The sequence below is a fragment of the Vitis riparia genome, chromosome 12 (assembly GCF_004353265.1).
Source record: "Vitis riparia cultivar Riparia Gloire de Montpellier isolate 1030 chromosome 12, EGFV_Vit.rip_1.0, whole genome shotgun sequence".
In the NCBI taxonomy this organism is placed as follows: domain Eukaryota; kingdom Viridiplantae; phylum Streptophyta; class Magnoliopsida; order Vitales; family Vitaceae; genus Vitis; species Vitis riparia.
This window is the reverse complement of record NC_048442.1, coordinates 4,679,116-4,740,063: the sequence shown is the minus strand read 5'-3', so window position 1 is coordinate 4,740,063 and position 60,948 is coordinate 4,679,116. Positions and strand designations below refer to the sequence as shown.

At 36.5% G+C, this 60,948-nt stretch overlaps 4 protein-coding genes and 1 non-coding gene across 5 annotated transcripts; 1 reads left to right on the top strand and 4 right to left on the bottom strand.

Moving 5' to 3' along the window:
* Nucleotides 1-13,831: 13,831 nt before the first annotated feature.
* On the bottom strand, nucleotides 13,832-14,879 carry LOC117925905 (putative disease resistance RPP13-like protein 1). Its single transcript, XM_034845015.1, has one exon. The coding sequence runs from the start codon at nucleotides 14,877-14,879 to the stop codon at nucleotides 13,884-13,886; it is 996 nt and encodes a 331-aa protein (XP_034700906.1). The 3' UTR covers nucleotides 13,832-13,883.
* Nucleotides 14,880-24,959: 10,080 nt separating this feature from the next.
* LOC117925904 (putative disease resistance RPP13-like protein 1) lies at nucleotides 24,960-28,337 on the bottom strand. The gene has a single exon (XM_034845014.1). The coding sequence runs from the start codon at nucleotides 28,335-28,337 to the stop codon at nucleotides 24,960-24,962; it is 3,378 nt and encodes a 1,125-aa protein (XP_034700905.1).
* A 7,109-nt stretch (nucleotides 28,338-35,446) lies between these two features.
* LOC117926236 lies at nucleotides 35,447-37,135 on the bottom strand. The gene has a single exon (XM_034845315.1). It carries the CDS (start codon nucleotides 37,004-37,006, stop codon nucleotides 35,804-35,806), a length of 1,203 nt encoding a protein of 400 aa, XP_034701206.1. The 5' UTR covers nucleotides 37,007-37,135; the 3' UTR covers nucleotides 35,447-35,803.
* Nucleotides 37,136-38,966: 1,831 nt separating this feature from the next.
* Nucleotides 38,967-39,039, top strand: TRNAF-GAA. Its single transcript has one exon. It is a non-coding gene; the product is annotated as a tRNA-Phe (tRNA).
* A 773-nt stretch (nucleotides 39,040-39,812) lies between these two features.
* Nucleotides 39,813-44,482, bottom strand: LOC117925857 (putative disease resistance RPP13-like protein 1). Its single transcript, XM_034844968.1, has one exon. The coding sequence runs from the start codon at nucleotides 44,376-44,378 to the stop codon at nucleotides 40,239-40,241; it is 4,140 nt and encodes a 1,379-aa protein (XP_034700859.1). The 5' UTR covers nucleotides 44,379-44,482; the 3' UTR covers nucleotides 39,813-40,238.
* Between the last annotated feature and the right edge of the window lie 16,466 nt (nucleotides 44,483-60,948).

Sequence of the window (60,948 nt, the reverse complement as noted above, 5' to 3'; positions counted from 1 at the left end):
GATCATCCACATAAAGAGAAACAACAAAAAATTTCATTGTTATTTTCTTTAACATAAAGTGTGGATTCTGAAAGACTTTTTTTAAAGTCCAGACCAAGAAAATAATCATCTATTCGACTATACCAGGCCCTTGGTGCCTATTTTAATCCATAAAGAGCTTTATGAAGTCGATAGACTTTGTCTTCTTTGTCTTCCATAACAAAACCTTCAAGTTGCTCAACATAAATTTCTTCTTTAAGAATTCCATTAAGGAATGTTGATTTAACATCCATCTAATGCACTTTCCAACCAAGTTGCGCAGAAATATCAAGAAGTAATCTGATTGTGTCAAGCCTTGCTATTGGAGCAAATGTTTCAGAATAATCAACACCAAAAATCTGTGCATATCCTTCAACTACGAGCCTTGCTTTATACTTGTTGACTGAACCATCAGCATTTAGCTTGGTTCTAAACACCCATTTTACCCCAATTACCTTTCTTTCTTGAGGTCTACCAACAAGCTCCCAGGTTTTGTTTTTTTCAATCATGAACAACTCTTCCTCCATTGCATCCTTCCATTTGGACTCTTTGAGTACTTCTTCATGGTTGGAAGGTTCATAAATTGCAACATTGCATCTCTAATAAATTTCAGAGAGCAATCAAGTACCTCTTACTGGTGGATCATCCTCCCTTTCATTTAACAAACTTGTTTCAAGCTCTGTCTTTGAATCTTCCCAATCCCATTCTTCATTTTCCATGAAGTGGACATCTCTACTGATAATTATAGTATCAGTATGTGGTTGGAAGACTTTATAAGCCTTTGAAACTGTAATATAACCAATAAAAATTCCTGCAACAGCTTTTTTGTCTAGTTTATCTCGTTCAACCTGAGGAACATAGGTAAAACAAAGACAACCAAACACTTTAAGAAAAGTCATCGGAGGTTTGTACCCATACATGCTTCAAAAGGAGTTTGATTCTATACTGCCTTTGTAGAGAGTCTATTATGCAAAAATACAGCTATGTTTGCAACCTCTGCCCAAAATTTCTTCAGCAAATTCTTCTCGTGCAGCATGCATCTGGCCATCTCCATAATAAATCAGTTTCTTCGTTCACTCACTCCATTTTGCTTTGGAGTATAAGGAGCTGAAAGTTGGTGTTCAATTCCTTTGAGTGAGGGTGTCCTTTGAGGTCCTCCAACATCAGTGTGAATCAGTTGCAACTTATTTGAGGCTCTCCAAGTTGCTGTTGGGAATGGAAGTCTGCTTTGCTTTCCATATTGACAAGTCTGGCAACTTGTGGAAATCACTTCAAACTCAGGTAAGCCTTCCACCATTTCCGATTTTTGCATTTTGAGAAGCCCTTGATAATGATAATGCCCCAACCACTTATGCCATAACCTAATATTTTCTTTTGCTGGAAAACTATTTGTTCTTCCTCAAGTGGATCTAATGAGAAACTTTTTCCTCTCATTTTGACCTTAAACAAGTCTTGACCAGAGGCATCCTTGATCAGCCAATAATTATCTTCAAAATACACCTTGAAACCTTTTTCTAGCAGCTGACCAACACTTAACAAGTTTTGGTCTATTTCAGGTATGTAAAGCACATCATCAATGACTTTAGTACCTAAATGGGTTGCAATAGCAACAGTTCCAATTCCTTTCGCAAGAATATGACCACCGTGACCTATCTGGACTCTTGCAATTCTTGTGGGCTTCAATTCTTTGAAAAGTTCCTTGTCATGAGTCATGTGATTGGTGCATCCACTATCAATCAACTAGCTATCACTTGAAATGCTACCTGAAAAATAAGTTGCAATAAAGAGATGATCATTTTCATCTTCATTAGCGATTTGGGCATCTACGTCTTGTTGCTGGTTTTGGTTCTTGCAAATGATAGCTTCATGTCCAAGTTGATTACACTTGTTACACTTAGCATATGGCCTTTTCCAGCACTTGAACAGTGAGTGGCCAGTTCTGTCACAATGCTTACAAGGTGGGTACTTTCCCTTGGAACTTCCAGCTTTGTTTTTGTTGCTCTTATGCGCTGCAGCTTCTCCATTTGCTTGCTGGTGCTTTCTATTTTTCTTTTTTTTTTGTTTCTCCAACCATCTTCATGTTTGGCGGGCAAGGCTTCCTCTACAGTTGCTTCTTGTCTCATAACCATTCGTTGTTCTTGCGCCTGCAAAGAGTTCAACAACTCTGCCAACGTGATTTTGGACAAATCTTTGGTATTTTCCAAAGTGGTTATGGTAGTTTCAAATCTTTCAGGAATAGTAACCAGAATTTTTTCAACAATACGAGAGTCTTTAAACTTCGAACCAAGCAATCTTACTCTGTTGGCTATGCTTAAAAGCCTTTCAGAGTACTCCTTGATGGTTTCTGACTTTTTCATCTTTTGCAACTCGAAATCTCTTATTAGATTCAGCACTTTCATGCCTTTAATTCAATCATCTCTTTCATATTCAAATTTGATATTAACTCCATATGGCTTTGGCTAATTTTAAAGACATAATTCGGGTGAAGATTGTAGCTGAAACTGCTGCAAATAGGCAAGCTTTTGCCTTAGACTTTTTGGTTTTCCTTTCCTTATGATTCTTGACTTAAGCCATAGTCGGGTTGTCTAATAGCGGAGGAACGTCCTAGTCATCTTCAACAGCCTCCCATAGATCTACAGCATCTAGGTAGGCTTCCATCTACACAGCCCATATGATGTAATTATCACCATTGAAGACTAGAGATGCCATTGCTGAGAAACTTGAGTCTCCTTCCATGCTTGAAATTTTGGTGGAATACGTGGTGTTTTGGTGGTCTTCAACTCTCTTGAAAACTCACAATTTTTTTCACTCATTGTCCCTCAAGATTATAAAGCTTTGATACCAATTGTTGGTGTTTTAAGACAAGTTAAGGAAAGAAGATACAATAGAAAATAGAGAAAATATATCAATGGAAGTCAATTCTTTTATTTCCTCCATCCAACGTACATTTATAAAATTGGGAAATAACTGAAAAGAGAAAAAAAATCTCAAATTCAAAACAAATAGTACGTGATTCACAATTTATGAAAGTGGACTCACATCTCCTAAATAATAGGAACTAACAATGACTCAGTTTTATTCAAACTTTGAAAAATTAAAACATAACGTGGCAGTCTAAAAAGAAAACTTCTAACAATCTCGTTATTATGTTTGTTTTTTGGATGTCTTTACAAAATTCATTTGGGTATGTCCTTTAAAATTAAAATCTAATGTAGAATCCATTTTTCTTCAATTCCAACAATATGTTGAAAGACATTTTGATTCAAAAATAAAAGCTCTTCAAACTAATTGGGGGGTGAGTATAAACGGTTAAATCAATATTTTAAAAGTTGTGGCATTCAACATCAATTAGCTTGCCCTTACACGCATGAACAAATGGTTTCGGTTGAACGTCAATATCGTCAAATTGTTGAAATGGGTTTAGCCTTGCTAGCTCACTTAAATTTACCCAAACCATATTGGGAAGATGCTTTTTTAACCACCACTTATATTATTAATCGTCTTCCTTCAAAAGTTTTAAACAACAAATCTCCTTTTGAAATGACTTATAATCAGAAACTTAAGTATTTGTTCGTGTGTGTTTTTGGATGTGCCTATTGGCTAAACCTGCGCGCTTTTAACGAACATAAAATTGACTTCTGTTCTAAAACTTGTATTTTCTTGGTTATAATATATCACACCAGGGTTACAAATGTCTTGATTTAGCAACAGGAAAAATTTATGTTTCACGCCATGTCATTTTCGATGAGTTTTTATTCCCATACCAAAAAGAATCTTCAACATCCTCTCTCTGTCATCCGAGTACCCACACTAACCATGCAGGTCCTATCATACTTCCAACTGATCCGTTGCCTAATACTCAAGTCAAGATCAGATGACGCTCTAGTACCAGCAAAGAATTCAATTCAAAATTCAAGTGATGTTATTGGAACTGGAAATAACAACCCGTATCCTTCTAAAAATCCTCCCAGACCCGTTGAGCAAGCTATACACTAGCAACCAAATTGGGTTCGATTTTTAAAACCTTAATTAATAAGAAACTATATGCAATTTCTAGATGGATTATGATTCTTGTATCGAATTTCAATAGAATCGTTAATGCATAAAGTTTCTTTATATATATAGATACTATGGATTTGTTTGGAAAATTTTGAAAAACAATTCTTAGTTATTTTGAGGAATAAAATTATATTTGAAAACCCAAATATGAAAAAAAAAAAAAAAAAAAAGCTTTATTAATTTATTTTTCATAAAAGTATCGTGCATTTATGTATAATTCAAAAGTTTTTAAAATATTTTACATTTTTTCAATTGTTACTCACAGCTCAAGCATGCACAAAAAATAACTAAAAATATCTCAAATTTATTATAAAAAAACTTATTTTTAGAATACATTCTCAAAAAATTATTTTGTATAAAAAATGTTCCATAAAAATAACAAACAATTTTAAAAAATCATTACTAAGCAAGCCTATGCTATTGTGGATGCTTTGGACAAAATGAAAAAGAAAAATGGTAATTTTCAATACAATTTGAAATCATGAAAAGACTATAACCTTGCATACAATATATGGGTCAAGGTCTTTAAAAAAAAATTCTTTTTATTTGGATATCTAACTTGGGATTCAAGGTTTAATTAGGAATTTGGTCATTCACCACCATTTTCATTAGTTGAAATTTTTTGGTAGAATTACTATTAAATTATATATTTTAGTTGCTTGAATATCTTTATTTAATAAGGGACCATGGGGTGTTATGTAATCCAAGTAGAAATCAATGATAACTCTTTGAGCAATTGTTTAGCCTACATATTTTCATTTTTCTTTTTCCATTAAGACAACATTTGTAGCATCAAATTATGGTTCCCCTCATTGGATTTCAAAATATTTTACGTTTCCCCACTCTTTGTATTTTCATCCTAAATCATGAGCTATTTTGCTTCATCTGATATCTCCCACTCTTCCTCGTATCTACACCCTAAACCGTAAACCTTTTTACTTTATTAGATGTCTCTTACTCCTTTTCATATCTCTATCCACAATATGTAGTCTGTACAATCTGACCTCTATCATATCTCTTCTCATAACTTTTTTAACTTGATCATACCCTAGAATATTTATAGAGATACTCCTATTTGCTTTACTAATCTTATAAAGAATTTAATTACAATTGCATATAATCAACTTGGGAAACATTTTATATAATATTTCTCTTTGATCGTTGGATTTGTAATTTGCTTCTGCTTGGCATCATTGAGCACGGCATAGACAGACAATAGTTTTCTCTTCAACTTCTTGAGTGCATGATTGAGCTTGTGCCCCGTGAATAAGTTGAGCACCTCGTGAGAAGCCAACCTATGAAATAGAAATTGAAGAGAAGCTAACATAAAAGCACCTCCAACCAAAGCCCCATCCATGTCTGTTTCTCTAGCAAAAGGAAGTGAAAGATGAATCGAGGGAAGAAAGTAAGCACACCCAAGATGAAACCTCCAAACTAGAAAAGGTTGGTTCAGGCGAAGTTTCCAATGGTTGAATGAATTATTGGACATCGTGGTAGAGCCCAGACTTCTGCATTGTTGACAAAACATCACAGTGCAGTGGTCCATGAAAAGAATACAAGGAGAAAGGAAGAAAGTGGAAGGGGATGTAAACGAAAGTCATACATGCATATGTAAACTTACAAATCCTATATCCTTTTATCAATAAAACAGTTGAAATATTTTACCATTTTTATATTAAATCATGATAAGAATAAAATGTAAATTTATTAATATTTTTATTTTATTAGTCCATAAATTATAATATTTAATTATTAAAAAATATATTATATGTCGAAAAAAGAATAAGATTCTTTTTTTATATTTTACATGAATATTCAATATATTCATTTTAAATAATTAATGTTAGTAAAAGACAATGTTTCAGGGCCAACCTATTTTTAATTGTTCTTTCTAGAAAAGCATGTTTTTTACACAAAAATTGCAAAGCTAGACAAAGAGGTGTCTTTGAACTTTCAAACAGTTGGGGTCCACTGCTTTCAATGTTTGAGAAAATAATAACAAAAGATCTTGTTGACTGCCACTTTCATATAAGTTAAACCCCACCAACCAGAAAATCCCCTTGTTCGTCCACTACAAAGATCTATCATGTACACGCATCAAGACTATCATAAGATGCTAGTTTCCCAACAGTTTTTTGTATCATGAAGCTCTGAACCATCTCAACCAAAAGGATGTCCATCAATCTAATAGTTCATCATTATTTGCAAAACACTGGCCTTATAGTACTGGCCTTGAGAAATGATATGTAAATGATTGTAAGTATGGCAGAAAGTTGAATCTCCATTTTTTATGATGGAAAAGGGATCAACAAGTGCAAATCTAAAATAGGTGGAAAGAATAATGAAGAAAAATGAAGAATGAAGTTAATTATAAGGTGGAAAGAAGAAAATAATGAACACACCTGTACATAGTAGTGGGTGTACATTTGGGATATAAATTATTGATTTGTATGAAGATATTAGGAGTTACTAGGTGCAAAGTTGGTTAGAACTATTGTGATTGTTCATATATCAAGATGGTTTGTGTCTTTGCTGCTGTCTTCCATGGGGAGAGCCATGGGGTACTATTTCATTGGAAAGAAAGATCATTTCCAAATCTCTAGTGATAAAATCAAATTGAAAGCCTGCAGGGAATATCAATAAATTAGTCCATGGAAGAGAATTTGAGGCTCATGAGTATATAACAAGAGGACAAGTCACTTATTATACCTGGAGAGCTGCTTGGCACCATGTCTTATGACCATAGACAACAACTTCAAAGTTAATTTGTGTATAAGGACATATGAGACCAGAACTGACAATTCAATCTTAATATTGAAGAACAAGATGTTGAACATCAACTTCTGTCAAGGATTGGAGTTCAGGGCAAGTAGATATGTCCTTAAAGGATCAGTTAGATATCAATCACAACTGGCCTGAAATTGGCTAGATCAACACATATATATTTAGAGGTGCTTTGACTTCTTCTATGTCTCTGCCTTATAAGGAAGAAAATATTTAAAAATCCACATAATCATTGATAAGTACAAGAAGACATTCAACAGACGAAGATTTTGAGTTCCTCAATCATTGGTAAAGTACAAGAAGACATTCAACAGACGAAGATTTTGAATTTGAGGAACCAATCTGTCTCTAGAAAAGGAATGGGAGAAAAACCACTCTAATAAACAAATTTTACATAGGTTCCAAAGAATCCTCACCCCTTCCAGAGCAACACTCTTTGGCTTCTACATTCATTTGATTTTATTTGATTTCTACAAATCCCCTAAGTTGTAAGTTGAACCCCACCAACCAGAAAATCCCCTTGTTCGTCCACTATAAAGATCTAGCACGTACACACATCAAGACTGTCATAAGATGCTAGTTTCCCAACAGTTTTTTGTATCATGAAGCTCTGAACCATCTCAACCAAAAGGATGTCCATCAATCAAATAGTTCATCATTATTTGAAAAACATAGCTTTGCATGAAACAATGACACCAAACAATAAAGAGAAAAGGACTACTGAGTTAGACATCTGTTTTCCATTGGAGGGGGTGGCCGACTCAAGAAGATGGAGTTAAAGCGTAATTGGAGTTGGAAGAGTCATAACCACCTGAAAGAAAATAATCACAAGACATGGACAGATGCACCTAAAATGTATGTATCCATTAACAAATGGTTAATTGAAAGGAAGACTTCATTTTAAAACCAAAAGGATTTTGGGTTTCTTAGCTTTGGTAGTAGAATACCCGCCATCTCCTTGTTTAATACAAATCATGTTCCTAGCACTAAGACAGCAGCATCTTCAGGTGCCTTTGCAGAAGCTCTCAGCACCAGTTAATGAAGGTGACTCATGAGGGATGATCAAAGGGCTGGCTGAGATATGTGAAACAAAAGACATGTTTATTATTGTTTGTGAATAACTAGTCAGAGGCATGTTTTGGTATCATTTGGGGTATAAGTTAATCAATTTCATTTTTCACCTTTAATTTTCTATTTCTTATTTATTATATGCTGTGACTTGTGATGATGATGACTCCTATCTTCTTTAATTGCTTAATCCTTCATGACCCATAAGCAAAAGTACATAGTTATTGTGGGACAAGGAAACGAGGAAAAAGCTGGTGTGATCCCTGTAATTCATCACTAACAGAGTTCTGGAAATTCCAATTGAAGTAATATTTGATCATATCTTGCATATTAGGTACTCTAACTAAGAACTTGATCAGAATTGTCCATTGCATAAAGAGAGTGAAGAAGCTCAACATAACATCATTCTTCATTCCTTCTATTCAAAATTAGGAAATTAAATGAGAATGAATCAAGTTACAGTATTCGTCTTTCTTATCAAATAAACATCTAACTCTGCTGATACAAACAATGAGAGCCAAGATGGCAATGGGACTTCCTCAATGAGAAGAACAGGAACATTGTCAATTTTAAGAAAAGGATCCTGTTTTTGAAAAGGGTACATGACAGTGATCTAAGTGATCATCCCAACAGCAACACCATGTATACCGAAGATATAAGAAAAACCAAAACAAGAACAAAATGAAATCAAAATTAGGAAAGAAATAAATGCAGTAAAATCATAACAAAGATGCTATATTCCTGTATCCTTCCTTTCAAATGTGGCTAATTGGTGATCTCTCCCTTCATGCAAGCAGAAGCACAGTAAACACCATCTCTGGTAAACTGCTGACTGCAAAACCAAAACAGAGCAACCTCAGTCAATCATGACCTAACTTGACCAATTCAGTACTAGAAAGATAGAAGCAACCTCAGTCAAACACCATCTTCTACTTGCCATCTCCCTGTTCAATACCAGTTAAGTTCTCAGGCACTAAAAGAGCAGCATCTTCCTCACTCCACCTTCCATCCTCAACAACCTTTGAAATAATTTTATTACAAATTAAAGCAACAAATGCCTTAGTTATCGAAAAGTATAAGCCCAAAGAAAACATACCTGTTACTTTCTGGTTAGGTATAAGATATCACACATTTCAACCTCATACGACCTACAAAATGATGTAAGAACAACTTGTAATTTGCAGATTACGAAGAGCATCTCCTCTGTCGTACCCTCAGAAAATGGACCAAAGCAATTAAAAGATTTCTCTAACCATAAATGTGCCCATGTATGCTTATGTAAGAGAAAATCAGAAATCAGCCTTGCCCATTCGAAAGGTAACGTAACTGAGTCATTGAGAATATATAAGTGACTTTGTTTGGTATGAGCTACCTGGGAAGAAATCATTGTTCATTCTTGATATCTTTGTTCCCGATTTGTACCAAACAAACAGAGCATAAAATTGACTTTTGTTAAAGTATAATTCTTGAATAGACTTGAGAAGTGTATAAAGATTCTTATGATTGTCCATGAGTAGAACTATTGTGATCGTCCAAGGGGAGTTGATCTTGGGTGTTGAAAATTACCAATGAAAGAGAGGGCATGTAACTTGGCTTGTCTTCCATGGGGAGTCATTGAAGAAAGATCATTGCCAATCTAGTGAGAAAATCATATTGAAAGCCTGTAGTAAATATCAATAAATTAGTCCATGGAACAGAATTAGAGGCTCATGAGTATATGTAATAAGACATGATTGAAATAGAACAGTTCCCAATGACCAGAACCTAGGGGTGCTTTGGCTACTTTCTTCTGCAAGTACAAGAAGACCTCAATATGCTGTATCATGACAAGAGGGTAAAGTAGAAGCAAGTGCCATTCCAAATAAACACAAATTGGACTTAAAATAGTAACCAAAACAAATTGAATAATAGGCTCTTTTGGAGGGATCCCTTTTTCTAATTTCATAAATTCTCATATTCTAATTTTGTTTCAAAGTCACAGATGTAAAATAAATTCATATAAATTATTTCTATTTACCTTATATATTTCTCATTATAAAAAAAATGTGTTTCTCATAAGAAATCTTTAATGTTCTTCCTGGATACTTAATATGAGATGGGAAGAGGAGAAACGGTGATTCACTTGATATGGAAGGGAGAAAAGATACAATATCTTGATTCTGATTCAACTCCTTTGAAAAAATAACTTGCAGAAGGCTCCAAATAAGATCCCATATAATTCTAAATTGTTTACATACAATAGTTAGACCTAGAGCGTATTTCTGATGCAGGTAAAATTCCAAGCACGTTTGATCAGAGACATAGATAGGCAATATCAAAGGTATTAGAAGATGTACGAGTGTCTAAATCATTAATATTCCAAAGCAAATACATAAACTTGCAAAACCTTTTGTTTTAATATTCATGTAATTTAGAGGCCAAACAAGGTTAATAAAGTCATCAAATTAAATCTTTGGTAATGGTACATTTTTGTTAGGCATTGACTTACAACATGAAATTACACTGGCCTTATGGTACCACAAATACAAATCTAAAATAGGTCATGAAAAGGAAATAAAGCAATTAAAATGTTTAAGTTACCATAAGCTACCAGAAATTCGTCCATGTCTGCCCATTGTAAAGGTAAATTGAATGAGTCTTTGAAATATTTCAATCGTCAATGTTAAAATGAAAGTACCTATTGTTAGTCTTTCCAGGGGGAGACTCATCAAATATTGTTTCATTGGAAAGATCATAGTCATATATCAAGAACACAAGTCTCTTATACGTGGAGGGCTACTTGGCACCATGTCTGTCAGACCATAGGAAGTGGAATCTTACAAGTTTGTGTATAAGGAGACTTGTGTTAACCTGAGAAACATAAATATGTTACCACAATAGAAATGATTAGAAATTCAGCTGCACAAATTTAGCTACTTTAATAAATTGCCACATCAATTTTTGGGAAGTGTAGAACAAGTACCTGACTGACGGTATTTAGCATACTGAAGTCATTATGTGTGTGGAATCACCACCTTCATGAGTAATTTAGTAGAGCACACCACCTATCACTATGCGTGGAATGTGAGCTATATATTCCCAATCTTGGCCTTTCTCAAATTGGCACCCATCCTCCAGCAAAGGACAACTCTTGATTTTCATAAAAGAGAGGGAGTTTGGCAGTCTCTCTTTTGTCAAGCATTGGAGATGATAGCAATTGGACATAGACAATTCTTTGAGAGAGGTGAGGTATTGAAGACCTACTTCTCTCAAAGATTCGAGCACAGGGAGGTAGGTCATCTCTAAATTTTTAAGAGAGGTAAGATGTTGAAGCCCCTCTTCTCCAAAGGATTGGAACTTAGGGCAGTTGAAGATGGATAATGTTGTTAGAGAGGTAAGTTGTTGTAGCCCCTTGCTGTCCAGAGACTTGAGATTCAGAAGACCACGTATAGAAAGAGAGGTAAGTGTGGAGGGTAGCAGGACTCGTTGGGAAATGATTCCATGTCTTGGCATCCAGCACTGATTGTGAATTTTGTAAGAGAGGCCAGTCTTTGCAAACCCCAGTCCACCTGAGATGTGAGTTGGTTGCAGGATGAAATTTCAAGTTCACGTAGGTTGGAGGGCAAACCATCTCTCTGAAACAACAATTCTGGACAATCTATTAACCTCAATTTCTGCAACGATGAGTGTGTGTGCGCCAGCAACTTCAGCTTCCTACATCTGGAGATCCCATAGCGTGCAGACTCGAGAGCGGGCAATTCAATATATATCAGATCAGGGCAGTCTTCGATAGTTAAATAATTAAGAGACATGGGATCCCCCTCTGAAACGGAGATGGAGAGGAATTCAAGCCCTTCAAAATCAGAGATGTCGAGTCTGTTCAACCGTGGGAAGATGCTTAATGAGAAAGATAGTGAGAAAGAATTACAGTTCCCAAAACCACTAATGAACAAAAATACAAGGAATGGATGGTGGGATCTCAATAGTGCACGCAGGACAAACTCCAGTTTGGTACACTTCGAGATATCTAGTGACTTCAATGTAGTGGGTAAACCAACACTATGCAAGGGTCTGGAGAAACGACAACTTGTGATGCGCAAATGTTAGAGAAGACAAGTGCTTCTTTGTAGCATTGCCTCCTCCAATACCCACTCTATCGAATCACATTCTCTGATTGTTAGCATCTGTATTCGTGGTGGCATTTCCTCCCATTGAGAGATGTCTGAAATTTCAATTTCTGAAGTTTGGAGATTAGTGAACCCACAAGCTGGCCTTTTCAAGCGAAATTTACAATGATACGACATTTTCCATTCACGGATTTGAGGAGCTCGGAGGGAGCCCACAAGCAACTCACAACGAATGATTTGAAGTTTCTTCAATGAACGAAGCTGTTTTGGTAATTTCCCAGTGAGTTTGGGACATTCATTTATACAAAGCTTCTGAAGACGAGGGAATTCTCCACGTCTGCATCCACAGCATAACCATTTATAGAGTTTGTAGGGACAGGAAGGAGGGCTTAATTGTGTTGGAGGAAGAAGCATTCCCATAAAATTCACTACCCACCATTTTAACTCCTTTCATTTCTAAGATAGAAAGATGTTTAAGAGAGGGTAGCTGCCCGAGTGTGCAATGACGAGCAATTGTTACAATTCTGAAGCCCCAGGTCAACAAGATTGAAGAATGAAGGATCTCCTACCCAATTTGGAAAGCTTAAACCACTAAAAGAATAAATATGGAGTCTCTTGAGGTTTGTATGTGGCTGTAAGCTGTTGAGTATATCCCTTCTATTTTGCACAACACCACCAAGGTCAGTGTTCTCATAATCCCACTCAAACTTCAACTCATCAAGGTACTTTTTATCCTTCATGTTAGCTTCTAATGCATCCCTATCACATACTACATTCCCCAACTTTGAAATGACAAGACTTCCCGAAAGCTCCCTCAATGCTCCCAATCTTAACCCACCATTTTGGCCCACAATAAATGTAGAAAGTGATTGTAAATTCTTTAGCATACATGTATCACTTGGCATCTCTTTCAACCCAGTACCAATAATATCAAGGTAACGCAAATTAATCAATTTTTCCATCCTTGAGGGTAATTCAATGAGACAATGACATCCCAATAACATCATTGTTTGTAAATTATATAAGTTACAAACTGATTCAGGCAACATTTGAATCCTTGTCCTAGAGAGATCCAAGTAGCGCAAGTGTTTCAACTTCTCAATCGAATGAGGCAAATCAGTAATAAGATAAGCATTCAAACACAACACTCGTAAACATTTCATTTTCGGCAATAGATGGTGTAGAACTCTATTACTTAAAAAGTTATATTGAAAGTACTGATATTTGCTTCTTGGTAAAAATGTTCGGAGACACTTAATTTGAGAAAGTGGATCAAATCTCTCATAGACATCATATTCATTAATCAAATATGATAAATGACGAGTTTTCTCCGAGACTCTGTATATCTTACCATCCTCCAAAGAAGTAGAAAATTCTCCTGATACCAATTGTGCCATGTCATTAACGAGGTTGTGCATTACAAAACATGAGTCATTGCTAATTGAATTTTGAAAAAATGACTTTAACAGAAGTTCTTGAAAGTACAAATTACCTACCTCTTCCATTCTTTTCTTGCTTTTTGATTGTTCCAACAAACCTTCTGCCATCCATAACAAAACAAGCTTCTCCTTTTCGAATTCGTAGTCTTTGGGAAAGATTGAACAATAAGAAAAACAACGTTTTAGATGTGAAGGAAGGTAATAATAACTCAACCTCAGAGCAGGAAGAACCGCATCTGTGGGCAAATCCCATAATTCACTGTTTAATACATCATCCCATTCTCTTGCTTCAACCTTGGAGTGTAGGAGACTCCCCATTGCTTTTATAGCCAGCGGTAGACCTTGGCATTTGTGGACAATCTTTTCTCCGATTTCTTCTAGTTGTGGATGCCCACTTGAGTCTCCATTTTCAATGAGTATGGACTGCACGCATGGCAGATGCAACATTGGTGCTTCGCGTAGTTACAATAATCTTGCTTCCCTTTGCACCGACTATGAGTGGAGTTCGTAGCGTATCCCAGTCACAAGAGTCTTCGTTCCAAACATCATCCAGGACAAGTAAAAAATTCTTCATATTAATTCTCTCCTTCAGTTGAACCTGAAGTAGATTTAGATCAGTGGTACTGGACGTGGATGAATTGACCGCCTCGAGAATTGTTTTCGTAACTCTGATAGGATCAAATTCTTCGGAAACACAAACCCATGCCCTGATTTCGAAGTGTTCCTTCACCCTTTGGTCATTGTAGAGCAGCTGGGCAAGTGTGGTTTTGCCCGTGCCACCCATGCCGACTATGGAGATCACACCCATCGCATCAGTACTCCTTGCATTATCGGACAGCAACAGTTGAACCATCTCCTCCTTAATTTGATCCCTGCCATAGACAAGAGATTCATCTACCAAAGAAGTAGAAGGCCACCTTTGTGACAGTTTCTCGCCATCACCTTCTTTCAACCCAAGGACGTCTCTGTCTCGTGCCATATCTTCTAGTCTATCAATGATCTCCTCCACCCTAGACTCTATGCCCTGACCATCAAATGGAGCGAGAACCCAGGTTGACATGTCCATGATGTTACCCACCTGACTTGTGCTGGTTTGGGACTCCGCAGCTTCCACCTTGTGTCGCAAAGCCTCTGTGGCGATCTCATCCAATATGTCCTCCGCATTATACACGGCCTCTTTCAGCAAGACCAGCCACTTCTTCACATATGGATTTGTAAACTGTTTGACCTCAGCATCGTTAAGCACTGCATGGACGACCAGCAACTTCCTTTCCAACTTCTTCAGGAGCGCATCGCTGAGCTTCTGCCCCCGGATGAAGCTCACAACCTCGCGAGAAGCCAACCTGTCAAATAGAACTTGGAGAGAAGCTGAGAGAAACGCACCTCCAACTAAAGGCCCTGCCATTTCTGTTTCTCTTGCAAAGGAGGTGAAAGATGAATCGAGGGAAGAAGAAAGCAAGCAGACCCAAAATGAAACCTCCAAACCAGAAAAAAAATTGTAGAGAAAATCCAACTTGTTGACGGTAAAGGAACTTTGGATTCCAAAGTTTTCATGGTAGACCCCCCCCCATATGCCAGCTTTCTTTGCCGACAACAAATTTCATTGGTCAATATATAGAAAATGAAAATTTTATTGAAGATTTTCATCCTTCGTACATGATTTTCCTTCCATTGTGATAAAAACGTAGACTTAATTGAAGCTTCATGAAAGCCATCTTCTGACTTTTTCTGGATTTCATTATTGATTAAATGAGAAGTTTTGGTTGTAAATCAAGGTATTTTGAGAATTAAATGAGATTTATATAAAAAAATATATATGAAAATTTACTTTTATTGTGTGCTTAATATACAAGTAAGGTGAAACTAACAATTTTTTAGGGATAATATAAATATTTTTCTCATCAGATTGATCATCAAACCAAATCAAATTATCAGGTTTTGATTTGGATCAAGGGTTAAATCTTGGGGGATCATGATTAAAGAATGATATTATAAATATATAATTTATACATCAATTAAAAATAACTCACAAAAATTAAAATTATTTGTAAATATTTAAAATAATTGAAATATTTTATCATTTTATGTTTAATATTATTATATTAAATCGTGATAAGAATAAAAATAAATTTATTAATATTTTTATTTTACTAGTTACTAAAAATATTATATTTAATTATTGAAAGAATGTATTATATATAAAAAATAGAATAAGATTTTGATATTTATTTTTTTCATTTTATATTGTATAAATCTTGTTAATACTTTAGTGTGAATATATACATGAATATCCAATATATTCATTTTAATATGAATATTAAACCCAAATTGTATAAGTTTAATTTTTAGGGAAATTGGTTGTTTAACAAGATCGATGGTTCAAGTGGTCCACTGGGTAAGATTGTTCAATTTCTCAATAGTAGGATGATTGGTCGATATTCCAACACGTCGAATTATCCAATTTGGTTCAATTTTTAAAACCTTAATTAATAAGCAACAACATGCAATTTCTAGATGGATTATGATTCTTATATCAATTTTCAATAGAATCGTTAATGCATAAAGTTTTTTCATATATAGATACTATGGATTTGTTTGGCAAATTTTGAAAAACAATTCTTAGTTATTTTGAGGAATAAAATTCTATTTGAAAACTCAAATATATATATATATATATATATATATATAAAAGGCTTTATTAATTTATTTTTCATAAAAGTATCGTGCATTTATGTATAATTCAAAAGTTTTTAAAATATTTTACATTTTTTCAATTGTTACTCACAACTCAAGCATGCACAAAAAAATAACTAAAAACATCTCAAATTTATTATAAAAAAGTTATTTTTAGAATACATGCTCAAAAATTATTTTGTATAAAAAATGTTCTATAGAAAAAAAATAAAAATTCAAAAATCATTACTAGGCAAGCCTATGCTACTGTGGATGCTTTGGACAAATGAAAAAGAAAAATGGTATTTTTCAATACCATTTGAAATCATGAAAAGACCATAACCTTGCATACAATATATGGGTCAAGGCCTTCAAAAAAATTAATTTCTTTTTATTTGGATATCTAACTTGGGATTCAAGGTTTAATTAGGAATTTGGTCATTCATCACCATTTTCATTGGTTGAAATTCTTTGGTAGACTTGGTTGTTGACTTGGTGGTTCACATTAAGCCATATGGACTTCAGACCCACCCACCAGATATGAATGAAAATAAAGGCAAATAAAAAGCTATTTTCAAGAACCATTACCAAACAAGCCTATGTTGTTGTGGATGCTTTGGACAAAATGAAAAAAAAATGGTATTTTAATACTATTTGAAATCATAAAAAGACCATAACCTTGCATACAATATATATGGGTCAAGGCCTTTTCAAAAAAATAATTTCTTTTTATTTGGTCATTCAGCACCATTTTCATTGATGAAATTCTTTCTTAGACTTGGTTGTTGACTTGGGAATTCACATCAACCCATATGGACTTCAGATTCACCTACCATAGAAATATGAAAATAAAGGCAAATATGAAAGGCAAGTGGTGGTGATAGCAAGGGTCTCCAACGGGCTGGGCTGGACTGGCCGGCCCGGAGGAGTAAGGCCCATGGCCTAGCCCAGGCGGGCCACTGAGCCCGTTGATTGGTCAACGGGCTGGCCAGGCCGGGCCCTTGGTAAATCTAAGGCCGTGGCCCAGCTCGTGGGCCCTCAAGTTGGGCGAGCTGGGCGGGCTGGGCGGGCTTTGGGTAAAAATTAAAATACTTTTGAGTTTTGAAGGGAAGAGGAAATCCCCTTCCCTTATGGATCCATAAGCATTCAAGGAGAGCTAGCCACCAACTGAGCTGACCCTCTTTTGTGTAACTATTTTGCATTAGTTATATATATATTAGAAATGTTGTATGATTTTTGAAAAAAAATAAAAGTGAGTTGGCTGTTCAACGGTCACATGACCGTTGAACATGTCACTCATAATTCATAAATATCAAATATATGACCGTTGAACGGTCTTGACATTTAAAAAACAAATAAATAAATCCTAATATTTAAATCCCTATAAATATTAAATACCCTCAATTTTTTTCTATTCTTTCAACTCTTAAGCTCTCTCCCATTCCACAATATTTCTAATTATTGCATTTTGTCTCAAATTATTCAATATTATTGGTGGTGAAAAACAAGCATTGGTGGTTCAAAAAGTTCAAATTTGAAGGAATTTCTACTTTGGTTCTCCAATTTAGTAACATACTTCACCTTTTCTTTTATTTATTTGTTACATTTTAATTTTACATTTATTATTTTTAGCATAATATTTTATCAATAATTATAATTATGGTAAGTGGTTCTTGTTCTTCATCTAATGCATGTGATAGCAAAAAATTTACTTCAAATATATGGAATTTTTTGATAGAATAGAAATAAATTTAGAAAATAATAAAAAGAAATAAAAGCAAAATGTAAATTTGTAACAAACTTCTTAATGGTGGCTCAAATGCAGGTACAAGTCATTTAAAAAGGCATCATGAAAATTGTAAAACTAAAAATAATGTAGATATTAGAAATTATATACAATTAGGTAAAGATGAAAGTGAAAATTTAAAAACATTTTCTTATGATGAATCTTATTGTCGTGAAGAAATGATTGGTTATATAATAAGAGCAGAACAACCTTTCAATTTCATGGAAACTCATGATTATACGGGAACAATGCAACAAGCTGTTAATCCTCAGTTTCAAGGTTGCTCTGAAAATACAGTTAAAAGAATTCTTATAAAAAATTTGAAACACAAAAGAAAATTTAAAATTTTTTTTGCAAATTTTGAAGAAAAATTTGTTTAACATCTGATATTTGGACATCTTTAACTCACAGTGGTTTTTTATGTATAACTGCTCATTATATTGATAATGAATGGAAATTAAATAAAAGAATTATTTCATTTAAAATAATAATGCTCCACATAATGGTAAAAATATAGCATCTTTAATAAATGATGAAATTATAAATTTTGGCATTCGTGATAAAATATTTACAATACATTAGATAATGCTTCTAATAATGATGCAGTAGTATCTAGATTAAACGATATTGCCAATAAAAGAAGATCAATGTAAATATTTCATGTGCATTGTGTGCACATATTTTAAATTTAATTGTAAAAGATGGATTAAAACACGTTAATGATACATTATAAAAAATTAGAGGCATTGCTGCGGGTCTTAATAGTTCTCAAGCAAAACATGAATTATTTTTTGATTGTTGCAAAATGTTAAATATGAAAAAAGAAATATAAATTTGGATATGCCCACTAGATGGAATTCCACTTATAAATTTTACAAACTATTATAAAATATAGAAAAATAGTAGAACTATATGAAATACAATTAATTAGCAATGATTATGAAGCAGATATTGATGTATTAAATGATTATATTGGCATATTACAGATCTTTTAAGAGATCTTTTTGAAGTATTTGATTCTATTCAGAAGAAAATATGCTTGTCGATATGGAAAAACTAAAATCATCAAGATCTCATGGATTTGCAATAGTTCGCCATCACCGCCAAGAGATAATGATTAAAATATTTTACTAAATGTATGTCATATTTTTATTTTTATTTTTGTGGTTGAAAAGTACAAATGATTGACAAATAAATAGGTGACAACCTAGTTGGGATGTATTTATTTTATAGTGATGTAAACTTTTCCCACATTTTCAAATGTAATGTATACATTCAATGAATAAAATAGTTAGTAATGAATATTTTATTAATGTAGCCTTTTCTATTTCTTGAACATTTTTTTTATATATATATTTTTTAAGTGGCGGGCCTACGGGCCGGGCCGGGCCTAAATTGGGGCCCATGGCCCGGCCCATCTAGAAATAGGCTCGGGCTTTCCGGGCTCGGGCTGGGCCGGGCCGGGCCATGGGCTTTTTGGAGACCCTTAGGTGATAGGAAGACTCTTATCAATAACTTTTGTCAGGTACTGGAGCTATAGGGCGGCTGTAGACCAATGTCATCCTGAATCTTATCATCCCTGTTATTGACTACTGGGGTTATAGCTTAAGAAAATATCGTCAATCAATCAAATGATGCATCCGCAAATCAAGTCTCCAGCAAAATTCAAATTATTATTTGAATTTGTAGTTTGACATCCACACACATTCTTTCCACATCATTTGATGGCCCTTTATAGATTATCTATAAATTCAGAGTACTTTGGATTTGAGGGCCATGAAGGAAAAAAAAGGACAGTGGTAAAAGAAGGAAAAAGTGGAACTGTAATTAGCTTGGCCCTTGAGAAATAATTTTTGGGCACACTGTTCCATCATTTGGCCATAACCAAAATCCTCAATGTGTCAAAGCTATGTTGTACAAAATTCCTTACAGGTTAATATTTGTCGACACACTTCTGCCATGAATACATAAGCCGGTTGTATTAGAGCTCTCCACATTACTGAGACAAATGGGCTCCTGCATGAAATAGTTGATTTTTTCCAGGGAAAGGAAATTTGTCCTAGTTGAGTTCCAATGACCCATCCTTATATCTGCTTGCTCATTTTTCCATTTTTGGAGTTCATTCTTTTGCTCCTTAATTGTCTAAGCTTTGATGGATGCTAATCTTAAACTGTGTAGCACTAGCCAACCCTGTGGAAATGGAAAACATGGTAGTTAGGTGTGGCCAAGAAGTCTCAGAGCTTTAGACCGTTCTGAAAGAGGTAGGAATTGAAAGAAATTGTTGAAATCATGAGTGGATTTTGAAGAGATGGTGAGGAAGCCTCCAACATCAGCAAGCTTCAAGTGAGGAAAGCAGTTATGAGTAGGATGTTGGTGAAGAGACTGCAAGCTGGGGATGCCATGTTTGAGAGAGTGTCCCATGCTGTTTACTTGGCTGCGAGAGTAGTAGTGCTTGTAGGGAATGGCCCTCAAGGAAGAAAATTAGCAGAAATGGCACTCCGGCGAGTGGGAGTCGTTGATCTGACTGATAGAGTGGTGGCAGCAGCCATGTGTAGGTTCATGGGCAATGGTATGCATATCTGACTGATAACATGTGATTGGTTTGTCATGAAGAATGAAGTTAACTGCGAGGTGGAAAGAAGAAAATAATGAACACACCCTGTACGTAGTAGTGGGTGTACATTTTTGTTTTAAGTATGAACACAGGATGCAAGGTTATTAATATGAAGAAATATTTCATGAATAGGAGGGAGGGACGTTGTAAATAATATTTATAACATTTGGGATATAAATTATTGCTTTTAGGTTTCATATTCAAGTTTCTATTTCATTTGGGATATAAATTATTGCAGTGTATGAAGATATTAGGAGCTACTGGGTGCAAAGTTGGTTAGAACTATTGTGATTGTTCATATATCAAGATGGTCTGTGTCTTTGCTGTTGTCTTCCATGGGGAGAGCCATGGGTACTGTTTCATTGGAAAGAAAGATCATTTCCAAATGTCTAGTGATAAAATCAAATTGAAAGCCTGCAGGGAATATCAATAAATTAGTCCATGGAAGAGAATTTGAGGCTCTTGAGTATATATCAAGAAGATAAGTCACTTATTATAGCTGGAGAGCTGCTTGGCACCATGTCTTATGACCATAGGCAACAATGACTCCATAGTTAATTTGTGTATCAGAACATTTGAGACCAGAACTGACAATTCAATCTTAATATTGAAGCACAAGATGTTGAACATCAACTTCTGTGAAGGATTGGAGTTTAGAGCAAGTAGATATGCCCTTAAAGGAACAGTTAGATGTCAATTACAACTGACTTGAAATTGGCTAGATCGAAATGGTACTTCAAACACATATTGAGAGGTGCTTTGACTTTTTCTATGTTTCTACCTTACAAGGAAGAAAATACTTCAAAAAAATCCACATAATCATTGGTAAGTACAAGAAGACCCCAATATTCTATGTCTGCTTTCAACTGCTGTGTTGGAAGAAAAAGAAATCAGCCTTTGAAAAAAACCCTCTAATTGAAATAAGGGGGCAAATTAGCATAAAATGCTACTTTCCCATGCCACAGTATTTTGTATTATGAAGCTTTGAACCATCTCAACCCAAAGGATATCCATCAATCTAATAGTTCATCATGATTTGCAAAACACAGGTTTGCATGCAACAATGACACTAAACAATAAGATTGATGCTAGTTTCAAAGGACTACTGAGTCAGACATTTGTTTTCCGTTGGAGATGGTGCCCCAATCAAGAAGATGTTAAAGGGTGATTAGACTTGGAAGTGTCATAACCACCTGAAAGAAAACAATCAAAGACATGGACAGATGCACAAAGATGTATGTATCCATTAACAAATGGTTAATTGAGAGGAAGACATCATTTTGAAACTAAAAGGATTTTGGGTTTCTTAGCTTTGGTAGTAGCACACCCAACATCTCCTTGTTTAATACAAATCATCTTCCTAGCACTAAAACAGCAGCATCTTCAGGCGCTTACAGAAGCTCTCAGCACCAGTTAATGAAGGTGATCATGAGGGATGGTCAAAGGACTGGCTAAGATATCTGAAATAGAAGACATGTTTATTATCTGTTGTGAATAACTAGTCAGAGGCATGTTTCGGTATCATTGGGGTATAAGTTAATGGATTTCATGTTTCACCTTTAATTTTCTATTTCTTATTTATTATGTACTTTAAGCTAAGTACATAGCTGTTGTGGAACATGGAAACAAGGCTCTGTAATTCATCACTAACAATGTTCTGGAAAATTCCAATTAAAGTAATATTTGATCATATCTTGCAGATTAGGTACCCTAGAACTAAGAGCTTGAGCAAACTTGTCTATTGCGTAAGAGAGTGAAGAAGCTTAACATAACATCCTTCATTCCTTCTATTTAGAATTAGGAAATTGAATGAGAACAAATCAAGTTACAATATTCTTCAGGATGTAAAAATCTTTCTAAACATCTGACTCTGTTGATACAAACAATGGGAATTCCCCCAATGAGAAGCACAGGAACATTGTCAATTCTAAGAAAAGGATCTTGGTTCTGATTTCTAAATAGGGTACATGAGAGTGATCTAAGTGATCATCCCAACAGCAACACCATGTATACAGAAGACCTAAGAAAGACCAAAACAAGAACAAAATGACATCAAAATTAGGAAAGAAACAAATGCAGCAAAATCATAACAAAGATGCTATATTCCTGTATCCTTGCCTTTCAAATGTGACTAATTGGTGATCTCTCACTTTATGCAAGCAGAAGCACAGCAAACACCACCTCTGGTAAAATGCTGACTGCCAAACCAATACAGAGCAACCTCATTCAAACTTGACCAGACTTGACCAATTCCAGTTAAGTTTTTAGGCACTGAAAGAGCAGAACCTTCTTCATGCCACCTTCCATTCCCAACAACCTTTGAAATAATTTTGTTACAAATTTAAGTAACAAATCCTTATTTGTTGAAAAGCATAAGCCAAAAGAAAACATACCTGTTTCTTTCTGGTTAGGTATAAGATATCGCACATTTCAACCTCATACAACCTACAAAATGATGTAAAAACAACTTGTAATTTGCAGATTACGAAGAGCGTCTCCTCTGTTGTACCCTCAGAAAATGGACCAAAGCAATTCAAAAATTTCTCTAACCATAAATGTGCCCTGTATGCTTATGTAAGAGAAAATCAGAAATCAGCCTTTGCCCATTCCAAAGGTAACGTAACTGAGTCATTGAGAATATATAAGTGACTTTGTTTGGTATGAGCTACCTGAGAAGAAATCTTTGTTCATTCTTGATATCTTTGTTCCTGATTTGTACCAAACAAACAGAGCATAAAATTGACTTTTGTTAATGCATAATTCTGAATAGAGTTGAGAAGTGTATAAAGATTCTTATGATTGTCCATGAGTAGAACTATTATGATTGTCCAAGGGGAGTTGACCTTGGGTGCTGAAAATTACCAATGAAAGAGTTGAGGGCATGTAACTTGGCTGTTGTCTTCCATGGGGAGTCATTGAAGAAAGATCATTGCCAAATGTCTAGTGAGAAAATCCTATTGAAAGCCTGTAGTAAATATAAATAAATTAGTCCCTGGAACAGAATTAGAGGTTCATGAGTATATGTAATAAGACAAGTCACTCATTATACCTGGAGAGCTGATTGGCACAATGCGTTATGACCATAGGCAACAACATCTTAAAAGTTTGTGTATTAGGAGACTTGTTACCAGAACCAACAATCAAATCTTAATCTTGAAGCACAAGATGTTGAAGATCCACTTCTTTCAAGGAGGAGCTCAGGACAAGTAGATGTCATGCACAACTGACCTGAACTTGGCAAGATTGAAGTAGAACAGTTCCCAATGACCAAAACTTAAGGGTGCTTTGACTACTTTCTTCTGCAAGTACAAGAAAACCTCAATATTCTGAATCATGAAAATGCAAGGGTGAAGGTAGAGGGTGAAGTCGAAGCAGGTGCCATTCCAAATAAACACAAATTGGACTTAAAATAGTAACCAAAACAAATTGAATAATAGGCTCTTTTGGAGGGATCCCTTTTTCTAATTTCATAAATTCTCAGATTCTAGTTTTGTTTCAAAGTCACAAATGTAAAATAAATTCATATAAATTACTTCCATTTACTAGATATATTTCTCATTATGAAAAAAAAATGTGTTTCTCAGAAGAAATCTTTAATGTTCTTCTTGGAAACTTAATATGAGATGGGAAGAGGAGAAAATATACAATATCTTGATTCTAATTCAACTCCTTTGAAAAAATAACTTGCAAAAAATCAAAATAAGTATTCATATAATTCGAAATTGTTTACATGCAATAGTTAGACCTAGAGCCTATTTGTGATGTAGGTAAAATTGCAAGCACATTTCATCATAGACATAGATAGACAATACCCTAGGTATTCGAAGATGTACGAGTGTTTAAATCATTGGTATTCCACAACAAATACATAAACTTGCGAAACCCTTTTAGTCTTAATATTTATGTAATTTTTTTTTGTTTTCAGGCTTGTAGCATATGAGCAAAAAATTTGAAGTCAAAGGGCAGAGTACTCTGCATACTCATATCTCCAACAACAAGACAACAAAATTTGACATAGGGCATTACAAATTTCCAATGGAATAGTCTCTGGTGTGTGTGTTTGCTGCTGCCTTTCTAGGAGGAGACTCATCAAATATTGTTTCATTGGAAAGATCATAGGCATATATCAAGAACACAAGTCTCTTATACGTGGAGGGCTACTTGGCACCATGTCTGTCTCATGACCATAGGCAATAAAATCTTACAAGTTTGTGTATTAGGAGACTTGTGTTAACATGAGAAACATAAATATATTACCACAACAGAAATGATTAGCAATTCAGACGCACAAATTTCGCTATTTTAATTAATTGCCACATCAATATTTTTGGAATGTGGAACAAGTACCTGACTGACGGTATTTAGCACACCCAAGTCATTATGTGTGTGGAATCACCACCTTCATGAGTAATTTAGTAGAGCACACCACCTATCACTATGCGTGGAATGTGAGCTATATATTCCCAATCTTGGCCTTTCTCAAACTGGCACCCATGCTCCAGCAAAGGACAACTCTTGATTTTCAGACGAGAGAGGGAGTTTGGCAGTCTCTCTTTTGTCAAGCATTGGAGATGTTGGCAATTGGAGATAGACAATTTTTTAAGAGAGGTGAGGTGTTGAAGACCTACTTCTCTCAAGGATTCGAGCACAGGGAGGGAGTCCATCTTTAATTTTTCAAGAGAGGTAAGATGTTGAAGCCCCTCTTCTCCGAAGGATTGGAACTTAGGGCAATCGGAGATGGATAATGTTGTTAGAGAGGTAAGTTGTTGTAGCCCCTTGCTGTCCAGAGACTTGAGATTCGGAAGACCAGATATGTTAAGAGAGGAAAGTGTGGAGGGCAGTAGGGATTCCTTGGGAAATGATTCCATGTCTTGGCATCCACCACTGATTGTGAATTTTGTAAGAGAGGCCAGTCTTTGCAAACCCCAGTCCACCTGAGATGTGAGTTGGTTGCAGGATGAAATTTCAACTTCACGTAGGTCGGAGGGCAAACCATCTTTCTGAAACCACAATTCTGGACAATCTATTAACCTCAATTCCTGCAACGATGAGTGTGTGTGCGCCAGCAACTTCAGCTTCCTGCATCTGAAGATATAATTGTGTGCTGACTCAAGAGCGGGCAATTCAATATATACAAGATCAGGGCACTTTCGGATATCCAAACGATTAAGAGAAGTGGGATCCCCCTCTGAAATGGAGATGGAGAGGAATGCAAGCCCTTCAAATTCAAGGATGTGCAAATGAGTCAACCGTGGGAAGATGCTTAATGAGAAAGATAATGAGAAAGAATTACGGCTGGTAACATAAAAAATGTATAAATATTCAAGGAATGGAAGGTGGGATGTCAATAGCGCAGGCAGGAGAAACTCCAGTTTGGTACACTCCCAGATAATTAGTGACTTCAATGTGGTGGGTAAACCAACACTGTGCAAGGGTCTGGAGAAACGACAACTTGTGATGTGCAAATGTTGGAGAAGACATGTGCTTCCTTGTAGCATTCCCTCCTCCAATACCCACTCTATCGAATCACATTCTCTGATTCTTAGCGTCTGTATTCGTGGTGGCAGTTCCTCCAATTGAGAGATGTCTGAAATTTCAATTTCTGAAGTTTGGAGATCAGTGAACCCACCAGCTGGCCTTTTCAACCGAAATTTACCATGATACCCCATTTTCCTTTCACGGATTTGAGGAGCTCGGAGGGAGCCCACAACCAACTCGGAACTACTGATTTCAAGTTTCTTCAATGAACGAAGCTGTTTTGGTAATTTCCCAGTGAGTTTGGGACATTCATTTATACAAAGCTGCTGAAGACGAGGGAATTCGCCACGTCTGCATCCACAACATAACCATTTCTCCCAGTTGTACATCCTCTCGAACCTTAGAGTTTGTAGGGACGGGAAGGAGGGCTTAATTGTGTTGTAGGAAGAAGCATTCCCATAAAATTCACTACCCACCATTTTAACTCCTTTCATTTCTAAGATAGAAAGATGTTTAAGAGAGGGTAGCTGCCCGAGTGGTGGCAATGACGAGCAATTGTTACAATTCTGAAGCCCCAGGTCAACAAGATTGAAGAATGAAGGATCTCCTACCCAAGCTGGAAAGCTTAAACCACTAAAAGAATTGATATGGAGTCTCTTGAGGTTTGTATGTGGCTGTAAGCTGCTAAGTATATCCCTTCTATTTTGCACAACACCAACATCAGTGTTCTCATTATCCCACTCAAACTTCAACTCATCAAGGTACTTTTTATCCTTCATATTAGCTTCTAATGCATCCCTATCACATACTACATTCTGCAGCTTTGAAATGACAAGACTTCCCGAAAGCTCCCTCAATGCTCCCAATCTTAACCCACCATTTTGGCCCACAATAAATGTAGAAAGTGACTGTAAATTCTTTAACTTACATATCTCACTTGGCATCTCTTTCACCGAAGAAGTATAACGAATATCAAGGTAGCGCAAATTAATCAATTTTTCCATCCTTGAGGGTAATTCAACAAGCCAATAACATCTTGATAACATCATTGTTTGTAAATTGTATAAGTTACAAACTAATTCAGGCAACTTTTGAATCGTTGTCATTGAGAGATCCAAGTAGCGCAAGTGTTTCAACTTCTCAATCGAATGAGGCAAATCAATAATACGATAATTATTCAAACACAACACTCGTAAACATTTCATTTCCGGCAATAGATGATGTAAAACTCTATTACTCAAGTATGAATAATAATATTTTCTTCTTGGTAAAAATGTTCGGAGACACTTCATTTGAGAAAGTGGATCAAATCTCTCATATACATCATATCCACTAATCAAATATGACAAATGATGAGTTTTCTCCGAGACTCTGTGTATCTTACCATCCTCCAAAGAAACAGAAAATTCTAGGGATGCCAATTGTGCCAAGTCATTAACGAGGTCGTGCATTACAAAACATGACTTATTTCTTATTGAATTTTGGAAAAAGGACTTTGATAGAAGTTCTTGAAAGTACAAATTACCTACCTCTTCCATTCTTTTCTTGCTTTTTGATTGTTCCAACAAACCTTCTGCCATCCATAACAAAACTAGCTTCTCCTTTTCGAATTTGTAGTCGTTGGGAAAGATTGAACAATAAGAAAAACAGCGTTTTAGATGTGAAGGCAGGTAATAATAACTCAACCTCAGAGCAGGAAGAACCGCATTTGTGGGCAAATCCCATAATTCACTGTTTAATACCTCATCCCATTCTCTTGCTTCAACCTTGGAGTGTAAGAGACTCCCCATTGCTTTTATAGCCAGCGGTAGACCTTGGCACTTGTGGACAATCTTTTCTCCGATTGCTTCTAGTTGTGGATGCCCACTTGAGTCTCCACTTTCAAATGCAAGTTTTTTGAACAGGGACCAACCATCTTCAGAGGATAACCCACCTAAACAATGAGTATGGACTGCACGCATGGCAAATGCAACATTGGTGCTTCGCGTAGTTACAATAATCTTGCTTCCCTTTGCCCCGACAATCAGTGGAGTTCGTAGCGCATCCCAGTCACAAGAGTCTTCGTTCCAAACATCATCCAGGACAAGTAAAAATTTCTTCATATTAATTCTCTCCTTCAGTTGAACCTGAAGTAGATTTAGATCAGTGGTATTGGACGTGGATGAATTGATTGCCTCGAGAATTGTTTTCGTAACTCTGATAGGATCAAATTCTTCGGAAACACAAACCCATGCCTTGAGATCGAAGTGTTCCTTCACCCTTTGGTCATTGTAGAGCAGCTGGGCAAGTGTGGTTTTGCCTGTGCCACCCATTCCGACTATGGAGATCACACCCATCGCATCAGTACTCCTTGCATTATCGGACAGCAACAGTTGAACCATCTCCTCCTTAATTTGATCCCTGCCATAGACAAGAGATTCATCTACCAAAGAAGTGGAAGGCCACCTTTGTGACAGTTTCTCGCCATCACCTTCTTTCAACCGAAGGACGTCTCTGTCTCGTGTCATATCTTCTAGTCTATCAATGATCTCCTCCACCCTAGACTCTATGCCCTGACCATCAAATGGAGCGAGAACCCAGGTTGACATGTCCATGATGTTACCCACCTGACTTGTGCTGGTTTGGGACTGCACAGCTTCCACCTTGTGTCGCAAAGCCTCTGTGGCGATCTCATCCAATATGTCCTCCGCATCATACACGGCCTCTTTAAGCAAGACCAGCCACTTCTTCACATATGGATTTGTAAACTGTTTGACCTCAGCATCGTTGAGCACTTCATGGACGACCAGCAACTTCCTTTCCAACTTCTTCAGGAGCGCATCGCTGAGCTTCTGCCCCCGAATGAAGCTCACAACCTCGCGAGAAGCCAACCTGTCAAATAGAACTTGGAGAGAAGCTGAGAGAAACGCACCTCCAACTAAAGCCCCTGCCATTTCTGTTTCTCTTGCAAAGGAAGTGAAAGATGAATAGGGAAGAAGAAGTAAGCAGACCCAAAATGAAACCTCCAAACCAGAAAGGATTATAGAGAAAATACAACTTCTTGATGGTACAGGAACTTTGGTTCCAAAGTTTTCATGGCAGACCCCCATATGCCAACTTTCTTTGCTCTTCATTGGTCAATATATAGAAAATGAAAATTCGATTGAAGATTTTCATCCTTTGTACATGATTTTCCTTCCATTGTGATAAAAACGTAGACTTAATTGAAGCTTCATGATAGCCATCTTCTGACTTTTCTGGATTTCATTATTGATTGAATGAAAAGTTTTGGTTGTAAATCAAGGTATTTTGAGGATTAAGTGAGATTTATATAAAAAAAAATTATGAAAATCTACTTTTATTGTGAGCTTAATATACAAGTAAGGTGAAACTAACAATTTTTTAGGGCTAATATAAATATTTTTCTCATCGGATTGATCATCAAATCAAAAAAAATTATCAGGTTTTGATTTGGATCAACGGTTAAATCTTGGTCGGATCATAATTAGAGGATGATATTATAAATATATAACTTATACATTAATTAAAAATAACTCACAAAAATTAAAATTATTTGTAAACATTTAAAATAATTGAAATATTTTACCATTTTATGTTTAATATTATTATATTAAATCATGATAAGAATAAAATATAAATTTATTAATATTTTTATTTTACTAGTTAGTAAAAATATTATATTTAATTATTAAAAGAATATATTATATATAAAAAAATAGAAGAAGATTTTTCTATTTATTTTTTTCATTTTATATTGTATAAATCTTGTTAATACTTTAGTGTGAATATATAAATGAATATCCAGTATATTCATTTTATATATATATATATATATATATATATATATATAAACCATGTTTAGGGGAAAAATGGAAATGGTTGCCACTTTTACATTTAAGGGGAAAGCAAGTGGGGGCAATGCAGTTTATATATATATATATATATATATATATATATATATAGATATTTCAAGAAACAAAAAATAAGGTATAGCAACCTAGGAAATAGAAGAAAAATACCCAATAGTGTTCAACTAATTCTTATAGGACCAACTAATTTAAGCGGCTAGGCTTGCTTAATGTCACAAGCTTATTCAAATGAGCCTCCCCATGGCCTTATATAGAGCCAGGAAGCTTCTAGAGACTCCTAGAGTGGGAAGAGTGTGGAAAGTTCTAGAGAAGCCTGGAGGAATCCACACAATTCTACACCATGGTGGAAGGCACGAGAGGAGTTCGGGACTTTCTAGAGAAATCTAGAAGACTCTTGTATATACTTGTATATAGGCTTGTACCTAGAATGGTGTAGGACATTCTAGAATAGTCTTGAGTTGTAAGGAACCCTCCAAGGTTCTAGAGAGTTCCATTGGTGCCTATAAATAGGTGAGGGCCTCATTTGGCCAAGGCACCAAGCAAGTGAGCATCCAAGCACTTGTAAAGGTTTTCTTGAGTTAGTGAAAGCTTCCATTCTTTCAAGAGTTGCCTACCAAGCTTCTTAAGCTTTCGAGTCGCGAGTGTCTTAGCCGAGCAAGCTAAGCATTAGGAGCAAGGCTGACTTAGCAAGATCAAGCGTCTTGGCTTGTCTAAGTGTCACACGAGCTTAGTGAACGACTAAGTCCGTGACATTAAGCTTTTAATAAATTGGTTATTCAAAATAGTATTAGAGTTTAATTCGGTAGGAGGTCTTATTGAATAATTATTTATATTGTTTATCTCTCCACGTTGTGGCACATGAGCGAGGCTGGTAAGAGCATAATATGCATATTGAAGATAAATTCTATAAATTTAAATTTTTAGAAATTTTGGTTATTTAACAAAGTCAATAGTTCAAGTGGTTTACTATCAATTTAAAGGGTAAGATTGTTCAATTTCTTAACAGTAGGATGATTGGTCGATATTCCAACAAGTTGAATTGTCCAATTGGGTTCAATTTTAAAACCTTAATTAATTAGAAGGAACTACATGCAATTTCTAGATGGATTATGATTCTTGTATTGAATTACAATAAAATCGTTAATGCATGAAATTTTTTTATATATAGATACTATGGATTTGTTTGGAAAATTTTGAAAAACAATTCTTAGTTATTTTGAGGAATAAAATTCTATTTGAAAATGAAAATGTGGAAAATAGTTTTATTGGTTTATTTTTCATAAAAGTACTATAATTCAAAAGTTTTCAAAGTGTCTTACATCTTTTTAATTGTTACAAAAAATAACTAAAAACATATTAAATTTGTTATAAAAAAAACTTATGTTTAGATTAAATTCTCAAAAAATTATTTTCTATCAAAAATGTTTTATAAAAATAAAAACCATTTTCAAGAATCATTACTAAGCAAGCCTTTGCTACTGTGGATGCTTTGGACAAAATGAAAAAGAAAAATGGTATTTTTCAATACTATATGAAATCACAAAAAGACCATAACCTTGGGATTCGAAGTTTAATTAGGGATTTGGTCGTTCAACACCATTTTCCTTGGTTGAAATTCTTTGGTAGACTTGGTAGTTCACATCAAGCCAGAGGGACTTCATACCCACCCACCAATTATATATCTTTTACTAATCTAAAGGGTTCTTTGAAAATGCATGAAGAAATGTTGGGCAGGTTTGTTGAAACCTGAGATGAGCAAGCTTTCTAGTCAAAGGCTCATCTTAAAAGGGCACCAATGGAGGAGACGAAAAGCATCATGGTAGAGGGAAAAATTATGGCTCAAGAAAAAATAAGCAAAATGGAAACCAAAGTCAATTCAATGAGAAGCACTTCAATGGAGGTAATGACGGTCTCCCCACTTGCTATAATTGTAAAAAGAAAGGTCGTGTTGATGTGAAAAACAAAATCCTAATATTCTTTGTTGCTTGATTAATTTGAAAAGAAATACAAGCATAGAAAAAAAAGGATATCTGTACAAGTCTTATAATAATGCAAATCTCCCTGAAGAAAAGGATGATGATGAAATAATGAAAGAAGAAATTTTGTTTATTTCTTATCTCACTGCCACTGTAAAGTGTTTGGTATCTTGATCATGACTGTAGTAACCACATGAGCGGTGACAAAACTATTTTTGTTAATCTTGATGAATTTATGAAATCTTAGGTTTGCATGGAGATTGTGTAGTAAATGAGGTATTACCATTGACAACCTCCCAATTTGGTAAGAAAAACCATTTGGGGTTGGCAATTTTGATATGACACGAGAACACCACTTGAAGGCAATATGAATTTTAACGAATTCAGGTTAGGTATAATTGTATTCATGTAGTAAATATGTGTAGACCCTCTATTTTGTCCTACTAGCACATGTCCTATTACATGTTCATTTGGCACTTTACAAATAATTCCTCGATGGCCCATTAGACACCACCTTGGAGACTATGGTTGAGGGACTCATTTGACCCCATTGTGATTCTGGGCAGCCTTAATTTAGACTTAGGTTTTTTTTTTTTTTTTTCCTTTTTTGTTAGGCCCATTTAGATGCACTTGGTCCATTAGATACCACCTTAGGCCCACTTAGGCACTCTACGCCCATTTAGATACATTTGGCCCATTAGGCACCACCTTAAGCCCACTTAGGCACCCTAGGCCCATTTAGATGCACTTGGCCCACTTAGGCTTATCTAGGCACACTCTATCTCACTTAAGTCGCCTTTCAGGTAATTTTTGCATGTTTGCATGGCTGGAATGGATTGCATTTTTGTATGGTTTGCATGGTTGCATGACATTCTTACATGGCCTACATGACACTTGATTTTTTATTATAATTTATTTATTTATTTTATTTATTATTTCGTTTATTTTCTTTTTATTATTTTTATTATTTATCATTTTCTAAAACGCCCCTTTTATTCATTTATTTAATCTAATAATTTTGTGCTTTTGTAGGGAACCAAACCAATTGGAAAAAGAAGAAAGTCCATGGGCATGAGATGACACTAAAATGCCATTTTTAAGATGGTAGAGTACCAAATTTGATTAGCATGTGAAAATGAAGGTTTTTTTGGATAGTAACTATGGTTTTGTGACAAAAAAAATATATTAAAATTCTCAAGCAATATGGATATTCAAATAATTGAGATGAGTTAGTTTGAGAATTATTTTATTTGAAGGTTTAGTTTGGGAATTTTTTTTTTTTCAAATACATTATTTTTGCTCAAAACTCAAAAAATCATTTAAAGTGATTTTTGGATTAATATTTGATAAACATTTTTTAATTTTTTTGTTATTAAAAATACTTTCAAGATGCCTTTTTTTATATTTATATTCAAAATATTAATTTTGATTCTTAATAAAAACATTTATGATAGAAATATTAGGTAGAAGTGTTACAAAGAGTAGTTTGTTGCTTATTTGGAAGGACATTTGCAAAGAGCGCCAAGTGGTAATTAAATAATTAAATAAATTAAAAGAATAGATAAAGAGCTCAAACTTGTCCCTTACAAAGAGATATGATACACTTATGTATTTAGTGGATTCTGAATTTCATTAAGCCAATGGAAAATAAATTTGAGACCCAAAAAGTATACTATCCACCTGTAGGCAAGGGAATCTTAAAAGATTGTTAATGGAAAGATTGAGACCAGGATCAATAATCAGAATCTCAGAGTGAGGAAGCACAAGCTAACCCGAAAAAGGGGGAGGGGGGAGGGAAGGGAATACAACACAAGTTTGGTTAATAGAGTGGCATCATGCTTTTTGAAGAAAACGATTTAGAACATACAGCAAGAGTACCTGATTGTCCATTGATATGGTCTCAACATTATCAAAATAGCACATCGTCTATCAATACGCGCGGAATCTGAGCCATATGCCACCAATCTTCCCCTTTTTTAACTCAGTGCCAATGTTTCTGCCAAGGGCAGTTCTTGATTTCACGCAAGAGAGGGAGATGGGCAGTCTCTATTTGTCGAGTTTGGAGCTTAGGGTAGTTGGAGATCTGCAATGTTTCAAGGCACTTTATGATGTGTAATTGTTCAAGAGAGGTAAGGTTGAAGCCCCTTGCTGTCCAGTGGCATGAAAGTAAGCGTGGAGTGCACCAGGCACTTCTAAAAGGACTTTATGTGTTCACTGGCACCATTGATTCTGAGTTCGGTATATCAGCCAGATTCTTACATCAAATACATGATTCACTTGAATCTCAGGCCAGCACCTGCCTAGATGGCTTTTCAATTGTGAGTTTGTATATCAATAGTACATTTTGTTACAGCCTCCTCTGCACAACACCATGCCACCGGGTTTTCTATGAAACTCAGGATCCAATATTTTGTCTTCATGAGACTTTCACACAACTCAGGAGCAATTCTGATTCAATATCCATGAACTTAGGTACTCATGGTCACAACACAAACCAAGAACACCCCTAGACATGCTGTCCTTTTCTCTGACAATATCCCTAGGCCTAATTTTTCCCTAGTCAGGTGCCACAATAGCATGCCTAACCTGGTGAGCAAAGACAATTCATCTAATATGGCAATATTGCATATTAGATTAACCTCTAAAACCAAAACACCACAAAATGTCAGGAATGCTTCATCACCTCAACTTGTCTCCAGTGCTTCACAAACTATAAGCTCAATCCCTCAACCCGTCAACCATATGGGGTTTGCTTGCCAGACAACATGAGAATGGTAAATGGTAGCCAAACAAGGAGGGAAAAGAACATGGAGAAGAAGAATAGAAACAAACAAACTTACTTTACACATAGGACCTTGGTTCCAAAGAAACCTCACCCCTACTTGTTCAATCCAATTCCATAACAACATTTTTCAACCTCTACATTTTCAATGCCACTACCAGGTCTCATTTGACTTTTAGAAATTCCCTAACCTATATTCTAAGTTGAATCCCACCAACCAGAAAGTCCCCTTGTCCAGCAAGCATACACATCAAGGCTGTCATCAGATGCTGATTTGCATAGAGGTGAACATAAACCATCTGAGAGCTACTTTCCCATGCCACAGATTTATACCAAGTTTCAGGTAAGGGCCCCATTATGAAGCTTTGAACCATTTCCATCAATCTAGTGCAACAACATTTTGTCAAACAAAAAATAAAGATTGAGGCTAGTTTAGCTTATCAAAGAAAAAAAAAAAAAAACTCAATCAGACATCGGTTTTCCATTGAAGGTGGTACCCAAAGAAGATGGAATTAAAAAGTGATTTGAGTTTGATGTGGCTAATTGATGTGCTTTACTTCTTAGTGACCATGATTCTAAACAACAATCTTGCTCTTCTAGACTAAATTTTCAGGTGCATAAAGGCATTTTTAGACATAAGCACCACCTACGTGTCATAACCGCCTGCAAGAAAACCATTACCATCCTACTTTCCTTCCTTCCATTACTACCATCCTTAAAATTTCAAAATTCTATCCCATATTTTACAAGTAAACAGACCAATTCCACATGCTTTCTCGCATTAGTCTGAATCATCAACCCGTAAAGAATGATTAACATCTATGAATCAAATATTTGTCCAGCACAAGAATCTAAATAATCAATTTAAGAGCATAAACAATAAGCAATTGGTTCTAATTAAAAATTTTCCTATGAGGATCTAGAAGAGACAAGGCATATGGTGTTTCAAACTAAGCAGTACAGAGGAAATCACCATTGACCAATATGAATATGAAAAACAATAGAAATGCATCCTCTGCACATTCAGCACTCTCTCCCTCGCAGAGAAACTGAATGCAATAAGATCAAAGCAAAGTCACAAGCTTACGCATCAACAAATGTACACAAGAATGTAGGCATCTGTTAAAAAATGTTTGCTTCAAAGGAAGATATCATTTTGCCACCAAAAAGACTTCGGGTTTCTTAGCTTTGCTAGGTGTGTTAGAATTAGAAGCTGGATTTGCAGCTGCTGCAGCCTTGGCGGCCTCCCGCGCTCTCTTATCAAGCTGAACCAGGCTCCGCGTGGCCAAGATTGCCTGTGGAAGCAAATCGTGAGAAGCCCTGGCATACAAACACCTCACTGCCACTGATGCGGCATCTTTCACATCTTGCGAATTGAGAGGAGCCAACAGACAGTGACCGATAATCCGCAATGTAGGCTGCAAAAGCTCCCAAGGCAGTGGAATCCTTGCCCCTTCGGAACCCGAATTGGAACGTTCCTCCGCAATCCTCAATTTCCCCACATCCTCCACACACCCCTCAACCTCATCGCCTTCCAAAACCCTAATCTCTGAAAACCCATCAATCTCCGCATCCTCATCACGATCAAACTCGGCTTTGCAAGGGCAGTTCTGCCCGGCCCACGCCGCCGCGAACCGGCAGAGGTCCAGCTTCGACCAGCTCGGCATCTGCGAAATCTGCTTGTAGTAGCAATCCAGCGCCACCCCCACAATGCACGCCCTTTTGGTTGACTTCACCTCGCTCTGCGGCTCCAGCGGCGGCGATGCCAACCCGATAAAATGCCCTGTCGGAGCCATCGAACTCGGCCTACTCCTCGGAGTATGGTACAGAGACGGCTGAGAAAGATCAGGAATGGATATTGACACCGGCTTTCCGCCACGGGCCTTCAACTCGGAAGCGTAGAGAGCTAGCAGAACCGCCTCGAACCCGGCCAGGGAGGCGGCTCGGGAATCGACGACGCGGGAGAGGTAGAGGCCGGAGACAAGAGGAATAAATGAGAGGGCGACGAGGCGGAGATCGGGGTCAGAGGACTGGAAGGTTTCGTAGAGCCACTGGCAGATGGGGTCAGGGCCCGATCCGGATTGAGGGGAGAAGAGGGAGGAGCACACGGCGTCGTATACGTCTGGGGATTGGAGGAGAGATCGAGCGGGGCGGTCGGAGTCGGCAAGGGAGGAGATGGAAGGTGAGGGAGAAGAGAGGATGGAGGAGAGGGCGTGAATGCGAGCGCGGGCTTTAGAGATGGACTCCCACCATGACTGCATTGGATCTTGGTTGATGGGGTTGGAGTTGGAATTTGCGTCTGTGGAGGTTGAGGACGACGGTGAACCGGATGCATGCTTCACCTGGAACTCCATGGCTGCCGATGATGACACCGGCGTGGATGGTGCTTTCGACTTCTCTGCAAAGAAGAGAATTTATTTAAACAAGGGCTTGCATTATTTTCTGAGTTACCAAACAAACCAGGAAAATCCTGCCCAAATTGCGAGAAAATTGATTTTTGGGTTATTTGATTAAAAGATAACCCAATATTTGAAATTAATCCATCCATTCTTTCTTTTACCTTACCAAAAATACCCTCATTATTTTACTGTAAAAATAATTCTCTCTTTTAAAATTTATGTATAAATATTTAAAATAATAAAAAAACATTTATGTCAAAAATAAATTATTTTTCAAACAAAAATACAAAAATAATTAAATTCATAAATTTAAACATTATTTCATCCTTTTAATCTATTAATTCTTGATTTTTTTCACTGTTAGTTGATTCATTGCTGCTTATACGATTAAGTTTTTTTTTTCCCTTTTCTTAATTAAATATAAATACATCTTAATTTAATATGGCTCTAAATATGATTTGATAGTATTAGTTCTTAATTTAATTATTTATTAAATATTTTAATTATATTAAGTGTTAAATAACTTATTATTAATACATATTAAAAATCAATATCTTAATCCACTAAAAAAAATTACATTAGTTCTTATCTTATATAATAAATAATAAAATATTTTATAATTAATAATTTGATATATTTCTAAAAATATCACAAATTAGAAATTCTCATAATAATAATAATAATAATAAATAAGTAATTTATCATTATCATCTCCAACAACTAATTTTTTTACATTTATTCTTATTTTATATAATTAAGAGAAATTTTTTTAAAATTTTCTCTTTGTAAAACCTAAATCAAATTAAATGAAAAATATAATCATTTAATATTAGTATGAACTAAAAAATGTGTTGATATGTTGCATTGACTAAATAATGCTTATTTGAAAGAAAAAAAAAACATGGATTTGAGTATTGTTATCAACACATACAAATCATATATATAAAATGAATATAGAAAATTTAGGTATTAATATCATCAAAAAATTATATTATGAGTTACCAATAGTATATGTCAAAACTTTGAGTCACGTGTCCATTTTTTCCAATCCAATGATAATGTGCCTAAAAATCACATCACATTAATTAATAATAATAATAATAATAATTGAAATTTAGGAAGGTAAGAGTTAAGACCAGTTTGGAAATTGTTTTTCAAAACAGTTCTGAAAAATAACTTTTAAAAATTGTTCTTCGAAAGTCTGTTAGAAACCTAAAATATTTTTAACATATTTTTAATACTTTTAAAAATAATTTTTATATCTAATATTTTTATTTTTAATTATTTTATATATTTATATAATTATTTTTTTAAACCACCCTAAAAAATAAAGAAAAACAAAAAAAAGGTAATAATTAAATATTTTATCTGAAAACATCATATTTTCTATTCTCAATAATAGGAAACAAAAAACAATTTTTTGTTATTATATGTGTTTTCTTTTTTTTTTCTTTTTTTTTTTGAAAACAAAAAATTGTTGTAGAAAAAAAATTACCAAATAAACCTATAGTTTTTTAGAACAGTTTTTTAAAATTGTTCTTTGAATTTAGTAGAAAAAAGTTTGTTTAAAAACCTAAAATACTTTTAACTTATTTTTAATATTTTTAAAAATAATTTTAATATCTAATATTTTATTTTTAATCATTTTATATAATTATTTCTTAAAATAATTCTTAAAAAATAAGTAAAAAAAGCAGAGACAACTAAAGAATATTTTTTGTTATTAAGAAAAGAAAATAATGAATAGTTTTTTATTACCGAACATACTTTTTATATTTTTTATTCATGAGAAAAGAAAACCGTTCTCACAAACGGTTTCAAACAGACATTAGGACTTTTTAGACACCGAAGAGTCAAAAATTGAATAAAAAGAATTATTGTTTTAAATTTATATCTTGTTAAGAGCAACACAACCGCGGGGATAGCTCAGTTGGGAGAGCGTCAGACTGAAGATCTGAAGGTCGCGTGTTCGATCCACGCTCACCGCAAATTTCCTATTTTGCAAATAAATAAAGTTTTTACACTAGCTTTTCATTCCACTCTCATGAATGAAAATTAAAAATAAAAATAAAAACAAAATTAAGGTTGTGTTTGGCAATTATTCTTGAAAATGGTTTTTACGTTTTATAATTACAAAAGTTAGGAAATATGATATATGAAAAAAAAATGGTATTGTTTGGAAATTATTCTTAAAATATATTTATTGGTTTTAAACTCTTTCCGAAATAGATTTTTTAAAACAAGATGTTGTCTTGCTTTCACTTATTTTTTGAATGACAAAAAATTAAAGGTATCTTTGGTTGTTGTTTTCTATTTTTTAAAACAAAAAACACTAAAAACATGTTTGGGAAAGAGGGTGTTGTTTGAGAATTGTTCTCAAAAATAGTTTTTGTAGAAAAGAAAAAACATTAGGTTGCCAATTATTTCCAAAACAATTTTTTGAAATTTTGTTTTAAACAAGGTGTTTTCATTTGTTTTTACTTTTTTAGGTTATTTTAAAAATTAATTGTATGAATACCGAGAATGTTAAAAGATAAAACACTACAAATTAAGTTAGTTTTAAGAAATATTTAAAAACATAGAAAATAGATTAAGAATGTTCCAAGTTTTCAAACAAACTATTATTCTAAAACCCATTGTAGAGTTGCTTTTAAAAACTGTTTTCAAAAAACTAATTTTTAAAAATTGGTTTTTAAAACGTTCCTAAACAAACCCTAAATCTCCCGTCACAAAGAGATTATCCTAATTCAGGGGATCTATATTTTAAGGGAATCAAAACTTTTAAAATTATATATTAATGTTTAAGATCTTATTATGATCAAATCTACATTGTAGCTGGTAAATAGGTAGTTCTTCATTTTTAGCAACACAGAGCTTGTTCATCATGTGTTCTCATCTCCAACGACAGCACCAGAAAGCAACGTTCAGCTCTTGAAGAGGGTAGAGGTAATTCTGCGGTCCCATGAACAGACCTTTCGAGATCTGAGGGGTGTTTGGATGCAAAAGCCTGCCATGAATTTTCAAGCAATCATCCTATGCAAGACATACAATTCTTGGCACTGAGAAAATGGAGGGAGGTCGGCATGCCTGCTTTGGTCAAGTACTGAAGACTTCGCATTAATGACTCCATCAGATTCTTCAAATTACAAATGCCGTTGTAGGTCGTACAAGATTATCACACCCATCATCAGAATAGCACATAATCTATCAGTATATGTGGAATGTGGGCTATGTATGGCCAATCTTGGCCTTTCTCGAATTGGCACCGAGGCTCCAGCAAAGGACACTTATTGACTATGAGATAAGAGAGGGAGTCTGGCAGCCTCTCTTTTGTCAAGTATTGGAGCTTAGTGCAGCTGCAGATCCACAGTTTCTTAAGACAGGTGAGGTGTTGAAGACCTGCTTCCGTCAAGGATCGAAGCTCAGGGCAGTCCCAAATACCTACTTCTTTGAGAGAGGCCAGGCACTGAGGATAAAATTCTGTCAAGGATTGGAGCCTTGGGTAGTGGCTGATACCTAATTCTTCAAGTGAGACCAGGCGTTGATGCTGCAGTTCTATTGAGGATTGGAGCTTAGGGCTGTCCCTAAATTTTAGCCTTTTGAGAGCTGTAGGGTGTTGAAGACTCGCTCTGGCCAAGGATTGGAGCTCAGGGCAGCTTCTGATCTCTAATTTTTCAAGAGAGTTAAGATGCTTAAGCCCCTCTTCTCTAAAGAATTGGAGTTTTGGGCAGCTGTGGATGTATAAAGCTTTGAGAGAGGTAAGTTGCTGAAGCCACTCGCCATCCAGAGACCTGAGACTTGGAATGTCTGAGAGTTGAAGAGAAGTAAGAGTGCAGGTCAGCAGCAAATCCCTTGGAAATGACTCCATATTTTCACAGCCACCTGTGAGTTTGCTGCAGTTCCCAATTTCAAGTTCACTGAGGTTGGAGGGCAAACCCTCTCTCTGAAACAGCAATTCTGGGCAATCTTTTAAACTCAGTCTCTTCATGGACAAAAGGGTGTGTGTCAGCGTGGTGAGCTTCTCACAACTGGAGATGGAATAGCATGCATAGCTGACAGCAGGAAGTTCAATATACACAAGATCAGGGCAGCCCCAGATGACAAAGGACTCAAGAGATATGGGATCCCCACTAGAAATTGAAATTGAGAGTGATTCAAGGCCTCCAAGATGCCTGATTTCCAGATGACTCAAACTCGGGAAGTTTCCTAATGAGAAGGATAATGAGACAGAGTTACAGGTACTCTCTTCAACACAGAATCGTTCCAGGAATGGTTGGTGGCCTTTCAACAACTCAGGTAAGAAAAACTCTAGTTTCCTAGAGCGTATGATTTTTAGGGACTTCAACACACCGGACAAGCCAAATCTGCGCAAGGGTCTGGAAAAAGAACAATGTGATATTGCCAAATCTTGGAGAAAACAAGCCTTGGTTTGCAGCATTCTCTCCTCTAGCAGATACTCGAGTGAGTTGCACTCTGTAATCGAGAGCTTTTGCAGTCCCGGAGGTAGTTCAGTCCACTGTGAGATGTCTGAAATTTCAACTTCTAACATTTGAAGATCAACGAGGCCACAAGCTGGCTCTGTTAACAACACTTTACCACAATTGAGCATCTTCAATTCACGGATGGTAGGAATTCCAAGTGAAGCCACAAGCAACTCTGGACATCCAACAATTTCAAGTATTTTCAAGGAAGGAAGTTGCTTTGGTAACTTCCCAGTGAGTTTGGGACAGTACCGAATGTAAAGCTCCTGGAGATGAGGGAATTCTCCACAAGGTAACCATTCGTTCCACCCCTCCATACTCTCAAATATTAGAGTTTGAAGGGATTTGAAGAAGGGCTTAGCCGAGGAAGAATCATTCCCATAGAACTCACAACCCACCCTCCCTACTCCATGCATCCCAAAGATGACAAGATGTTTAAGAGATGGTAGTTGCCCAAGTGGTGGCAGTGAGGTGCAATGGTCACAATCCCTGAGCTCAAGGAACACAAGATTGAAGAAAGAAGGATCTCCCACCCAGTCTGGAAATCTAAGACCACCAAAGGAATTGATGTAAAGTCTCTTTAGGTTTGTATGAGGCTGAAAATTCTCGAGTATATCTCCGTCATGTATAGCAGCACCATTGTTGTTATCCCAAGTCAACACTAACTCATCAAGGTATCGCTTATCCTTCAAATTGGCCTTCAATGCATCCCTACCACTTCGAACATTATCCAACTTTGAAATGCAAAGTCTTCCCCGAATATCTGAAAGCTTCATCAATTCTCCCACCTTTGAACCATTCATTTGTCCCACAACAAAATGAGTCAATGATTGCAGACTTTTTAATTCACCTACACTTGGCATTTCTGTCATCTTAGTACCACTGACATCAAGATACCGCAAGTTAATTAACTTCTCCATCTCTGCAGGCAATTCAATAAGAGAAGAACATCCTGATAATATCATAGTTTGTAAATTGTACATACAACATACAGAGTCAGGCAACCTTTGGATAGCTGTGCAAGAAAGGTCCAAATAACGTAAATGCTTCAAATTACCAATTGAATCAGGCAAATCAATGATGCAATAACCAAACAAAGACAATACTCTTAAGAATCTAACTTGTGGTAAGAAATGAAGCAAAACCTTGTTACTTAAGTGACATTGCGAAAATTCCCTTTGTTGCAGTGCTAAAAATGTCCGTAGACTTCGAACTTCACTAAGGGTATCAAATCTCTTATATGCATCATATTCACCTTGAAAGTATGACAAATGACGAGCATTCTCAGAGAGTATTTGCACCTTGCCATCCTCCAACCAAACAGAAAATTCTCCGGATATGAGTTGCGCCAAGTCATTAATGAGGTGATGCATGACAAAGCTTGATTTATTGCTACTTGATTTTTGAAAAAATGATCTCGATAGCAATTCATCAAAATACATATCACCTACCTCTTCCATTTTCTTCTTACTTCTTGATTCTTGTAACAAGCCTTCGGCCATCCATAACAAAATCAGTTTCTCCTTGTCGAATTCATAGTTTGTGGGAAAAATTGAGCAATAAGCAAAACATCGCTTCAAACATAAAGGGAGATCACAATAACTCAGTTTTAATGCCGAAAGAATTCCATCATTTGGCAAATGCCACATTTCACTGTTTAATATATCTTCCCATTCTCTTGCTTCAGCCTTAGAGCGTAAGAGACTTCCAATTGTTTTCACAGCTAAAGGCAACCCTTGGCACTTCTCCACAATCTTTTTGCCAATTGCTTCTAGTTGTGGACTTGCACTCGAGTCTCTATTTTCAAACACAAGTTTTGTGAACAATGACCAACAATCTTCGTAGGATAATTCTCCTAAATGATGAGTATAAATCGCATCAGCAACTTTTGCAATATTTGCATTACGAGTGGTTATAATGATCTTGCTTCCCTTTGCCGCGGCTACGAGTGAAGTCCGCAACCTATCCCAACTATTGTAATCTTCGGTCCAAATGTCATCAAGAACAAGTAGAAACTTCTTCATCTGGATGCTCTCTTTCATTTTAACTTGAAGCTGATTTAGGTTATTTGTCTCAAAAGTGGAGGCAGTGATCTCCTCAAGAATTGATCTTGTTATCCTAATAAGATCAAATTCTTCTGAAACAAAAACCCATGCTCTCAAGTCAAAGTGTTCCTTCACTTTGTCATCATTATACAACAGCTGAGCAAGGGTGGTCTTGCCAAGACCACCCATGCCCACTATGGAGAACACACCTATGATCTGATTATCCATTGTACCATCAGATAACAACAGCTTAATCATCTCTTCCTTAATACAATCCCTGCCATAGACACAAGATTCATCCACCAAAGATGTTGATGGCAATCTTGGTGACAGTTTCTCACCAATCCCTTCTTTCAACCCAAGGTCATCTTTGTCTTCTGCAACATTTTCTAGTTTATCAATGATCTCCTCCATCCTGGACTCTATACTCTGACTACCAAAGGGAGAATTAAGCCAGGAGGACATAAAGCTACGCACCTGACTTGTGCTAGTTTGGGAATCAGCTTCCATCTTGCATCGCAAAGCTTCAGAAGCTATCTCGTCCAGCAGGTCCTCGGCCTCATAGACAACAACTCTGAGCTCGTCCAGCCACTCCTTAACCGTTGGATTTGTAAATTGCTTCATCTCCGCATCATTCAGCACTGCGTGGACTACCCGCAATTTTCTCTTCATTTTCTTGAGGAGTTCATCACTGAGGTTGTGTCCCCGGATGAAGCTTAAGACCTCGCGAGAAGCCAACCTGTCGAAAAGAACTTGGAGAGAAGCCGAGAGAAATGCTCCTCCAACTACAGCCCCAGCCATCTCTGTTTGTTTGCAAAGAAAGTGAATGAATTTGAAGCAAAATGAAGGCAAACAGATTCAAAATCCCACCTCCAAACTGGAAAATGAAGTCTGGTTTTCTTGGTATTTTCATTCCACACGCTTTCATCGATTGACCAATCCTTCAAGAGATTCGCTTTTTGAATGATTCAACCATGTCATCTTTAATATTTGTCGGCTCCTTTGTCTTGACAGTAAAATTTGGCCACACTCACATAAATCAAAAGAAAAGAAAAAGAAAAAAAAATATATACTCCAAGAAAAAAACATAGAAAAGAACATTGTTGTTTAATGCAAATAGGATCATTCAGTGGACTTCTTTTACACTTTCAATGAAATCTAATGGAATTTGTGAAAAATAATAACATTTTATTAACATATCCACCCAATAAAGTTAGTCTAATAGTGTATTTGATAGTGATTTTAGGAAGTCATATTTTTAATATGTTTGGTAAATCAACTTAATAACGTAAAAGTGGCTTAATAACTTAATTTGATTTATCAGGTAAATTAATTATGTTTAGTAAAATAACTTAATAATATGACTTAAAGTAAAAAAAATGATTTTAAGTAATAAGTAAAAACAATTAACTTATTCTTAAATCCATATTTTCATTTTACCTTTTTATTCTTATTTGTTCTAATTACCTTTATAATTTTTTTTGCTACTTTATAATCTTTATTGTTATTAAATCTTTTTTACCCTAATTATAATTTATATATAATAATAAATATGTTAATTTGATGATTTAGAATAAATTTTAAATTAATTTTATCAAACAACCTTAATACTTAAAGTAAGAGTTAAAAAATCAGTTTTAAGTTAATAATTTAAATATAATTTAATTTAAAGTCAACTTAAGTTATTAATTAATAAGTATTAAGTTTTATCAAACACCCATTTACTCAAAAAATAAATTTTTTTAAATATTATAAAAGTTATAAATATTTTCTAAAATCATCATCAAACACATTCTAAGTGGATTTCAAAATCTGAATTATTTCTGCATCTCTTTTTTAAGAAATTATAATGGAGTAAAAATTAAGAGTGTAATGACTATTTTATTTAAAGAAAAAGAAAATGAAGTAAAATGAAAGCCATCAATTCAGGACTGTTACCTGAATTGAAAATTTCCACACTAAAAAGAAAATTCTACTTTTATCAATACCAGCATCCTTTTTCGTACATAAAAGCTATATATTCCAAGGCCCACCTGATTTTGTTGATTTGGTCGGTGTGACATTGGGTCCCTTGAATGGTTTGATTCTTGGTTTTAGTGGTTCCCACACGGCTTTCAAGTACTATTTTGTCAATCCATGTGTAGACTGTAGACTTGCCTTGTGAAAGTATGACTTGTGAGGTTACAAATTGAAAGAAAAAGAAAAACAACATAAGGTTGTGTTTATGGGATAAAATATATGGGATAAAATATATATATATATATATTAGGATATCATTTTTAATGGAATATGATATTTCGAATATTATATTTAGTCGTTATGATATGCCAGAGTCCTATATTATGATATGTTATGTTTGTATTTGATTTGTAAAATAAATAAATAAATAAAATATATATTAATTTTTAATATCCGATATATGTTTTTAAAAAAATTACATTGTATTATAATATTTGTTATTAAAACCATGGTTATTAGTATAAGACAATACACGTTACTTATCATGTGATATGTATCGTCTCAAAGTGAAATCAATATATATTGTATGGCATATCCAGAAATACATTGTATCACCATATCATTACACTATATATGTTACAATGATACAAAGAAAACCCAAAAGGTGACACCGTTAAACCCAAAAATTGATGTTGGTTTAGTGAGTTTCAAAAAAATATCGTTTCAACTTTCAAGAAAAAAAATATTTTAGCACATGCACCACGATTCTTTGATCCTTGACATAGGGTAAAGGTAAGGAAAGAATAAAAGTAAACGATAAAAGCATTGGCAACATTACCATGAGGTGACTTCCCCATGTGCTCCATCCTCTAATTCAATTTTTTTTTCTCACTATTTCATTTCCCCTTCTCTGCTATAGTCTAGTTCCCTTTTAGTGCTCATCTTCCCTTTACTTTTTTTCCCTTTGATTTCCCTCATTTTTTGTTATGAGAGACTTTGTTTTACATAAAAAAAAAAAAAAAATTTTAAAAAGGGCAATGGGGCTCCTAGTTTTTACACAACAAAATGAGTTTTTTAAGAGGGAAGTGTTTATGGGTAAGTGTTGGTTGTAAATTGTTAAAATGGGAACATGGGACCTTACAATGTTGTTGTCAACCTTAATGCTACTATCAACCTTAAAAAAATCTATTTTTATTAGAAAGACTCATACAACAAAATGGGTCTTCGAAGAAAGTGGAGCGTAAAAACTGTTCTTGTTTTGAATTGCAATAATTTGTCATTCGTATTCTTAACCTAACTTGTAGTGCCACAAGTTATGAAAAAAATTGGAGTACATTTTAATTAGATATGAAATATGATGCAAGTTTATATTTAACGTCAATAAGATCTATTAAAATTTAATTGTAGGGTTTTGAATAATTGAATCTTTAAATAGGTACATTCCAATAGGAGAAATCGATTGGAAAAACAAAGATTGAATATACTTGTTTCTATTAAGTACAATCAACGATTGAAGGCAAGACATTAAAGAAGAACAATAGTGGATGAAACTTATGATTCAATTTCACTATCAAATATGAAATCCGATGATGATTAGATTACAAAAGGAGAAGATGCAATATTGCCCAAAGACATTATATGTATGGAGAATGTTTTGACATTGAAGAAGGAGAAATTAGTAAAAAAATAAAAAAGAAGAGAGGTACGTAATAAACGGATAATACAAGCATGAAGTATCAATATCGTGACAACGTGTTTCTCACACCTCTTTCATCTTGGATTGTTGATAGGAATTCTCTAGTCACATGTGTAGCCATCTTGCAGTGGACACCTTTATGACTCTAGAGTTCTCATCATACATCCATATTTTGGATTGCCACCTCAAGACCATGTGCTTACATGTTGTACGGTTGTTTTATAGGGTTCTATATTGTGTCATTCATCCATTTTGTTTGCATTGTAGGGAGTCTGTTTAGAAGTCGGTTGAGTCTGGAGTCACATTCTTGGAGGAGAGTTGGAGGTCAATTGATCAGATCATATTCATATTATAGTTCAGACGATTCAGTTGAGATGTTAGACGAGATAGCTTCCACACTTGCTTATATTCAGGAGTTCATGGCAGGAGTCAGTAGATGCTTGGATCAGATGAAGAGTTCTTGCCAGGATCCTCATCCAGTTGGCAGGGTCACTGATGAGACGGTTCCTCATGCATCTCAAACAGCATAGACTCTTCCACCTGCGGCTTCACTTGGTATTCCATTCCATCTGGCAGATCATTATGAGACCATTCCACCACCTACTGTCACAGTGTCATCTCCCATGGTTCCTACTACTGATGATACTAGATTGGCCGAGCAGGAGGCTAGGGTTGAGAGACTTGAGTCCAGGATGAGACAGATCATATTGCAGGATAAAGGTTTGACTTGGGACGATAGGGATGGCATACCGACGGCTAGCTTGCCTGCCAAGTTTCACATGCCAGACATTAAGTGTTATAGTGGGATTGGTTGTCCCAAGATCCACTTGAGACTATACAGCACAGTCATGAGAGCACATGGGATAGATGATGCATAGTTGGTGGCCCTCTTCCCCATGTCACTTAGTGGGGCAGCTCAGAGATAGTTTGCTTCAGTTGAGCCTTCGAGACTCTGCACTTGGGAGGATGTGGCTCATGAGTTCTTGACTCAGTTTGCTTTCAGTGCCGACATTGATGTATCCAGATGAGAGTTAGAGGCTGATTACTACTCAAAAAGTGCTATTTGATAGCTTGTAATTAACTCTTTTAAATATTTTTGAGTAGTAGTTATTACCTTTTAACTCAATTGGCATGATAAGGACCCTTGCAATCAATTCTAATCAAATTTGTGTTAAGTTTTGGTGTTTTGATAGCTTTTTGATCACCAAAGCAATCAAAGATTGAGGAGAGTTTTTTGGAATCCATGACAAAAGACGTTCGGATAGGATATGCTATCATCCGGAGTGTGATGTTCGCGAGCGTCGCCATATTTTCTTCTGAGGGAATCCGGGTGGAGTTGTTCTGGATAAGCGATGCGCGCTCACCTTCTTCGAATGTTTCACAGCCGCCATTCCGTCCAGTTGAAGTTTCACCCTTATCCGGATATTTCACATCCGGCTCCTGACGCCGAATAGGAGAGGAGGTGTTTCAACTTCCCCGGACGGACATGTCCGAACCCTCTTATAGCGTTCACCCGGAGAGCATCCGCAGCCGCCAATTTAGATTATCCAGATAGTTTGGCTCAGCAGACAATTCAGATTCGCCATATCCATTTCGCAACCATCTGTGCAACAGCTATGCACAGCTGCAATGTTCTCCTGAAGCTTCCTGATATTTCCGACCGACATTTTGAGATATTTTGGGATATTTTTCTTTAGATATTTGATGTCTAAATCCCCAAAGTCTCCTTGTAACCCACCTATCATAGGATTCCTTAGTCTGTAAGTAAGAACAAAGGGTAAATAAACCTATATATATATAGTTTGTAATTTCCTTTACGGGGGATCATCATGTACATTCTGGGAGCTTGTTCTCAGAAACAACCTTTTGTATAAGTAATATATCTACAGAGCACTTGCTTTGCTTTTTATATATATTGGTGTTTTCTCGTTAATTTTTCTTACTAGCCAAATAAGCTCTGAGGAAGTTTCCTCAGAGAATGAGTGGCTAGACTTTTAGTTCCTTGGAGCTAAGGTTGCCGGGAAAGGTTCCAAGTGCAAGAATTTATAGCTTTGTGGTTTCAGCCATTAATGAAGAGAAAGTGTGACCCTTTAATGATTTCTATGTTTTTAGTTAACTTAAAACACCTTCAATTCACTTGAGCCAACACTTAGTAAAGCAAGTGATCTCCGTCCATGGAGATGCACTAGTTTATCTCTTGCAAGCTTTTGGGAAGTGACTTGAAGGTAGGATTTTCTAGAATTGCCAACACTTGGTAAGCTTTTGGACTCCAAGGAGACATCCATTAGTTATCTCTTGCGAGCTTGAGAAGGGAAGTCTAAAGTTAAAGATCACCTTGAATGGCAAATGCTAGGTGAGAGGCACGAGCCATTACAAGTTGCATCAGTGAGAGGGAATTAGAGTTGAAATCCATTTAAGGGATCCATCTGTACAACACTGGTTAGAGAATTGACTATATGTTAATTCTCTAATGCGAGGAAATGAACCAAATGACCGGAGCTCTGTTTTTGCATGAGGAATCTCCCATGTGGACCCAAACCTCCAAGGAATGTTTTTCTTCATAAGTAATTTCCCTTACTTTATTTTTGGTTAGTTTAAAACCAACCCTTTTTCACTCAAACATCTTTATGTTTTCTTTTAAAGCTAACCTTGAAATGAAAACGCACCAATTTACTTTGAATTGGTATCAGTTGTGAGTTGAAAACCCTTCCTAGTGAACGATCCTAGAGCCACTATGCTATAGTAGCTTTGTCTTTGCTACCCTAGTTCATGGTGTAATAGGTTATAAATTTTGTTGATTACTACCTCAATCAAGGAGCACCATCTGGACATGAATCAACTGAGACACCAATTGGGCACAAATCAGAGGCCACCAGACAAAGGCCAGATGAGTTTATTTCTTCCTTTGTCGGTCGTTGGAGGGCAAAGGTGGTTGGTATGATAGACCATCCTAAGGATCAGGATCAGATTGATATGGTTCTTCAAAACCTACAGCCGAGGTTTGCTAGGCATCTTGTGAGCATCCTATTTCAGGATCTTAAGAGTCTGGTTCATGCAACTTTCAGTGTTGAGGAGGCCATTACTCGAGGATTATGGACAAATACTGCTACTTCCCTTAACAGTAAGGAGAAGAAGTCGGTTAGATCATCTAGCAAATCTGGGGAGGTTGGCACTATTAGTTATCAGCATCAGAGGCCTGCACATCACTCACCTTACAAACCTCCTACAATCAGAGCTCATTTCTTTCATCCGTAGTATCAGTATCGGCCAGTTTATGTTCAGCAGCCTTACATTGCTTAGACTAGCATACAGCCATGACCATCACATCCGAGAGCCGCTACTCACCCGCCACCTAGACCATATGTATAGAGACCCGTGAGACAGTTCACTCCATTGGGTATGACTTTGACTAGAGCTTTTGAGAAGCTCAAAGACGCTGGTTTGATTGTTTCTTTGGCGCCACGCCCTTTGCCACATCCTATTCCTCCTTATTTCTGCTCACATGAGCATTGCTTATATCATCAGATTCAGGGACATGATACTGAGCGTTGTTCGACACTCCATCATGCGATACAGGACTTGATCAATTCAGGGTTGGTCGACTTGGCTGGGCCAAGTGTGACCACCAATCCCCTGCCTACACATTCTACACATGCAATTCCTCCTCCTCCTAGTCTTCAGTAGATTGATTTTGGATGTTGATAGTATTGATGGTTGCATGGTATTTTGGGACATCCCGGATTGAGAACTTGGTTTAGTTGACATGAGTACATCACTTGGTAGCAGTTCAGCTCAGAGCACTTTTCATTTTGATTATGGTCATCATCAAAGTCATTTCCATTTTGTTGAGTCTTGTTTTTAGTTCGTCAGAGTCATCTTTACTTTGTTGAGTCCAATTTGGTTCAGAGTCATTGTTTATAGTTCATGTTGAGAGTCCAGTCATTTGTAGTTCTTTTTCGATTCACACATGATGTACTCATTGGTTCATTTCATGATATGATCTTTTATTCTGAGTATGTGTCATTTTTCTCATGAGTATGCTTTACATATCTTGTGTTGATGTGTGTTATACTTTCGATATGAGACATCTTTCACTTACATCATGATCTCTCTAGCCTGACCTATCATGGAAGATATTGAGCCTATTGACCTAGGATCAGGAGATCGACCTAGAGAGTTTGAGACTATGACCCATTTCACCTTTTGACCAGAGCAACACCATATCCACATCCATACCTTGACTTTTTAAACTTGATGACCTACTGATTCATGCCTAATTGGTGTCTCAGCTGATTCGTGTCCAGCTGGTGCTCCTTAATGGCAGGTGTAATCAACAAAATTTTTAACCTATAACACCATGAACTAGGGTAGCAAATACAAAGCTACTATAGCATAGTGGCTCTAGGATCGTTCCACTGGGAAGGATACTCAAGTAAAAAATGATACCAATTCAAAGTGAATTGGTGCTGTTTCATTTCAAGATTAGCTTAAGAAATAAAACACAAACTTTGGTTGAAAAAGGTATGGACTTAGTTTAACAACACAACAAGTGATGAAAATTACTTAAGAAGAAAAGCATTCCTTGGAGATTCAGGTATACAGGGGAGGTTCCTCATGCAAAAGCATAGCTCCGGTCACTTGGTTCAATTCCTCACATTAAAGACTTAACATTAAGTCAATTCTCTAACAGGTACTGCATAAATGCATCCCTCAATTGGATTTCAGCTCTAATTCTCTCACTGATGCAACTTGCAATGGTTTGAGCCTCTCACTTAGCCTTTACCATTCAAGATGATCTTTAACCTTGGATTACCCGTCAAAAGCTCGCAAGAGGTAACTAATGGATGTCTCCTAAGAGTCCAAAAGCTTACCAAGTGTTGGCTATTCTAGAAAATCCTACCTTCAAGTCACCTACCAGAGGCTCGCAAGGGGTAAACTAGTGCATCTCCATGGTTAGAGATCACTTGCCTTACCAAGTGTTGGCCCAGGTGACTCCAAGGTGTTTTAAGTTAACTAAAAACATTAGAAACCATTCACGGGACACACTTACTCTTCATTCATAGCTGAAACCACAAAGCTTCTGATTGAAGCACTTGGAACCTTTCCCGGCAACCTTAACTCCAAGGAACTAAAAGATTTAGTTACTCATTCTCTGGGGAAAACTCCTCAGAGAGTGCATAACTTAGTAAACTAAGTAAAAACACAATCAAAGAGAGAAGGTAAGGTAGAAAAGAGCTCAAGCTCTGTGTATTTCTTTCTTTCCAACTTACAAAAAGTTCAATATATTAAAAAACCTCCTTGAACAGGCTCCTCGGGCTCTCTTTTTAACCACAAAATACAATTACAGCTATTCCATGATATTTTGCCAAATTCCTAACTTAAAAGCTAAGGAAATCTATCATTGGTGACTTACAAGGAGAATTTGGGCATTTAGGCAACAAAAAATCTAATGAAAAATATCCCCAAGTGTCGGTTACAAATATCGGGAAGCACTCAGGACCACTTCGCAGGTGCACAAGAGGAGCTGCGAAATTTCTTCATAGCAGCCAGCTGCTTCAACACCTTAGCAAAAAGGACTTCCATCTTGAGGTGTTTAGCTTTCATCGCGGCGTGAAGCTTCAGGGGGAGTCCATAGCACTGTGCTAAAGTGCTGCGAAATATCTTGCAACATAAGGCTGATTCCGCAGCACTACTCTGAAGCCTCCTTCAGCTTGGAGCAGTTGTCTTCCAAAGGCTGTAACTTCCTCATTTCAGCTCCAAATTGCACACGGTTTGAAGCATTGGATTGTTGACTTCCTAAGCTTTCAAATGACATATTGTATGCATAATTTGGACTTCAGGAAGTGCTCCAAAATTGGCTGCAGTGACTGTCATCAAGAATGCTCCATGACTGATTCCTCTTTTGCTTTTCCTTGCATTCCCACTTTGCTTATGGCAAAAGTGCTTCAAAGCTTGGATTCTTCATTCCTCTTAGCTTCCCATTGCTTGCCAAGGATTCCATATAACTCTCCTCAATCACATAATGCTTTGGTGGTCAAAATGCTATCAAAACACCAAAACTTAAGGCAATTTGATTATAATTGATTGCAAGGAGCCTTAACATGCTAATTGGGTTAAAAGGCACTAACTACTACTCAAAAGTGTTTAAAAGGATTAATTAAAAGCTATCAAATAGCACTTTTTGAGTAGTAATCACCTACCCATTTTGAGCTTGACATGACACCACCCCTTGGTACCGTTATATGACCTTTATCATCCTTATTCGCCTTCGTGTACTACAGTACCATTGCCTATTCTTTCCATCATTTCCTTAATCTGACCAGGTAGAGTCCGAGATGGTTAGACTTGAGGTGAGCTCTGCATGATGATAGATGGATCATGATGAGAGAGTGGTTTGATTGCTTGATGATGTTGTTGAGGTAGAAGGGTTGTCTTGGAGGCATCTAGATTTGAGTCATTGCACATGACTTCAAAGAGTCGGGATGATTGGAGATGGTGATTTTATGAGACGATGGTGAGTGGATTATAATGATAGGGTGAGGTGATTATCAATGGACATTGATGGTTATTACAAAGCATCAGTAAGAGCTTTCACACAATTTCAGAGGAGTTGACATGACTTTGTTGGACAAATGCCAGTCTTTAGTATTGACCATGTGAGATCTTGAAAGCACCATGTTCAAGGTTGTGGTCATAGGATGGGTGGCCATCATTTCATGAGCTTATTTACCATATCACCCTCACACATATAGCTACCCGTTGCTAGCCCATTGAGCCTCACACGAGCACATAACCTTTTCTTTCATCACCTCATTTACCTATTTCACCGGGTTGGGGACCCTATAGTGTTTGCATGCTTTGATTAGATATGTCATGAATTCTAGACTTGACATACATATTCAGGCCTCATTATTCACTCTTCATTGTGATATTTTCCACTTTGACATCATCTCATCATTTTTTTCCGGCATCACATATCACCACTTGTGATATTCGTTCTCTGTCTTTCTCTCATCATCGCTTCCTTGACATTATCCTTGTTTCACCTTGAGTGGTGGTTTTTCACATGTCACTGCATGGAAGGCAATCACATCTTTCCCCCAGTTCACCTCAAGGGCAGTGGTTCAGAGATTTCAGCTTGAGAGGTTGTCTTGTTAGTGAGGATTCATGTTACATCTGTATGTAGAGAGAGTTTGATCATTTGGGTATGAATTTTCATGGAAGGTCATTCATTATTGATCAGAGTATGCGCAATATATATATATAACGCATTCTTCATTGTATCATTCTCCATTGGGCATGTGTATGGACGTGCCAGTTTGCTTCATCAAGTTTATGTGTTAGAGAAAGTTCGTATGAGAGCTTCTTTGTAAGATTCTATCTTGGTATATGTTTTGGGTGATAGTATGAATCGCCTATTCAATTTTTGTGAGAGAGACAAGCGACCTTTCTTTAGTATCTCTGGATCCTTACTCTATCCATCATTCTATCTGTTAGAAATATTAGGCTAATCCAAACTATGGTAATCACCCTAGAGGGGGTAAATAGGGTGATGGTCTCTTTTTCTCAAATTTAAACTATGTAAAAATAAGAGACAATTATATGCAAATATATAATAAACAAAATAAACACAATTGCATATAATTTAAAAGAGTAAGGGAAGAGAGAGTGCAAACACAAGATTTATAGTGATTCGGAGCAACCCGGCCTACATCCACTCTCCTCTAGCTTCAATCCCAAGCTTGAGGTTCCACTAATTCAAGGCTTCCAAACCAAGCCTTCAAGCAATACAATTGGATTATGGTTCCAATCCACCCTCTTGGACTTTTGGCTCCAAGCACCCTTTACACTTCTCAAGAGATACCACACTCTTGGAAAACTTCCTCTCAAAGATATACAAATAAAGATCTCACAAAATCCTAGTACAAAAGCTTTAAGCTCAAATGATACAAGAAACTAGGATTGAATGGTGCACTAATGATATGTAAGTTTTGGAACAATGGTGCACTCAAAAACACTCTTCTAAGGCTCAAATATATTCAAGAATGATTTAGGAAGGTTAAGCTCTTGAAACAATGAAGATTGGAGCCTTTTTATAGAAGAAAAAAGCCAAACTAGTCGTTTGGGGTTCAACCGGTCGAGCTGGGGGTCAACCGGTTGACTAGCCGTTAGCATTTAATGCTTGGCAGGTGACCGTTGGGCCTCGACCGGACCTTGACCGGACCTCGACCGGACTAGGTTCAACCTTGACCGGTTGAACAACCGTTCTAGAAGAAAGAGAAAATTTTTGCATTTTTCGAACAGTCGACCGATTACTGTTCATACCCCTCAACCGGTTGAGCTGGGGATCAACCAGTTACTGTTCATCCGGTTCAACCGGTTGAGCCATTTTTGGCTCAACACCCAACTTTTTCAACTTAAAACCTTTAAAACAAGTTTGGAAAATATTTGACACAAGGTTTTAATTGAAAACATGAAATCATCCAATTTTAAAAGGATTTAAAATGAATTAATTCTTGAATGATTTTGGTGCATAAGTAAAGAATGTAATGCATGAAAAAACCTAGTGCACCAACAACCTTACAAAGAGATCTTATGAAACTTGGGTCTTGAAAAGCACTTCTCTTTGAGGTGGTCTTCTTCTTCATGATTTCTCTTTGGCTTGATATGTCTTTGTAATTGTCACTTTGGAAATCATCTTGCCTAATCACACTTAAAATATAATCATTAGTTCTAAACAATGTTTTGTTATCATCAAAACTGAGATTAACCAAACCTTGGTTTCACACTATCTATTTTGAATGTGACTACTTTTCATGCTTTGGTGCAGGTTGACCATCACTCACTTTTCTATCTCTTTGCCTTCTTTTATCTTTGTTATATTCCTCCATTTCACTCTACCTCATCTGCTTTCTTTCTTTTCTCATCCTGCTTGATGTTGGACTTGGGTTCAGTATCCACACATTATACTTGCTTATTTGATATGTTCATTCATTTATCATCACTTTTCGTGTGGGAACCCCTAGGTCCGAGACTCATGATGTTTCCTACGCATTGCATTTCATGCATGAGGGGTATGGGGATTATATCATTGGGATCTTTGAGCCTAGTTTCCTTTCATTTCTTTCACCTTATTACCTTGGCCTACATTACGTCCCGTGTCTTAAAACCATCCTGAGGCCATGACTTCACATTGTGTTTGATAGCTCACACGTGAGCAATACTTGAGATTGGTTGGAGATTATTTTTTAGAGATGATGGATGAGGAGTTGAGGTTATGGATTACACTGGGGCATACCCCTCTTATTAGTGATGGATTTTCGGAGGTGATATGATCTACACGGGGGCATACCCCGCTCATCGATGACATTTTCTTTAGGGATGACCCTACACTGGGGCATAGCCATTTCAGAGTGCGCTTTTATTGGAGATACAGTCACTCTACTCGATATTCTGTATTGGGACGCACTCCACTCAGTGATCATTGATTTTTGAGATGATGGTTTATTTTGAGACACAATTGCGTCAGAGATTGCACATGTTAAGACATAGCCTTCTCATTGGCGATGGACTTTGATTTATCTTGGAACATAGTCACTTTAGATTATTTATACTGGGGCATAGCCACTTCATTCGCATTCATAGAGCCTGGGGATTCTGATTAGATTGATTGATTTGTTGACTTACACTACACATGGTCCTCCCTAGTAGTCGTTGACTTGGATACACTACTTTACTCTGGGGCATAGTTGGGATGAAGAGTATTTTTCATTAGAGAATAGTCACCCTATTGGATCCTTTACACTGGGGCATGTCCATCTTTTTGAAGAAAATCTTATTGGTTCTTTACATTGGAGCATTTGATGAGTGATATAGATATTATTGGTTTGTTTCATGTTGCCTCATTGCATATTGGGGTATAGCCATCTTGTTGGAGGTTTTGACATCGAGACTTAACTTTTTGTTTGTGATTATTGCTTTCGATAGATTATGGACTATTGACGCCTTGGGTCTAGTCTTCTCGGCATACTTGGATGATCTTGGATACTTACATACCTTTCATTTCGTACTCAGACATTTCACCCTAGATACTCTCATGCCTTCTATCATACTAAAGCCTGATCATCACCTTTTTTTATCCTACACATCCCACCATGACACATGACCTCACCCCTTTCTCGATTAGGAGGAGTTGTAGATCAGTCCTCGATCACCTTGGTTGTGCTTTCATACATCTTTCGGACTTTAGGTTCAACATCTTCCATGATGGTAGGGCTTGATAGATTGTTGACTTATTAGTGAAGATGCTTTCATTTTGATAGTTGGCATGTTGAGTGTTGATTTGCTTACTCTTCGCATTTTGAGCACTGGTCATCATTGGTTTTATTCATCAGTTATTTTTGTTTTGTCAGCATGGTATCAAAATGCATGGCCCTGTTTAGCATTACCTATTTGAGGTTAGACATTTTCATTACATGACGGATGAGCATATTTCAGAGCATAGCAATTTTGAGACATTGTGTATCCCAGTTTGTTCACCATCACATACTGGGGCATACCCCCCTTTCCTAGGATCATCAGACCTTCCATATGTTTCATTCACTTTTTGATCTAGTTGTTGACCCCCGCGAGTTGCATACTAGGGTATACCCTCATTTCCCAAGAGCATCGGACATTCCATAGGTTTCATTCACTTTTTTATCTAGTTGTTGACCCCGCAAGTTGCACATTGGGGCATACCCTCATTCTCTGGGATCATCGGACCTTTCAGAGGCTTCGTTATCTTTTGACCTAGTTGTCGATCCTCATGAGTTTTCATACTAGGGCATATCCCCTCTGACCGAGTTTACTTGCATTAGTATCTGAGTTATCCTTTAGCTTTGGGCCACTTGATCAGGTCATTCATCATCTTGTTAGTTCGATTAGAGTTTGGGGTCGGGCCTATATTGATCAGCCATGATCCAATCACTTTTCATGTGAGTTTGAGTCGGGGTCGCACCTATATCGATTGGTCATGTTCCTATCACTTTTCGTGTTAGTTTGAGTCGAGGTTGCACCTGTATCGATCGGCCATGTTCCTATCATTTTCTGTGTCAATTTAAGTTTTCGGGGCCGCACCTATATCGATCGGCCATCTTCCTATCATTTCCATGTCAGTTTGAGTTTTTCGGGACCGCACCTATATCGATCAGTCATCTTCCGTGTTTAGTTTGAGTAAGGGTCATACTTATATCGATCGGTCATCTTCCTATCATTTCCATGTCAGTTTGAGTTTTTTGGGATCGCACCTATATCGATCGGTCATCTTCCATGTTCAGTTTGAGTCGGGGCCGCACTTATATCGATCGACCATCCTCCTATCATTTCCACGTTAGTTTGAGTTTTTCAGGACTACACCTATATTGATCAGTCATTCATCCTGTCAGTTTGAATTTTGAGTTTGAGTTTTCGGGACCGCACCTATATTGATCGGTCATTTTCATATCAGTTTGAGTTTAGTATGAGTCGGGGCCATACCAATACCGATCGGCCATCTTCCTATCATTTCCATGTCAGTTTGAGTTTTCGGGACCGCACCTATATCGATCGGTCATTGTCTTGTCAGTTTGAGTCGAGGCCGCACCTATATCAATCGGTCATCTTCCTATCAGTTTGTGTTCAGTTTGAGTTGGAGCCGCATCTATATTAATCGGCCATTTTCCTATCAGTTTGTGTTCAGTTTAAGTCGGGGTCGCACCCATATCGATTGACCATCTTCCTATCTGTTTATGTTCAATTAGAGTTGGGACCGCACCTATATCGATTGGTCATCATATTGTCTGTTTGAGTCTGAGTCAAGGTCGCACCTATATCGATCGACCACCTTCCTATCGGCTCAATTCGGCATCCAGGGTCTTTGTTTAGTATGACATTCAGTGTCACAATCATCTTTCTCTAGTTTCAGCGTTCAAAGCCATTGTACCTGTTCATTCAGGCACCTATAGTCACCGCCATCTTTCCTTGCTTTTGACGTTCAGAGTCAGTTCTCCTCGGTCGTGGCATTCAGAGTCATAGTTCCTGACACTCATATCCACTGGCATTATACATCTCACTTTCACGGTTTTGCATTCATCCTTTTTTTTTTCTCACCTTGTTACCCAATGCTTATCGCCTATTCATCATTGGTCTTCCAGATTTCCCTTTTCACTGCACATGACATAGTTCTTTGATTTCGTAACGCATATTTCGGTCATGTTGTTGGGCATCCTGCACTTGACATTTTCGTGTAGTTCACATAGGGCAATCCCCTTTGGGCGTAGTTTTTTCCGTACTTCAAAGTAGTTTGACTGTTACTCATCTTTGATATGGTCTTTCGAGTCACTTTTGGAGACGTCTTAAAAGGAGCCTAGGTCCTCGGTGTGGCTTCAGAGACATTTTGAGATCCGTTTTTCTCTTAAGATTAGAGTCTTTTGTTCACCTGTTGGCCTGAGTCAATTCGTATTTCACTAGTGTCCCTGTGGGGGTCTCCTTTGTTCTTTGGTAGAGTTCACTTCATTCCACTCACTATTCACACTTGCTTTTCACTCTAGTGTTCATATTCCTTACACTCGTGAGCTCTACCGAAGATGAGCATATTTGTAGACCCCCATTTTGGGGACTCATTTTTCTCATATTTATGCAGCTCATTTTTGCCAAGTGTCACGATCTCAAGTGGCCATGTGTTGCCTCTTGATTGGCTATTAGGGAATCACAATAGTGCTTTTGAGAGGCAATGAGAGGTCGACACATGTCAAGAGATATTCTGAAAAGCTGCAGGCCATTAGTGAGCTATGGTTGGTGATTTTGTTGTTGATGTCAGGAGAGAAGCATAGGGGGGTATTAGAGGAGAGGGTATTTAGTTTTGGGGGTGAGGTGAGAGATTTTTTAGAACAGAGGCTAACTTGGAGAGCAAGCAAGAATGGATTCTTGTTTTGGCTATAAAGAGGATAGAGATAAAGGAGTTTGCTTGGGAGGGAAGCTGTGAGAGAAAAGGCAACTGAAAGCTGAAACAAAAGAAAGAAATGGAACGTTCTCAGGAGAGGAGTTTTGGCCAGCAGTGCCCTTGGTTTTTGTATGAGCATAGTTATAAACAGGGGTTTACTACAGTTTCATTGCCCATGGGGTTGTTGAATTATTCTGCTAAGTTTGTGACTACCACATCGGTATAGAGAATACGTCTAATTGGTGATGCTAAAAGTGGTCTATGAAAAGAGAATACATTTTTACTTAAGCCCCAGGTCCCTACCTGTAAATGGTTCACACAGCCACGTTGCACTGCTTGGAGACACTGCCCACGCCTCATATAGGACTGGTAGAATGGTGCAGCTCTCTTACTGATCCGTATCTAAAGAAGCTTTGGTGTTAACTTACTCGCAAACCCGGAGATTCATTTAAGGTCCCCTTTCGAAATAAGGAACTTATACCGAAACAGAGAAGGAGAGTTGATCTTTTCTCTAAATTCTGCCCAAAGAGAATGTAAGGGATCGCATTCAGGTGAAGTTGAGATTTTGGAGAACCAGTTTGTGGATGGCTCACATGGTAGCTTTGTAACGAGTGAAGTCCTTGCACTCATACCATCTGAAACGGGCAGTGTGTTGGGCATGGAGTTAAATAGGGGTGACAAATGCACGTATAGTGACGAAGAGATTTAAGCTTACCTTCTTTGTGTTGTCCTCTTTGAGCTCAAGAGGTGGATTT

Bases quoted from the DNA above. Each gene is read 5' to 3' on its own strand.
- LOC117925905 (XM_034845015.1), bottom strand. From the start codon at position 14,879: ATGGCAGGGCCTTTAGTTGGAGGTGCGTTTCTCTCAGCTTCTCTCCAA.
- LOC117925904 (XM_034845014.1), bottom strand. From the start codon at position 28,337: ATGGGTGGCACAGGCAAAACCACACTTGCCCAGCTGCTCTACAATGAC.
- LOC117926236 (XM_034845315.1), bottom strand. From the start codon at position 37,006: ATGGAGTTCCAGGTGAAGCATGCATCCGGTTCACCGTCGTCCTCAACC.
- LOC117925857 (XM_034844968.1), bottom strand. From the start codon at position 44,378: ATGGCTGGGGCTGTAGTTGGAGGAGCATTTCTCTCGGCTTCTCTCCAA.